Source organism: Rhinolophus ferrumequinum, chromosome 17 (genome assembly GCF_004115265.2).
Source record: "Rhinolophus ferrumequinum isolate MPI-CBG mRhiFer1 chromosome 17, mRhiFer1_v1.p, whole genome shotgun sequence".
NCBI lineage: Eukaryota > Metazoa > Chordata > Mammalia > Chiroptera > Rhinolophidae > Rhinolophus > Rhinolophus ferrumequinum.
The window spans coordinates 28,810,296-28,882,384 of record NC_046300.1 but is presented as its reverse complement, the minus strand read 5'-3'; the positions used below and the strand labels follow the sequence as shown (position 1 = coordinate 28,882,384).

Sequence of the window (72,089 nt, the reverse complement as noted above, 5' to 3'; positions counted from 1 at the left end):
CCAAAAAGCTGGAAGCAAGTGATGAGGATTTAATGACAGGGGTCTTGAGGCGACGGAAGCTTCCCAAAAGGGGTCTGAAACTCCATAAACCTCTGCAAGATCAGGGTGACTGGGGGTTCAGGACCTCGGCTAAGGCGAAACTGAAATTCAACAGCTTTGCCCCTCTCCTCTTGCCATTCTTCCCCCCAGCTCTAAGGAAGCTAACAGGTCTTTTGTTTTTGTGTTGTGTCGTCTTGGGGAAATTTGCATTGAGTATGCATGCAACAGAAAATTACTACTGTTTACTCAAAGTTAAGGGGATTGCAGAAAGAAAAAAACACTGTCTTTACTTTTTCTCTTCGTGTGTGTGTGTGTGTGTGTGTGTGTGTGTGTGTGTGTGTGTGTGTGTGTGGTTAGGTTCATGGGTTGATCTGCAAAACGTCAGTTTGTAACAAGAATTGCAGAACCGCCTTGGTGTATTTTTAGAAGCTGCACTTTCTTGAGTTCCTTTCACACAAGGCTTGCTCTCTCATTAAGTCCCCATAAATAATTGTATTTAGAGAGATGGAAACTATGGAAGCAGGAGGGAGATTGCTATGATCTTTATCCCGCCAACCTAGAACACAATTTGCAGTGAAGTTCCTGGAAAGTGACTGTGGGCTGAAAATTCAGTTTTTCCTAAAAGCTCTTTTAGGTTCTCTCTGTCAAATGTCTATGAATAAAGTACGCTGGGAAAATCCTGATATCCGTGCAGTTTTATTTTATTTTTTACACAGTGGTTGATTCTACTTTCAAGCCCTGGTAGCAAACATGTCAACTGTGCTGTATTTTGGTGTGGGTTTTCTTAATAAAGGAGAGTAGCCCATGTATTCATACTGTTTTCTGATCTGCGAGTTCTTTTATATCAATGGGTATTGAATTCACTGGAATGTATCCGTCTTTTTCAGTTGATTGTCATTTTAGGCAGAGACAACAATTCCAAAGACATAAGAATATAAAAAGTTTCTTTTAGAGAACTAGCCCTCGTTTTTTTAAGACACAAGTGCCCATCTCAACTCCTGGTTCTGTAAAGCAAAGCAAAAAGGTAAAAATGATTACAATGGTCAAAAAATAAAACACAAGATTTCCCTCCCGGACGACTTTCTGTCTCCACAGGACCTAGGAGAACCAAATTCTCCTGCCTTAATTTACCAAAATGCTGAATTGCCTAACCAGTACCAATATCTCCGTCTGGGAATGACATCAGATTTGGAATGGAAAGAATAAATTATCAGTCTTTTATTACTGCTTATTAGCAATTTCTTGTAGCAGGCAGCTGATTCTCCGATTCTGAAAGCCTGAAATGAAGATTAACAGAAATTGAAATACAAAAAAAATGAATTGTTTTGTACTCCCTTCCACACTGTTACATACTCATCTACTCCCCCAAGATACCAACTAAGCCCCCAGGCAGTGAGGTGTGATATGCTCCCCTGCATTAAATCAAAGGAACATTTTGCCCCAACCTCGAATTTGCTGTTTTCCCCCAAATTGTCTTGTACAGAGAGATCATAGGCTCTATTACAATACAGAATTATGTAATAATGGGTATAGTGCATTAAGTAACATCTTGATAAACTCTTGTGTAAACCTTGTCTCCTGGCACATAGTAGGAATACATTAAACACTAGTGAATTAAGATATTAATGTAATATTGTAATTAGCCACAAATTCAATAGTAGGGGGTTAAGGTGTTTTTCGTTTTTTGTTTTCCCCAGAAGAAAAAGATATTTTGCCTAAAACTTATTAGGGTAATACATTTGTGCTCCTAGATGTTTTTCTTTTAACAAAATCTAACTTAATAGTCAAAAGACAAGTAAATCTGAAATATATCAAATGGTCAATAATAATCGCTTAGTATCAAAAACTGATTATTTGCCCAGGAGAATACACAATAAAATATTGCCTTCCAAAATAGTATGAAAAAGATGCAAAGGAGAGATAAAACAGTATTTGCCTTCAAGGAACTTATTTGCTGGGAAAATAACTAAAATATGAAAAGAGAACTCAATAGATCAGTCAATGGTTTGAATCAAAGGAATGCTTGAGAAAATAGTTTTTTTGTTTTTTGTTTTTCTTCTTGAATCAGAGAAAATAGACATCGTGAAGCTCCAAGTTGGAGGGTATTTTTAAAGTTAATTTGTCCAGTCAAAACTTTAGGGGCCATCAACACAAACATCTTGGGTGAAGGGGAACTCAGCACTTACTTTCATAAAGGCAGGGATTTTATCTACAGAATACTTGCCACAAAGTAGAGTTTAATATATATTATGTGGATGAATGAGTAATATCCTAAGCAATTTATTCCATCTTTGTACACTTCATTATATTTCTCTTAAATTGCACAGAATTGGTCTTCCTAAAACTTCCAACCATTACTTTTTGTTCCGTCATTTGCATCAAAACACAACACATCCATTGTATTAGTCAGGATAGGCTATGTTATGCCCGAGTAACAAAACAATTCCAATTTTAGTGGCCCATAATGGCAAAAGTTGTTTTCTTGGTCATGCCATGAGTCCATTGCAGGTCAGCTGGTCGGTCCTGCATGTCTCCTCATTCTAGGTCTCAGGTTGATGTAACAGTTGCCATCTTGAATGTTGCATGTGGCTATAGCCAATATTAAGACCACTCTGGAGGGGCTCATGCTGGCCTTTAAGTGCTATAGCCAGAAGTGACACACAACTTTTGGGCTCAAAACTAATTGACCAGGACTAGTAGCGTGATTCCGTGGAACCATCATAACAAAGCCAGACAGTGCAGCCTACCTTGTGTCCCAAAGTAGAGAGCTATGGTGTACAGCTCTAAGGACTACCATACTCTTTGAGACCCTTGTCCACATGATAGCCTGCAGCTAATGATCCCTCCCTGCCAGTTTTGGCCCAAATGTTCCATTCTTCCAGGTAAACATTGCCAGAGGCCACCAGCTTATAGAGAGATTTGTTGTGACTTCTTTCACCATCTACTCACTCTGAATGCTATACTATAATCCCACCCCCACCACCCAAAGTGTGACGCTCTATCAATTTTACGTCACTTTATATATCTACTAATATTACATACATTTTATTTTCTCAAGACTTGTTTTCCTGGAAAGGGTACAATGCACAGGAACTGTTAAGAACTATTATCTGAGATGTCATGATCACAATTAAAATTTGAAATTTGGTCTAGAGTAGTTACTTCCTTTATTTTAAACCTCAAAACCTTTAACTAACAATTTTCTTGGAAGTATTCATTCATTCATTTATCCATATTTTTGTTCATTCAATAAATATTCATGTGTACCTACTAGATGCCGGGTACTCTATTAAGGACTGGTTATATAGAGATGATTAAGAATTCTCCCCTTCAAGAAACACATTTCCCAGGTGGGCAGACAGAAAAAGTCATTGCAATGCCAATAGATGCACAAAGTGCTATGGGAACACTTAGGAAGGAGCAAATTACTCTCTGGCAGGATTTAGGAAAGTGCTATAGAGGACTGAAGTAAGTCTTGAGGATAAATGAGACTTCTTTAGGCAGAAAAGGATGATGGAGGCAGAATACATCAAGAAGAGAAACCAGCCCGAGTAAGGGAGCCAAGGAGGACAAAGCTTGTTGTTTGGGGAACTACACGGAATTCAGTATGGTTGGAACATGGACTCATTGTGAAGGATGAAACCAAGCGGTTGTAAATTCTGAAGGACCTTGCAGACATGCTCTGAAGTTTAGACATTATCCCATCCATCAGGGATTACAAACTCTTATGTGTACCTTGGGCCAAGCATACATTAGCAACACATCCCAAGTTGAGTCCGTAAGCCGTGGTACAGACGGTGGCAATCTGGAGAATATATTCTCTGTCTAAATGGGATGGTCAATGCCAATAATGCCAAATGTCAGGTCTTCTAATTTCTAAAGAGAAGCTGCAAATTCAGTGTATATGAAAAAAATGAATTATTAAATGTTGAGAACTAACATTTCAAAGTACATGTATTGGGGGGAAACATGTCTAGAGCTCAAATGAGGTTAAGGACCACCAGTCAATGTCTCCTACATGAGATATTAGGAGACTCGTGTATGAGATAGGGTGTCACTAACAGTTGTAAGGATGGAAGTAATACCATCGAATCTCTTTAGAGGTATCACTCTGGTGGTAAAGGAGACAGGAAAAATCTGGAACATAGAAGGCTCGAGTTGATCTCTAATCATTTGATGAATGATATAAAGCCCTTTATAACACTCTTGTTTTATAGTACACAACTCTCCATATAGTATATAGAAGATGCCTGATAAATATTTACAGAGCTAAGGAATGAACGAAAAGAAAGCTCAAGTTTTAGAAGGAAGGCACACTTGTTTGAGTGCTCCACATGCCATACTCTTCCTTTGCTAGATTGTTATTTTTCAAGAGCACAATGATCTTTTATTAATGAGATGTATTTTTTCTGTATCTCTCTATGATAAATATTACTGGTTTTTAAAAATGCATAAGTCATTCAGTACAGGACACCAAGATCCTCATAGCATCAGAATATCTATTGTCTAGGGCTAAGCTTATTGACTGCCATGTTATAAAGGAATGCTGGCTGACCAGATGGGTCTTGTACCAGGCTCTAAAACACTGTTCTCTCAGGCTCTGCCACACTACACTAGACCCATTTGTATAGTTTATGTACGTTCCTAATAAAGGCCAAACTCTTTATGACTCCCATCAGACTATATTATAGCACAGTCTCTCCCATAGCCACGTGCCTAAGACTGTCTTTATGATGTTTAAGTTTTCAATTTTTAAAAAAACTGAGTTCACTAAACCCTTAATTCTCAGCTCCTCTCTTGCTTTGAAACCATACTTGCCAGCCACTCCACAGTCTGTGATCTGCAAGAACACCCCATACTCTCCCATAAACTCCCATAAAATGGTAGAAACATTAGGTCTCCTTTCATAAGGGTGTGCTGCCTGGTTTCTTGCAGGTTATGTTCCCATGGGCACATCCATATTTTGAAGCCATTCAATTCACTGAACAAGCAAGTCTTGAAATTCTCAATAGCTCGGCTCTACAAATTGTAAATTTTTTTTTCAACTTTCTTGACGTATAATTTATATACAGTAAAATTCACCCATTTTATGTGTTCCATGAGTTTTGAATACAAAGGAGCAGCATGGGCAAATTGTAATGTTTTAAGTGAACTTCAGAGTCAATTAATATATATAGGCAAAGACACCTTAGCTGTCCGACTGCCTGGATTCTAATCCTGGTTCAACTAGTTACTACCTGCATGACCTTGAGCAAGTCTCCTAATTTTCTGCCTCAATTTACTCATCCATATGGTGGGGATAATAGTTGTACCCGCCTCCTGGTGATAATAGATGCATAGTGCTTCAACAGAGATAGTACTCAATAAGGACTAACAATTGTTTTTTTGTTGTTGTCGTTAATGTTATTGTTGTCATTAGTATTCTAATAGTAAAGAAATCCTGGGATCTAAACAAGAAAAGAAAGTGAATTGAGTAGAATGTAAGTAGCATAGAAACAAATACCGCCTGAGTTACTTGCTGGTATGCCAGGGGTACACAAAGCCAGAGAATAATTATGGCCTCTATTTCTGGAATATTTATATTTTACTTAAAGATTTTGGAAGAAGTTATTTTTCTATTTAAACAGTTATACATACAGTGGAATTTAATGTAACATTTTGCATGACTTTTTAACCAAAAACAAATCCTCAAAGACTGTGTGGCTACCGGAGACTTTGAGGGGAAGGCTCAATACTGCATTCACTTCCTTCTGGTGCTTTCTCTCCCCTATTGCTTTGGTGGAAATGTTTCAAATTCCAGACCATACACAGTAGTAATATTTACCTTAAAATTATTAAACCACCTCCTATTTTTATATGCTATGAATGCTGTCCAAATGTAGGATCTTGGCCTTTAGTAAAAATTCACATTTCAGACCAAACGTGTTAGAGTCGGGAAGAAAAGTATTCCAGCATGACCTTGGGGAAATCAAGTCACCAAGAAGACAAGAGCAGAATGAATTCTAGTTCGGATTCTATAACTAACCAGCTAGTTTGTTGATGTCCATGAAAGCAGTTATTTTCACTTATAATTCCCACATCCTTAGAATAGATATGTATGTTGGATGACCTTGAGAAAGGCACCTACTCTTCATTAGTCTCAGTTTCCTCAGCCATAAAAATAAGGGAGTTAAATCAGTAGACTTCAGACTTTAGTGTGACTAGGAATTAAATGGAATGCTTATTAGAAAAACAGATCCCTTGACTCCATGTCCATAAATTCAGGTTTGGTAGAAACAAGGTGGGATCCAGAAATCCACATGGATTCGGGAAACTTGGGTTGTAAGGGGCAGAAATCCAACTCAAAAATGAAGGTTTTGTTTTTGGTGTTGTTTCACTTGTTATTCCTCCACCCCTAACCGACCATACACATAAACTGGAAAATACAGTGTAAGGACGACTTTAGGTATAATGAGATCTAGCTGCTTAAATAATGTCACCAGCTATCTCTTGGTTCTGCTTTCCTTTGTACTAACTTCTGTTTTAACTTCATTCTTAGTCTGGTTTTCCCTTTACTATAGTAAGTCCCTCCAGGTTTCTCTTCTTCTGATATAGAAACCTAAGGAAAAGAGCATTCCTCGTTCTCAAAGTTTCCAGCAAAAAAACCACACCTGACTGTGACTAAATCAAATTGTATCATGTACCCATACCTGCACTCATTCCCTGATCAAGGGCTGTGGTTCTTTAACTCACCAGGCTTGAGTCAAATGCCCACCTTGGATTTGGGAGTGTAGCCACCCTACCCAAATCATTTAGATGGGGAGTCGGGGAGGAATGATTCTCCCGATAAATTGGGGGTAATTTTTTAAGACATAGGGAAAATGGATGTTTATTGGCCAAAACTATAGCTTTTCACCCATTACTGTACATTTTTAAAGACATACTTAGATGTGAATGAGGCAACTGCTATGTTACAAAAGGACAGCCAGTGTGCCGAGATATTGAGGCCTTCAGCCTTCAAGGTGACACAGCAAGGCCTGAGAAGGGCCTAGGATGGTCAAAGTCCCTGAGCCAGTTGCCTCATTCATTTACCCCAGAGTTTTGGGCAAATATTAGGCATTTTCTATGTGTGCCACATAGATGATTCATATGCAAGATATCGGTGATTTGCGCATTGGGAATCAATGGATTTTGAGAATCATTCATATTTTGAGGTCATCTCAAACATACAATAATATTATTACTCTGGGATCTTCATGAGATAACTTGAAAACTGGTTCATACAATTTAAAGGACAACAGAGCTCCTATTATGGTCAAAGTGTGACAAACAAACAAGACCAGCAGTTGAATCCTGCTTTCATTTGTTTATCAGTTTGGTTTTATTTAACATTCTTGGGCCAGTATAGTCTGTTCCATCCAATGGATACAGTCCCAGCCTGTATCTCAGCATGCGTGGCTCCTTCTAATGTTTGCAGCATAAATGGATGCACATTATACAGACAATGGAAAGAGGTAAGCTGGCAACAGCATGGAACAGAAAACTGAGTTGACTATTAGTCGCCAGATGTGTTTTAGGTGAATTACATGGGAGTTTATGGAAGAAGTGAATCCTGATGAATGAATTATTAACCCATTCCTTTGTTAAGTGAAGAACCTACTACCATTTTCTTAAACTCATTAATAAAAGTAATAAACTACCTCTTTATTTTAGTATTAAGTCATTAGTTTAGTTTCAGATGGCCTCTCCACCCCCATCCCTTTCACCTCCACCAATGCGACCCAACGAACAAAAAAGTATTTTCAATAAATGGTGCTAGAATAACTAAATATCATATAGAAACAAAAGAAAGCAGAAAAATAAAAACTTGATCCCTGCCTCACACCATATACAAAAGTCATTTGAAGTGGATTATAGTTATAAGTGTAGAAGCCAAAACTATAACGCTTTTAGAAGAAAGGATAATGTAACTCAAGAATAGAAAAAGGTTTCTTAAAACTGTAAAAGCAATAACCATAAAACAAACAAACAAACAAAAATTACATGTTAATATTAATACTCATCTAAAGGAAAGCAGAGTGAGGAATAAAGCCTAAAAATCCCTGATTAAACAATCATTAACCACGAGAAGGATTCCCTCTCTTGTGCAATAGTTCAAGATATTTTGACTTGTGAGTGATAGACGCTGACTCTGTGAGCTTAAGCAAAAAGGGAAGAGCACACTGGGGCTTTATGGAATTCGAAGTCAGTGCTATGGGGCCTCAGGAAAAAAGGTAGTAGTCAAGTGCTAGAGAGAACCCAATCAATCCTGTCTCTTCATCTCTCTTCTTTGTCTTTCTTCAAAGCAGTCCAGTTCTCTCATCTCCTTAATTACATAACAGATCATGGTTGCCAGTTTTTCTGGAGCCACAAATGTTCTGGTCAAGCCACCAGAGAAAGACCCATCTTTCTGTCTTTCACAATTCTCAGGGAAAAGCCTGATTGGCCCACTTGGACCCAGATACCTCTGTTAGTCCAATAAACTGTGACCAGAGACAGAACAATATTTAAAGAAACATAGCAGCTCCTTTTATCCATGAGAATGTAGAATGAAAAGAAATTGCATTCCAGTTTATGTTCACTCTGCATTTCTTCTTTATTAGACGGGAGCGGATGAAAATTTTGTACATGGTCACAGGTTTTAATGACTACAGTTTTGATGTATTGATATACTGCCTCTTTGATTATCTAATATCAGCATCTGTAACTCTTTACAGGTTGACTGATATATTATTAAGGACCATAAACAAAATTAGTCCATTTTAAAAATAGACATATTTATTTGTAAATTATTAGCCAATATCTATCCAAATGCAGACATGCTTTATTCTAGTCTGAATATACATAAAATTAAATAACTTCAATCAGCTTCAAAAACAGCAAATTCCAAGACAATTAGGTTAACTTTAAGAACTCATATTTATTGAGTTAACAGATGGTAAATTAAAAAACAATGAAGCTAATTTTTAAAATCATTCAGTGAATTAAAAAAACAGACATTTAACAAAACTGTTTTTAAGCTGTGTTTTCATCCCAGTGTGCATATTTTCAGATTTCGATTTGGGGGACTTCTGGGAAGACACCAAATGAGTTGCAGTACATGAACACTTCCACCGAATTAATTTTTAAAAAGCTTTAGAACCACCTGAAAAAGAATTTTATTCAGTAACAAAAAATATAGGAAACAAGCATATTCCAGATATTGAAAAGAATGAAGGGTCTGCTTCATCAATCCAATTTGTTTTCTAACATGCTTCTGTGTGGCCTTGTATGTCACTGGCCCGGACATACCTTGGTTGTTTCCTATGCTGGCAGATGAAAGTTAATCCTGGCCAGAATTGCATTTCTGCATTTTAATGGTCAAACATAAAAGACTTCCCTTTGATGGCTTCTCAGGCCTTGTGCACCAGTGACTTGAAATATATGAGCATAAAAAAAAAATGCTCTCCTTTGTTTTGTTTTGTTTTTTCCTTTGCTCTCATTGTAAGTGTAAGAAGCTGACTTTGCAAGTGTATAGGAAAAGGGGGATTTTGTGCAAGTACATTTAAGGCATAGGGGTTCCCATTTTGTTGAGTCTCCTTGCAGTTTTTGGAGATGGAGCAATGAGCATATCCCAAAGATTAAGTGTACCATGAACTGTGGTTTCTTGCACATGAGACTTCAACCATTTCTCCTATTTCCATGGTATAGCTGGAATTGGAAATAACATCATTGATACATTGAAATACATCATTTGCATTGCACTGGCTATTATTAGTTTTAACATAACGGCATATTTAGAACTGAAGTTATACATGCAGAAATGAAATTATTCCATAAAAAATATTTGGAATAGATTTATTTGAATGGCTGGTTGATTGCTTAATTGATGTAATCTTTTCTTTACCTTGGATAATTGCAAACTCTAATATAATTTATTTTATGGTCCTAGAAGCTCTTTGTCTAAGACTCACTTTGTAAGTCTTACATTACTTGATTGCTAATGTTGAGAATTGTATTTACTGTTTTTGATAGACTAATAGTTGTTATGTGAGTTAAAAACATAGAGATATAGAAACACACTTATTATTGAAATTATTGTAGGAAAAATTATCTTATTGTATAGTTGAAACTTTTTAGTTCCTTGCCCCTTTTCTTCTTCAAATAATTGTTTTTATAATAACCTTTTGATAACATGAGGTTTCTTAGAAATGCAATTATAACAATATAGCAGGACAGACTATATTGTTTTTAATTAAACAAGAACAGGTAAAAAATAAGAATAGATTGTGACTAAATAAAAAATTCAGTAGGTGAAAATTTTGTTTTGCAGAAACAAAAATCAGGGATGTAGAAGAAAAACTTTTGGGGAGCTATAAAAATGTTATGTTAAATAATCAAAAGACTAGCTTCTGCTTTAAAAGATAATATATTTTTTAACTGTTAATTTTTTCCAGAGTATAGATTTAATGGAAGTCTAAGAACAATTTCTCTTTTGTTTTTCACATTTTAAGGTAATGGGGATGGGAGCTCAATTTCGCCATAAATCTGGAAAAGAAAATATATAAGAATAGCAAACAAAAATCAGTTTTGAGAAGAATAATGAGGAGAGATTAGTCTTATCAAATATTAAAATATATTATAAAATTATAATAATTAAAACCATGTGATACTGGCACCAAAATAGATTAATGAGGCAAAATATGTCATCAAAATAAATTATATTTTATATATGGATGAAATATTTGATAATAGCAGGACATAAATCAATGGAGAGGGAAAACATTTTGCCATACATGGACAGATTAACAGTTTGGAAAAAATCAATTTACACACTCACCATACACATATAATAAATTAGCAAAACTCAAACCATAAGAAGACTAAAAGGACTTGTTTTTATAAGCTTAGAATACTGTAACTAATTACAAGTAAAAGATAAAATAGGTTTGATTATATTAAAATAACAACAAGCAATAGTAGCCTAAGTACAATTATTTAGACATAATAACATAAAGGGTTAATTTGATTATTACACAGAAGCTCATACAAACTCATAACACTGCAACTGAGAACTAAGACATGAAATAAGAATAGAATCACATTTAACCAATATATGAGTATGACTAAAATTACATTTCACAAAAGATGAAATATAACACATTTGCAAACATATAAAATCATTTCGCCTTACTAATAATCAAACGAATATACATTAAAACAAAAATAAGTTATATTTAGGTTTAACCCATTAGTTTTAAATTAGTGTCAATGACTTACAGCCCCAGCTGTTAGAGATTATTTTCCTTTAGATAAAGTCATCCTTTGAGAGCAAGTAGAAAAGCTTGTAAAATATCTAGCAAATATTTGTCCAAAGGTATCAGAGAGCTTCAAGGTGAAGAGGGCTTGAAAGGTCAAGAACCCGGAGAGCAGGGAATCCAAGAAAATCTCTTCCTAATTGCCTGTCGGAAGCTAAAGTAAAATATTACTTGACAGGGATATGATCATCCAGAGGTTCAAATTATCTCTACAATTTTTTATATAGAATGTTTAGCATTTCAATAAAATTACCAGACATACCAGCAGACAAGAGAAAATGATAAAAAACAGACCTACAGAAGATCCAGATGTAGGAGTAACAAACTTTAGATGAGAAGATAATTTCAGCAGATTATTGGAAACTATGATAAAAACCAAATGGAAATTCTAGGACTGAGAAATAAACTGAGAGAAATTAAAATCTCAACAGATGGGTTTAAGATCAGCTTAGGAAAACGTGAAGAATAGATTGATGAACTGGAAGACAAAGCAATAGCAAATTTAATGTTAATACCCAAAGTCAGCAAGAGTACATTGAAAAATTACTTCTACGTGTATAACTGGTGGCATATAGATCTATATAACACTTTTTTGAAATACTTTGGTAACATAAATCAGATATCAGACAAAAAAAAAAAGGTTTATATCTTTTAACCCAATAATCTTATGCCTGGAAATGTATCATAAGGAAATACTTTTTCTTTATATGAGTTGCTTTATGTATGAAGATGTTTACTACAGACATGATAGTAATAACTACATGCAGACAAATGTTTTAAGTGCTTTACTTCGAGTAATGCAGTTAATCCTCACAAAAACCCAATGAGATGGAGGTAGTTAATATAAATAGCCTCATTTTACATATGAGAAAACTGATACATTGAGAGGTCAAATGACTTACTCAAGATTATATAGCTGGTGAGTAGAAGAACAAGGATTTGAACCAGGATGTTGGCACCACAGCCTACATTTGAACCTGCTCTAGGAAGCTACCTAAATACCTAACAACTTGAGACTTGCTAAGTAAGTATAGTATACCTAACCTATTTAGTGTTAAGCCATTTTTAAAACTGAGCATCATGAACACTTTTAGCAACATGAGAAATACTTCTGATATAATGTTCAGAGAAAAAAATCAAAATTATAGAACTACAATGAATTGAAAAATATGCATATAAATATGATTGAAAGCAAGTATCCCTAAAGGCTAGCAACAATTATTTGAGGTCAGAAGCACTATAGTTTCTTTTCTTCCATTTTTCATTTTCTCAAAATTATAATAATATATGTTTCTTACATTGAAAAAACCATTATCTAAATATAAAAAAGCAGTAGAATATATTGGGTAATAGAATGGGCTCTGGAACCATACGCAACGCATACGCAACTTACTGTGTCACAACTTACTAGGTGTGTGACCTTGGGCAAGTTGTTGAACTTTTGTTTCTAAGTTTATCCTGTAAAATGAGTATAATTATAGGACCTACCTCATAGGGGACTTTGAGGATTAAATATGCTTAAAGTGTATTTAAAGCAGTGTCTGTAACTTAGAAAATATATAAGCATGATCTAGTATTGTTATTATTTTACAAACAAGCTTCATTGTTTTCGAGCCCCTTAGTAACCAGAGAAAGTGACAATTCCCTTCAGCAAGTCTGTAGATAGGACACTCGTTATTAACAAGTTTTGTTTCTATATAGAGATCTTACTCCCCCCCCCCCATGAATTCCCCAATGCAGAGATTTCTAGAAACCTACCTACCATTGGTTGAGGGGTCACTTCTTTTTTTTTTTTTAATTAATTAATTAATTAATTTATTTATTTATTTTTAATTTATTGGGGTGACAATTGTTAGTAGAATTACATAGATTTCAGTTGTGCAAGTGAGGGGTCACTTCTGAACTCTTTCTGAGAAGCAGTGAAAAAAATCAAAGGTCTGATATTTTTTTTATTTTCCAGCAGCTCAATATCTCTGCTTGTGTCACATCTCTGAGGACATGTGCATAAGTGATTGAAAATGCCCACTGAAGCCAATATTGCATTCACATCATCAGGACTGCATTAGAAAAAAATATCTACTTCCCCAATTTTCACCCTTCTATAATTGCATGACTTTTTACAAGCTCCCTGATCTGACAGGCTAGATAACAACAGAAAGCTGTTTAAGAAAAGGGTATTTGTTGTGATTTTAATTTCCTGAATTGAACACCCCAGAAAGCCTGAAAACAAGATTTACTTTTTTCCACCTGGCAGATCCAAAGAGTTGGGAAGATTTGGGTAGAATGTCCTCATTACTTAAAACAGTTTCATTGAAATTGTAAAAATAAAAACAAGTCTGTTAAGATGCCAAGATTTATTATTAGCTGTCTTAATGGCTAATGACATGATAAGACCTTGTAAGAACCTCTGCCAATTAAATTGACAGGTGTTTACTATGTAGAATATTGTAGTACCTGTAAGAGGAAAGGATACAAATTTTTATTTCATGCATTTGTGAGAACAGTTACCTTTGATGTGTCTATTTGGTTTTTAGGATGGTGCAAGCCTCTGCTCTTGTAAGACTTGAACTGCAGAACCAATGCATGAACCCTCCCCTGGTGAGTTAGCCATTTCCTTAACACTGTCTATGTCTTATCTGCCTTTATCAAGGTTCTGTGACATTCATTGGCAATGTCGTTTGGTTCAACTCCCTAACAATTCTCAGCTCTATAATATGGTAAATGTCTAACAAGTTACTTTAATGTCTGAGTTTTCCATTTTTGCTAAAGTTATGACTTCTTTTGAGGTTATTCGTGAAAATATTTCTGGGTTTGTCCACCCCCATCCCGACTTTGTTCCAGGATTTACCCGCAACCTTTCATATTCTCTTTTCTGATAGGCATGTTGTGACACAATACCATTTGTTAAGACAAGACTTAGTGTCTAAATCACAGGCTAGCATTCCACAATTTGTGATGACTGGTCACATGAAGAGTAGGGAAAGAATATGGTAATAGTAGTAAAATTCATTTCTCCTTTTGGAAAAAAATGGATCAAAGGATTCAACCAGGAAATAGTGAATCAATGACAAATTAATAATAAGGTGAGAGACCACGCGACTAAAAGATGATCTCAAGATTATTACTATACAATGAACTAATTTCTTATGTAGATAAATGCTGGACAATTTCTTATTGTCATAGTACAATTGGAGGTGATTTCATGTGTTCATTTTGCCACATGAAGTTGGGTTTGGTCTCCTTTCTAACATGTCATCAATGTCTGAACTTGGGCAAGTTTCTAAACAATTCTGGGCTCCAGTATCTCTACTTAAAAATGGGAGCAATAGTATTTTTCTATTAGATTATGAAGGCAAAATGTCATAACGTAAAAGACCTGGTACCCAGCAATCACTTAATTAATGTTTGTCTTCCCCACCTCCATTTATAGAGACAGAAAGCAAAGAGATAACACCCAACTCTGCTTTCATCTGCAAATATATTTTTCATTGATTATCTTATGAATATAATCATTGACTCAGAACAGGTGAAATTTTCATCTCTCCATCCTTCATTCCTTTATTCATTTCTCAGTGCATATACTACAAGCTAAGAACTGAGTGTCATGGGAGACACAAGAGAGAGTAAAGTATTGATTCTGTACTTACGGAGATTGGGGTCTAGAAAGGGAGGCTGTATATTTTTTTAATGCCAGTAGAGAGACAAAATAAGGTATTGTCTTAGCTTATAAGGAGAAATTATTTTAACTGGGTTATCAGGGAAGGCTTCATGAAGGGGGAAGTGTTGGGTTGGGTTTTAAAGAAGGGATACAGTTTGGACAGCAGGGACAGAGGGGATACAATGAGCCAAGACCGAAGTAATGTGATTGGGTGGGAAAAATGTTGACCCGGAATAGGAAAGACTTGGGTTGGCATTACCTTGGATGAATCACTTCTCCTCCCTGGCCTTCAATTTCTTTATCTATGAAATGTGTACAGTCATCTCTGCCCTGTTGGTCTTTCATGGCTCTGGAGAAGACCAATGGGAACTTAAACATTTGAAAACCATGAAACCAATCTGTAAATGAAAAGGGTAAATTTTTTCTCACCTCCCTTGTATTATAAACTTCATGAGGGCACCTGACAAAGCCAGTCATGTAGGTCTTTAAAAAAAAGTTCGATGAAATATATTAAAAAAGCACATTGTAAACCTTAATTATTTATAATGTTTGTCAATTATACTTCAATAAAGCTGGAATCAAAATTTGATGAAATAATGAGCCATTGATCAAATGACTGAATCCAGAGTATTATGAACTGAATGTCTGTCTACCCAAAATTCATATGTTGACGCCCCCATCCCCAATATGGCAGTATTAGGAGGTGGAGCCTTTGGGAAGTAATTTGGTTTAGATGAACTTATGAGGGTGGCGCCCCATGATGGAATTAGTGCCCTTACAAGGAGAGGAAGAGACATAGCACTTCCTCTCTCCACCATGTGAGGATACAATGAGAAGATGGCCATCCAAAAGCCAAGAAGAGGGCTCTCACCAAGAACCACATCTTTTGGCACCTTGATGTTGGACTTTCCAGCCTCTAGAACTGTGAGAAATAAATGTCTACTGTTTAATCCACCCAGTCTGTGGTGTTTTGATAGAGCAACCTGAGCAGACTGAGACAACGAGTGAGTGAATAAATGAATGAAACAAAACAAAAGCACAGAGTAAGAAAACATACATAGAAACAAGGAATAAACGATTGTCTTTTAAAACATGTACTGTAGCTGGTTTTAAAAATATAACCTGTGGCTAGAGGTAGTGGGCCAGTGGCTCTCAGAGTGGTCTGTGGACCTGCAGCATCAGTAGTACCTGGGAACTTGTTAGTAATGCAAATTTTGGGGCCCCTGCCCACCTACTGAATCTGAAACACAGGGGTGGGGCCAGCAGTCTGTTTTAGGAATCCCTCTGGGATATTCTGATGCCTAGTAAAGTTTTGAGAACCATAACTCTGTACTAACGTGGGGAATTTGGAAATTGTTTGCTGTAAATTTACTGTTAATGAAGGTTTTAGCTATGGATGGACATAATCAGAGGTATACTTTTTAGGATGATAAGGCATGAAATTGTGCCTACAAGAATTTGTGGCTTTAACATAGAAAGAACGATTGAAAATACCGGAAAACATATTGTATTTGCCAAGCCCTAGAGTTGAAGATTTTGGTTTTTCCTAATTCTAGATAATATGCACATCACCACCTAAGAGGCAAAGCAGAGCAGGCATTGCTGCCAGGTATGGGGAGACCTGCTTGGTCTGCAGAGACCTGGTGGGATTTGACAGTTCACTCATGTTTATGTGAAAATACATGAGTGACTGTCAAATATGGTCCCACCCAATCTCAGAGGCCTCTTAATCTTGACCAACTGAGGGGAAACATTAAATGGAACCTTCCAAAGCTAGTTAAATGGTCAACTTTTCCTAAAACCGGGCGAACTCTACACAGGCTGCAAATTTAGCTGTCTCGAAGGGCTGGTGGAAACAGGTCTGCCAAAGGAGAGGGCATTGTGTGAAGGAGAAATAAAGACCCTCAGTGGAAAACATTTATGTTAAGAGAAAGAAGAGTCAAGAAGCAAAGACACAGGGCCAGTAGGGATACAGTAGGGGGAAACAGGATAAGGGCTGTTCAGAGTGGTTTGGGACTGCTGGGATGACCAGTCACTGGGTTTGTCCAGCACTGCTGAATTTCCCCAAACACAGGATATTCAGGACCATCCCTGCCAAACCAGAACAGTTGGTCTCCCTAAGACTATGCTCCCTGACTTGTTTTCAAGACCTGGGGAGAAGACATGGTGAAAGCAGAAAAATCACTGCTCTAAACATTCTCTAAATATTGTCTGCAGACTTTCGGCGATATGAACATCACTTGGGAATTTGTTAGAAATGTAACTTGTCGGGCCACCCTAGACCTGCAGGAGAACAAGAGCCCCAGCTGATTTGTCCACACATCAGGTTGAGAAAGACGGCCTTAGAAGATCCTGGGAGCCCCGGGTGGCATGCCTCAGTAAGAAAATGTAACACTGATGGAAAGCAGAGAGAATTTCTGTCTATGATATGGCTAATGACCAGGTCGGCCAGATTCTAAGCCAAAATCATATCAACCTTGCCTGGAAAGGAACAGAAGCACTGGGAAGATTATGTATTAAAGGACAAATGACATAAAGTAGCCAAGTGGTGCCCCCTGAACTAGTATTAATTGTAGTAGTTGTAGGGAATGTGGGGACAACCAGAAATCCAGCAATTGTGTGGTGAAAGTAAAGCTACAGAAATACTCTTCTGATCCTATTACTGTGACCCTGTTTGGGTAAAAACAGGCTAATGTGGGCTGGGAAATGAGTTATGCTTGGAAATGTGGAGCCACAGCACTATGGGTAAGCTTGTAGGGAAACATGAAAGATGATGTATAGCCCACTAAAAGTATTTCGCTTGAGCATCTTGACCTCACTCACTTGCACATCACTGAGATATGCAAAGAAAGTTTAGTTTCCCTCCTTTTTCTCTACTTGGTCCACCTTCACAGGCTCCAGCTCTACAGTCTAGCAGAGATAATTTGCACTTAATTAGTAGTATTTCATTTTCTTTCAGCTTGAATGTAATTTTTTCACTTTAAATATTCTAACCAGTGGTTCTTAAACTCAAATACGCAGCAGTCACCTAGGGGACATGTTGAAACACAGAGTGCTGCCCTCCCCTCCCCCCAGGATTAATCAGAAATCAGGTGGGAACTTAGAGTTTGCATTTCTAAGGAGTTTCCAGGGAATGCTGATATCAAGGTCCAAGGAATACACTTTGACAACTTCTGATTCAAACTATTCAGCACTTTATTTCCATCCAAATGTGATGGTTTCAAAAGTCTTAGATTAATGTTTCTCAAATTGTTCGATTTTCCCAGTCAAACATGGATCAAATGCATGGCCTTCCTGCATATGACCGGTGTGTACCTCGTGTTCCAAGTAACTCACCATGCCAGTTCAACACACCTAAACTGGTCTATATCCTGTTCGACAAGATAAGTCCACTGATAACATGCTACGATGTCACAGCAATGTCAATTTATCTCACCTCACACCAGTAATAGTTTGTGGACTCTCAATGGCTTGGGGACCACATTTTGAGTAACATTGTTTTAGATAACTTGATCTTTCTGCGAGTCGCTACCTCCCTCTTCCTTCTTTTTCCCAAGATAGTGTCAGGTTATATGGGCGCCCACGTGTGTGTGTGTGTGTGTGTTATTTTATCCTCGTGGCATCCTTGGATCATGCACTGTCTTCTGGACACTCAATGATCACCCCTTTAGAGGGGCTGGATTCATCTTCTTTCTGGAACTGGGACCACTGAAATGTTACTAGGTCCCATCTGATCTTTTGGGATGTCTGCTGGCCTTCACTACTGCTGCCATAACCCTGAATACTTCCCCTAGTATCAAAAATTCCCCTACCCCCATGGCCTCATTCCATGCTGCTCCTAGATCTCAGTTAGTCCCCCAATAGTCCCACTGGGGAAGTAAGAAACTCTGAGACTCCTGCTTCCCACACATAGGTCATGATGCGACAGGAATGCTTTCTAAGTCTTCTGTATCAACCCATCTTCTGTTGCTGCCTCTGTACCACTGCTTCTGAGTCACATGGGATGTGGTGCTGCTGAGCCAAACGGTCAGAATCCCCTAGAAGCAGTGGAGTGCTAGAGGGAGCTCGTAACTTAGCCAATTGTTAATTTTTCAGAAATTTTGCATCCCAGTTGTTAAACACAGTTATTATTAGAAGTAAAATAATGTAAACATACATTTAAATGACTTATATTAAAAGCAAATATAATTAATGCCCCAAATCATCACTTGCTATTTATTTTATTACATGTTATTATTATCTGTGTTATTATATGTATGTGGAGTAAATACTACAGAACAGTGTACTTCTGTACAGCTCTTCCCAACTCTGTTCAGTGATGTCAGTTGATAGCTTCAAGTCAGCCACGGTAGGAATATTGACACCATGGAAATAAGCAAACATTATAAATCAGGGCTCCATCCTCCTTCACCTCCACCTCACCAAGGCCAGTTGTTAAACATTTATCAGCACACCACCGCTTAGAGACTAAATCTGGGAAAGTGAGCCACTAACCCAAGTGAGCCTCTGGTCACCCTTTACTTATCTAGATGTTACAAAGCTTCCCTATCCCTGAATGTTAGCCCTCCAAAGGTATGTGTGGTAGATTGAAAACTAGAGCCTGAATACCATGTTGTCCTACTTCTGTCTCTCTTCTCTCTCTACCATCTCTTGGGACCAGAAGGAGCAATCCTCTACCTTTCAATTTCCTCCACAGCTTATCCTTCCTTATACAGTAAGGATAAACATTCATGGCCTAAGACCACCCTCTGATATTCTTCCCCCAAACCTATATATGTAGTCCAATCATGAGAAAACATGAGATAAACTCAAATTGAGGAATGTTCTACAAAATATCTTTCCAATCCTCTTCAAAAATATCAAGGCCATGAAAGCCAAGGAAAGACCAAGAAATATCACAGCTTGGAGGAGACTAATGCACTCGATTCAATGGGGTATCATGGATTGAACCTTGGAAAAGAAAGAAAAGTAGTAGAAAAACTGAGGATATCCAAATAAAGTCTGAGAATTGTCCCGATGTTAATTTCTTAATTTCTATTATTGTATCATGGTTATGTAAAATGTTAACATACTGCGAAGCTAGGTGAGGCTATATAAAAGCTCTCTGAACTATATTTGCAGTTCTTCTGTAAATATACAATTATTTCAAAATAAAACTAATGAAGGAAAAGAATTCATGGCCTAAGTAATAAGTGAAATAGATATTTTTTTTCTATTCTATGGGGGAAAAAAACTTATGATCTATATCCATCTGCTTCATAATATGATAAAAGGGGGAAAGATAGGGATGGTAGAAAATCTTTTTCTCCTAACAAAGCCTGGCTTTCAAGTCTTTTATCTTTTGCAGAATAAAAACTTTTATTTTGAATGTCGTAGGCTGAACATTAATTCTTTCTTTTCCTTTTTCTTTACAATTTTCCTTTAACAAAACTAATTCCCCTACCCTGAAAGTGAATGTCTTTAGACAATGAAAGAGGTCATATACATACAAAGTAGATTAAAATAAATTTAAAATATTACCTTTATTTCATGCCTATCTGAAAATGGGCCACTGTTCACATACTTATGTCTCTTTCTAAATGGAAGAATAGCCAGGGAGTAGAATCCATGAATAAGGAAGGGCAAATGTGCTCCAGGGTAATGCTTCTTAAACTTTAATTTGTCTTTGCATCTCTTGGGGATCTTGTTAAAATGCAGATTCTGATTCAGTAGGTTTGGGGTGGGGACCCATATTTTGATTTTCTGACAAGTTCCCAGATGATGTCTTGCTGCTGGTCTCTGAATAGCAAAAGTGGAGAGCCCTTTCTGAAGTAGGTCCTCTTCCCTTGGCATAGTAAACATAAGAAAAGTGTTTCCTGGCCAGTGGCTTAAAAATACATAGGAAAAGCAACAATACATTTGTAAGAAAGGAAATATAATAAACAAGTTAAGCAAAGACGAAATGCATTAATCAAAATATGACATTATTGCACACATTGAGAGGGAGTGAAAGATGGGCTATCCAGGCGTTCACTGGACGTTAAGTGAAGCTGTTTTTGTAATTTAACTTGAAGCCCCAAATAAGAGTCACTGTATTTAGTCATACTCTTCCACTAGAAAGGAAAAATTCAACATTTTCTATTAAGTAGGAACTAAAGCTCTCAGAATTCCTGAGCTGTGTAGTGTTGATTTACACGAATCTCTTACCTCCTTCAGAAATTTCTAATGATTATGGTTTCTGGAAAATAATCTGTCATGTTTTTCAATGCTTACTCTTAACCTACAAAAAAGCTCTTCCAAAATTTTAAGCTAGAAAACCAGGTAATTTGCTTGTATCATAGAGACAACGTATGCCAGTCGAAAAACATCCATTTTTAGAATTTGGGACATTATAATGAGAATAAAGCATGCTGCATATATACGTGTGTGTTTTTACCCCCACATTATTAGAAGCTTTCAAAGTATGCCATGCATTTACAGAGCCACTCTCTCAGTATTTAAACCGTGAGGCATTTTCCTAGAAGACTTGCTCAGTTGTCCTGTAGGCACTCTGGCAATCTTATACGTGATTTATAAATATTGTGATATACTTAAATGAAGTAGACCTGACTTTGTTCATCAATTATCAGTTCTTTTACCCACTATTTCTTTGTTTAAGAAGCAATGTTACTCGTCTTACTGATATATATTATCCAATTTGCAAAAAACATAAATAATATTGCAAATAGCAATATGAGATCTTGTGTGCTTCCTGCAGCCTGATGGGACAGTCTTCTTTAGGAATAGCTTTTCTTGCACGGTTGCCACTGCCAAACAGACTGCTTATGTGATCTTCGGCTTTTTTAATATCTCTTTGGGGATCAACAGACATGCCAGCTTCATCTCCTTTATACTTTAAGAATACTATATTAATTTAAGAATACTTCAAGAATACAGTATTAGCTTAAAGGACTATTCCATTTAAAGCAACTTAGTAGAGATTTAGCCACCCTGATTGATGTTAGGTGTGTAGAAAAAAATGTAGGTTGATTTTATCCTCTGCCTTTTAGATCTTTGAAGGGGAAAAGGGCCTGTTTTTTAAAACTGTTCGATTGCTTGAATGTAATCTTAGCCTACATTACTCTTCTGATTTTTATCTTCAGAAATGGGAAAGTGTATGTATCAGCTACTTCTTTCAATACTTGTATTCATTTTTGTCTTGAAATGAGTATTAATAATTAGAAATTATTGAATCGTCATTTTAATGTTTCACATGAGATAAAGCCGATATGTGTATTAACAACAAAGACGTGTCTTAAACAGTAAAGAACAATTCATGAATTCACATTTTAAGTTCAAGAAGAGCTGTTAATATATTTGTATTTCCCTTTTTTCTGGCCCTATTGACTTGTTTTTAATTTTAATTATATTATTTTATTTGTTATTTTTGTCATTAAAATATAAACATACTCATAAATTCTTTGAGCAGAAGTGAGTGTATAAGTAAGTACATTTAAATTACTAATGATCAGAATTCTACTGGGAAATTTCTTATTTTACATGTAACAACAATCTTTCAATTGTTTGTGCACACACAAGTTTTGGCTAAGCCTGATTTTTTTTTTTTTTTAAATAAGAAAAACTGGTGAATCTGAAATAAAAGTGCAAAATATTATCTTGCATGCAAATATACTGATAATACCAAAGAAAGCAAGAGAACATACTTAAAAAAATAATTGCTCTTGACAAACGATTTTAAAATAAGAGCCTAATTAATAAGTTTCATTGTTGTTTTCCTTAGCTGCAGCTATGTTCCCTTGGACTTTTTTTATTGTAAATGACCTTGTGCTTTCTTTGCAATTCACTAAATAATGTCTGTTGTTTTGCATTTTTTTATATCAGGAAGCAAAATATTAAAAAAATTGATCAAAAAAAGAAGAAGAAAATGTAGCTTTGTTTCATCATCTCTAAAGGTGAGCGTGGTTCCCTTAAAAATATAAAATGATTGTTTGAAAGTTGCTTTAACTACCACTGACTGAGATAGTAAACTGGTAAAATAGTTGGGCAATGGCCTTTAAAAAATAGAAACAAAAACTTAAACTGTGTATAACAATTCATACAGAGATATTCACTTTTAGAAATTTATGCTAAGGAAATTTAAGTTCACAACTAAGCATTATGGCATGGCATTTATTGGGGGAAAATTAGAAACACCCTAATGTCCAAACATAGTCACCAGTCTATAAAATTCCACTTACTGTCACAAAGACATAATGTAGAACATATTTAATGACATAAGAAATATGAAACCTTAAGTGAAAAAAGTTAGATAACAATTTATATAAAATGATCACACACACATAGCTCCCATATATGTATATATACATATGGTATGTTATACAATAAAGTGTTGATGAATCAATTATATCTCAATAAAGCTGGAAAAATATGTTAACAGTATCTGTTTCTGGATGTTGGGATTATGGGACTATTTACTTTTTGTTTATTTATATTTTCCAACAAGTATGTATTGTTTTTAATAAGAAAAACAATGATATTTATCTTTTTAAAATATCAATTCTATTGGCTCTCCCATTTTTCCTTTGAAAATCTGATAGCTTTATATGTTAACAATTCTAGGTAGTTGATTTTAAAAATGGAAATAGATCAGATAGTTGTTCTAAAACAAAGCTAGAAAGGGTCATGTAAAATATTATAGTGACGTACTTTATTAATAAATAAGCCAGAAATATCCTTATGAATTATTTCCTGGTGAGAAATAAGAAAATTGCCCTGGCTCAGGGTTACATTTTCTTGGAATACAATCAAAGCCATAAGAATTTGCATAGCTATCCTAACTTTGTATCTCAAGGAGTAGTTTTTAACATTCCTGCATAGATAAGATAGGTCCTGGAATCTTCTCAGTGCTCAACTATTTCTTTGATGACTCACTGTAGTGGTTGATTTGTTGATATGAGTGCTAAACTGACATACATTTATTAAAGGTCTATTAGGCATTTAGATATTACTAACCTACTGAGCATACCAGAGCATGAGGTCTGGCCTCTGACCTATAGGAGCTACAGTATTGTTGGGAAAGAAATATGAAACAAATAGAAAAAAAATTAAAGAATATAGTTCAAACATTAATTTAACTGAAGGGAGAAGAACCATGCATGGTATTTATATAAAGCAAATGATAAATGTAGGCTGAGTGGGAAAAGATTCAACGAAAAGATGCCACTTGCCCTAACTTAAGATGAGTGGGATTTGGGATTTCAGTTAGAGGGATGAAAGTCTAAAATCTATAGGGCTGAATTTGTTAGTTGTGGCTATGTTTACTGCATTTTGGTCAGAGTCAGGGATTTGTGTAGCCCAGGGCAATAAGGACATCTGGCTGGAAGATTCTTGCCTTTCTGAAGAGGCAATATCTAGGTAAGGTGGTGGGGAAGAGGTAGAATGCTTTCTGGAGGACCCTAAAGTTAAAACTGAGGAATGTCTTTTCTTGGCTCCTCTGACACCATGCTCTAGTTTCTTCCCACTTCTCTGACAGTTCCTCTTTGTCTCCTTTGTTGGCTCCCTACCCGTTTCTCTACTCAATCTCTGAAGCTTCTCCAAGGTCTTTCCAGCTTCTTTTCTGACTTGGTTCTTTTTCCCTGGATGTGAGTAGAGGGTTCTAAACTATCCATCCCTATGGTTTAAAACATCGAGATAGGTCCTTGGAGAAGTGATGGATTCCAGGGCTGGACAGGGATAATATAAGATGAGCCTGGAGGCCTTGGAGTACCAAAAAGGAAGGAAGTACTAAGGACGGGGCAGGTTGAAAGGACAAAAGGGCCAACCTGAAGGAGCTCTCAATGGCCAAAGCTGGAACAATTTCAGCAACAAACTAAAACATTAGATTATGAAACAACAAAATAAATACTCAAAAGGCCATGCTGATATAAATAAATGATTAAGTAAATAAATAAATGATGAAAAAAGGGAAATTCTTCGTCCAGAAGCATTCCAACTAATAAATGTAAAAGGAAATAAGGAAATAACAAATCATTGTTAGAGCATTAATAAAAATTGCTATAAGAAGTATCCACCTATGAATGCTAAAATCAGTGGGCAAAAGTTTAAAATGAATATTTTCATGGCCTCTAAGTATTGCTTCCAAAATATTTATTATTTACAAAAGGAAAAAGAGTAACAGTAATGGAAACCATGGTAGATAACACCTTCACCAAATGATCAAGGTTAACATCACCAGTGATAAGACACGTATCCCTGATATCACCCACTGAGAAGGGCACGTCACCTCTGTGATATTGTTGCCATTAATGTGCAACCTCAATCTGATCATGAGAAACCACAAAACAAATGCAAATTGGAGGATATTTTACAAAATACCTGACCAGAGGGTCAATGTCATAAAAGATAATGATAACCTAGGGAACTGTCACTGAAGGAGATACAATTAAATACCATGTAGAATCCTGGGTTGGACCTTGGAATGGAGAAAGGACATAAAAAGAAAACTGTGGAAATCTGAATGAAGTTTGTAATTTAGTACCACCTTCAATTTATCTCTCTTGGATGATGCATTGCTAACTGGAAATGTCTTTCTTCATTGTCCAAATTATTTTACTACCTTCTAGATTCAGTGTAAGTTTTGACTTTTCTAAAGGGATCTCAATGATTCTCTCTCTTCCTTAAATTTCTATATCACTGAATCTGAACTACCTAACTAAATACTTAATTATGCTCTACACCAAGGGTTGGGAAACTATGACAGCTAAACACATCCTGCCCACACTGCCTGTTTTTATAAGCTAAGAATGGTTGGAAAAAATCAAAAGATGAATATTTCATGGCATGGCAAATTTATGCAATAAAAATAATAATGTCCCCTTCAGTGTCCTAATAAATTTGTTTTGGAACCCAGCCATGCCCATTTATTTATATATTATATATGGCTGCTTTCAGGCAACAAAGATAGAGTTGAGTAGTTGCAACAAAGAACATGCGGCCCACAATGAATGAACTGAAATGTTAACTTTCTGACCCTTTAAAACAGATGAAGTTTGCCAATCTCTGTTCTACACTATTTCCTAATTCTGCTGTCATACATATGAATCTTGCCTCTCAAATTTGCTTGAAAACTACTTGAAGTCAGGAACATTGTGACATACTTCTTTTGTCTTCCCACCACCTGATTTTATCTAGGACAGTTATGGATTTTCCTTAGCAAATTTTGGCATGTCAAGTACAGAATTTTAAGAAATGAATCTGACTTAATAGTGCAGAATAGATTAGAAAGAAAGAGGAATGATAATAGCTTATATTTAGGCTTGAAGGCAGATGTTATCCTGTTTGGGGGCTGTAATATTATGTAAGCTGGTTAGGTACAGTGTTTTGGGATAGGGTGGTAGAGGCAGGGACCTGGAATAAAATTCTGCCAGGTAGGTGGCACAGGCTAGGAGGGAGAATGTGGGAGGAGATCCAGTCTGGCAGACAGAACGCAGTTTCCAGAAGGTTTAACCTCATGCAACCCAGAAAGCATTGAGCAACAGAGACCAAGGAGCACTGAGGAATAAAGGGGGAGGAGACAGAGCCACAAGGCCTCTAGAGGCCTATGGGGCAAGCAGGTAGAACACAGTTACCAGGGAGATTGGCTGGCTGCACTGCATTCTGCCTGAGATTAGGAAATAGAGACATTAGCCAGCCGGCACTCACAGGAAGAGACCAGAGAATCAAACATGCAAACTTTGGTACAAGCTTGAATGGGTCTCATGGGTACAAAGGTCTTAGGATCAAACTTTTAGCTGAATTAGGTGTAAAGATATTTACATGCCAAGTTCTAGAGTATTAGGTTGGATCTTAAGTTCTTTCTACCTAAAATCAGATTGGGTTCAGGAGACCAGGATGGGGCTAGCCACGTAATAAAGACAACAGCCCCCCAAATATGGCAGCATCCACCTTCATGCCTGAATTACTGCACACAAACTATATGGGAATTGTTGCAAATACGGCCAACTATGTTAGGTAATGCTGGGCCTCTGACACACAGTACACCATTAATGGCAGTGGAAAAAGTTGACTGCGAGAGACATTTGAAACAAATAATTGATTTGTCACATTCTTCCCAGAGATCAAGAAGAGACTTGATTAAAATGACAATATATGACAAAATGGAGGTTATATAGTGCAAGCAGGCTCTGCCCACATCCCCTTGGCATTGACCTCTACATGCAGAAGGTTTCTTACTGTGAACACCTGCATCTCTCTGCAAGAAGCTTTGTTCTAGTGGTAAGCAAGCTCAGTCCTGAGCACAGCTGCCAACGGCCCCCAAAACAGCCATTAACCAATGATGGCCCATGAGATGGGTAAAGTCCCCAGCTTTTTTGCCTCTCAGGTAGAATATCTCTGAGGCACGTTCTCTACTGTCTAATACCATAGCCACTAGCTACATGTGGCTACTGAGCATATAGAATGTGGCTAGTGTGACTGAGGAACCGAATTTTTCATTTGATTTGATTTTAATTAACTTTAAAAATATACTCTTCAGTTACTGGAAAACCTTTAAGTGTATTTGGAAAAACTTGGGTATGTGAATCTACTTTTCCAACTGTCAATTTTACAAAATCTAAATACACATCAAGACGACAGTTTAGTCTCCAAATCGAGTGGTTCTATAAGTATAAAACATCACCCGATTTTGAAGAGTAAGTCAAAAAAATTTAAATATCTAATGAATAATTTTTACATGTTGAACTGTAAGAGTTTGGATTCAATGGGTTGAATAAATTATTAAAATTTATCTCATCTGTTTCTTTTTACCTTTTTTAATGTGGCTACAGGAAAATTTGAAAGTTCTGGTTTGGCTTGTGTTGTATCTGTATTGGGTAGTGCTAATCTACACAGTCTCTCTGGGGCCCACAGACCGATTGAACTCCTACTGCCCTCAGTGGTAACTGGCTTGATAACACCCACTTTAGTGACTTTCTTTCCTGTTCCATTTTCCTGCTCCTCTACTGAGTTTCCTGGGTGTAATGCAGGGTCTCTGGTCCTGCTCCCCGCACAAGAACACAGGATATGGTGAGGCCAAAAAGGAACAACAACGGAGCTGTAGATAGGGGAGTCATACCACTATACTCTTGATGGCGGCTGGTAGAGACACAAAAGCAAACATCTGCCAGTACCCCAACAAGGGGTCTTCCTGCACCCTAATCTCACTGGCGGCCAGGAGAGACGCAGGAAGTAGGAGCCACATGATCCGCAATCTGCCATCTGCGCTTGCTAACCCCACTTGCTAGCCTCAGTCCGCCGTCCGCTTCTCTGCTAGATAGATAGATAGATAGATAGATAGATAGATAGATAGATAGATAGATAGATAGATAGATAGATAACCAACCAACCAACCAACCAACCAACCAACCACCCCCCTAGCATAGCTATGGTAGTTATATTAGTGGCTAATGGCTAACCGGTAATAGCTGATGGCCACCCAGCCACAGCGAATGGCCATCTGATTACAGCTGATGGCCATCTAATAACCGAGCCAGCACCTTTCCACGTGAGGCCGAGAGCCTGGAAACTGCTCTCTGGGACTCTGTCCCCACACTGGGATTACCTCTTAAGTTGCACTAGAATGTTTGTCTCGTGGTCTAATTCTGGAGAACCCAAATCAAGACAAATAGCATCAAGAACAGAAAAGAAATATAGAGATTAACTATTCCAACCTCTTGAATTTATAGATTAAAAACATATGAGGTCCAAAAAGGCTAAATAACTTAGCCAAGGTGTCACAGAGGGCGGCCTGTGGGGTCTCTGCTCCCGCTCCCCACACAAAAACACAGGATGTGGTGAGGCCAAAAAGGAACACCCACGGACCCATAGGTAGGGGAGTCATACCACTATAGTCTCACTGGAGGCTGGATTCACACACTTGCGACCTGCTGTCCGCTTTTCTGCCAAGTGACCGACGACTCTCCTCGACTCGACTCTCCGCGACTCCCCTCGACTCAACTCTTGACTCACCAACCAGCACAGCCGCAGCAGTTATATCAGGGGCCAGTTGTCTAACTGGCTACAGCTGACGGCCAACTAGCCACAACCCATGGCCATCTACTACCCGAGTCATCACCCTCCCTCCCCCAACGTGAGGCCGAGAGCCTGGAAACTGCTCTCTGGGGCTCTGTCCCCACACAAGGCCTCTAAACTCTTTAGCTAGGAATAGAATTCGATTTCAGATCTCACGATTACAAATTCATTCATTTTTGTCACCATATTACATAGCCTTTGTAAGATTATTGGCAATTTTTAAGAAAATGGTTTCAAAGAGCAATAGAACATTTAGGACTCATGGGATAAATCACAATAAACAATTGATGCTTGTTTTCCACATGCCCTTTAGACAGATCAGGTGGTAGCCTTTCTCTGCTCCTGGTTGAAGTTCTGGAGAGGCTCATTGATTCTTCTGGTCATTCTCATATAACAGAAAATTCCTATGTCACGTTGAGCCACAATCTCCTCTCAGAAATTAGAGTATCCGGTTCTGATATGGATCCAGTTAATTTAAAGTTAACTCTTCTTTCTTTCCCCACTCCTTTTCTTCTAGCTTGCTAATTGCAATTTAGACCCTGTCAGGAGTTGGCGCAAAGAGGCTGAAAGAGGAGAAAGAGAAGAAAACCCACTCAGCTGCTACCATTTTCGGATGCTGATACCCTCCTTGTGCCTGGCAGACATTTACAACTGTACATTTTTTCTTACAGACATTTTGGGAGGTTCTTTAGAGTTTCCTCTGCTGAGCCTCTCTGACTGAAACTCTCTTGATGTGGTAATGTCTCCTTCGGTGGCACCCCCCCACACACACACACTGCAGCCCCTGGTTCTCTGACAGTTTGTTTTACACAGACTCTCTGGGGTCCTCTTGGGAAGAATTTTTCTCTGATACGATTCAGCTACTCTGGGATTTAAGCACCTTTTACCTGTTGTCAGAAGGAAATGCAATTACAGTGTTTCCCCGAAAATAAGACCGGGTCTTATATTAATGTTTGCTCCAAAAGACGCATTAGGGCTTATGTTCAGGGGATGTCATCCTGAAAAATCATGCTAGGGCTTGTTTTCCGGTTAGATCTTATTTTTGGGGAAACACGGTACCTCCCAGAACAGCAATGTCCCCTCACTTTGCACTGCCCAAACTCCTTTAGCTTTTTCATCTAGGAGATAAGCAAAGGTCTTCTGTGTCCCCCACCTGCAAGGAACACGTGTCAAGGAGCAGCCTAAGGAGTCTTATTGAAGCCTCTCTCATTAAGTTTGGGGCAGGGTGTACTGGTGGTGTTTCTCTCTGTCCTCTGTGGACCGGACTCAAGAGCAGCTCTCTTTAAAATTATCCCCTTAGCAAATTCCTCTTTCATCTCCCAAACCTGAGCCCTTTATAACCTTGAGGTGAATGAGGGGTTCCAGGAACTTTCTAACCAAGTTTTAGCACATCTCTTTTGTAAATTTTCATATGGTCTAATACCTCCTTTGTCACATGGTGCTACTCTAATGTGGTAACTCAACTGAAACTACCAATTTAATATTTAGATAGAGATGATATATGTAGGGACAGAGTCCCAGAGAGCAGTTTCCAGGCTCTTGACCTCACGTGGAAAGGTGCTGGCTCAGGTAGTAGGTGGCCATCAGCTATGACTAGTTGGCCATCAGCTGTAACCAGTTAGCCATTAGCCACTGATAATGGCTTGGTCGGTTGATTGGTCGGTTGGTTGGTTGGTTGGTTGGCAGGCAGAGAAATGGACAGCAGATTGCAGATCGTGTGGCTCCTGCTTCCTGTGTCTCCAACCCAGTCACCAGTGAGAATATAATGGTATGAACCCCCTATCCATGGCTTCGTTGGTGTTCCTTTTTGGCTTCACCATATCCTGCATTCTTGTGCAGGGGGTGGGATCAGAGACCCTCCATGACATTATATTACAAAAAGTTATTCTAAATAGACATGGTTAATGTGGACCTTTTATAACTGGAGCTTGGCAATGAAAGAAATAGGTCAGTGGCTAAGTAAGCAGTAGATACATCAAAAGGTTAGTTATAGGGTTTGTTATTATTTTGTAAATAAGGTATGTAGGCCTTCACATATCTGAAGAGATCCTCAGTAAAATTGCAAAGAAAAATAATAATACTTTACTATGGTGTCCTTTTTTCTTTTTTGACTTCCACTGTATGTTTTTTAATGAAATAAATAAATATTGGATGTCTTGAGAGCTGTGGGATTTCCTTTGATAATTGTTAAGGTACCAGAGGTTTCAACTGTTTTTGATCTTTGATCAATGCTTTTTCCAGCATTGTAGCATTTTTGCAATTTTTATACGACAATGAACAACAAAAGTTACTGTCATTATAATTAATTTGAAGAATATGGCTGTGTCTACACAATAAAATCATTTGCAACCATCTTCATCTTTTTCTCAGTAGATTATTATTTTATTTGCTTGTATACAGCAACTGCAGCAACAGCAAGCAAATGTCTTCTTTCCTTTCCAAAATAAATCATTTTTAAATTTTAGACCATTTCACAGTCTTGAAGTTTAGTGTTGAAGCATTTCAAACAGCATTTCTGTTGGAAAACTTATCACTGTCTTTTATAGGAATAACAAAATGGTTAGTAACCAAACTCCAACCATACCAAACTGAATTTCTTGTTTGAAAATAAAACCACAGAATGCCTAAGTTGGCGAATTGCAATGAGTCCTTTACGGTATTGTTTAGAAAACAAAATAGCTAGCCCAGGCTTTGTTTACGGGGATAATTCACCAAGAATTTCCACTAGGAATTGTGTCCCATGATTTCCGTGGGAGCATACTCAATTTTGATGCCGCATCGCATCAATGTAGCATAAGTCGTGACTGTTTTCTCCAATTTTAGCTTTCAGTCAGCATTCGCTTTGTTTTAAAATGAACAAAGAGGAAAAGAAAAGAGAAAGATGTAATGTTAATAGGCTTCTTTTTGTGATCTCTCAGGGAGAGGTTTTTAAATAAGGGGCTTGAACTTGACCTTTTTCAATGGCACAAAGGTCCAGTGCACAGTTTTTAAAGTTATATTTAAATTTTAATTTTACTCATTGGAGTCAATTAGAATCAGACTCTCAAAACTTAGTCCTCAATCTTTTCATGTAACTGATTGGTAAAGAAGGGAAGCTTTGGAAGAAACAGTCTGTAAGAGGTACATAAATAATTGTCTTGATTTCTGTATGCCACAGAATCAAACTGCTTTCAGGTCATTATCACTAGGCTATTTGAGTTTGAAAATACAATTTATTATAGAGTTAGAATGGGAAAATCTTTAATTTCATGATAAATCTAGTTTTAGGGAACCGATATTAAAAACTTGATTTAAAAAAAAATCATAATCTCAGTGTTTGCAAAATAGCATGGAAAAAGGCATTGTCATATGCTATTGGTGAGGGTATAAATTTTAAAAATCTTTCTGGAAAGCAGTTTGGCCATTTGTATTGAATTCCTCATAATTTTGCATAAAGTCTTTAATCCAGCATTTTTACTTTGAGGGATTCATGCTAAGAAAATAGTCATAGGTGTTTGCAAAATTATAACTACAAGATTTTTATGGAAGTGTTTTTGGTAGAAACAAGAAGGGAATAAAACATAAATGTTTAACAAGGCTTTCTTTAGCCACTAAAAATAATACTAGAGAAATATTTAATGCCATGGAAAAGGTGGAAAAAACTGATTAAAAACAGTATGTACAATATGATTCCCTTCTGTTAAAAAAATATATTTCCATAAAAATATTGGATGAAAACAAACAGAAATGTTAACAGCAGTATCTCTACATGATTGAATTATGCACACCATTTTTTCCAAATGGAAATAGCTTTATTTAAAAAAAATTTTTTTAATTAAAATGTATATTAGGTGTAGAAAACTCAAACCATAGGGGGGGAAATTATTGTAAGCTTTTCTCCTTGCAATTGCATCATCTGGTAGAACACACACTCACACAAACACACACAGATACACACACACATACAACTTACATGTCTTAGTTTTATTCAACATATTCAAAAGTATATCTTGGGGAGTTTTACATTTTAATGGATGTGAATCTACTTCATCCTTTCAAATTGCTGTATAGTAGTCCATGATAAAAATACGTAATAATTTTCCTTATCAATTACTCTCAACATGACCATTCTGTTCCATCAGCAGGATCACTAGATTATGGACTGATTTGCTCTGCTCTTCACTTTTCACCTTTTTCAGCTTAGTTATCATTTCATTAGGCTCTTTCTCTTTTTTTGCTCCTATCTGCAAAACCACAACTCTCTATGCCCTGTAACCAAGCAGACAAACTCTGCTGAAGAAAATTTTGCCAGAGGACAGTGATATCCCCTCTCAAATAGATGCACAGCACTACCTAGCAATTCCAATAATTTCTCTGGTTAAAAAATCATCCTCCCACTTTCTGCCACAATTATTTTAAACTCCCTCCATTTCCTTCAGATGTCAGATTCTCCAAGTCTCCTCCAGCTTTCTTCTCAGAGCTTGGTGGTGTCTTCTAACTTAGAGAAAATTGAAGTTTCAACTTACACATACCAATTTACAAACCTCCTCAATTGCGTTTCTTTTCTTCTTCCTTGCTACACTGGAGAAAATTTATTTGCTTTACTATTATTTCATTATGAATTTTGTACATGTTTATAAGTAATATTGCTTGAATGGTTTTCCTCGTATAGTTTTCTTAGTCTTCATATCAGGATTATTTTACTTGATTTGTAGAATTAATTAGGGCACTTGCTTTTTTTTTTTTCCTTCCCTTTTTCTAAGTGTTCAAGGATTTAAATAAAAGAAATGATCTGTTCTTTGAAAGTTTGGTAGGAGCATTTTTGACACTAGTCTTTGATAGTGGTAAGGGTGATGGGGTATGTGTGTCTTTAAATCTTTGATTGCCCTTCAGTTTTTCTTACAATCATTGGTCTATTCCAGTTTTTCCCACTTCCTGAATTAGTTCTGATAATTTTTATCTTAGAAAACATCTACTTGATCTAGATCAAGGATTCTTTACTTTTTTATTTTATTTTTTTCAATTCATGGACCCCTTTGACAATTAATGAAGTCTATTGGACCACTTCTTAGAATTATTTTTTTTTAAATGTCCTTCCTGGAATTTGACTCTTATTGTGAGTGGAGTCACATGACTTTCTGTGCCTTTCTGCGAACAATGTGTGTGGGTTTTTTTTTTCTTCCCTGATTATGTTTATGGTGTTCTCACAATGTTATTTTCCATATGCTCAATATTCTTATGGAATAAAAATGCACAAAACCTGCTTGTGTAATATACTATGTGTGCTTGCCTGTACCTTATAACACGGTGTACAAAACAGGAATTGAAGAAGAAACCAAATAAAGAAAAGAATCTCTGCTACTCAGAACTTGTAACATGCATGGCCTGTATCACTGCACAATCTTTGAATACTAATAAGTTACTTTAAATAATACTTCAACATTTATCTCAATCATGTGATTTGTTTGAACTTGCAAGGCTTATACTTGTAGCTCACTGAGTTATCTGTATTACAAAGCACCCTACTGTCTTATGGAGAGCTAAAAATTCTCATTTCAGCTGTCCAGTGTCACAAGCCTTTAACAAGTAAAGGAAAAAGCTCACCTTTTTTCAAGTACTGATACACAGAGGTAGATAAGAATATTAGAAAGTAAAATGGGTGGAGGAATCACCGAAGCAAGAGTGCCTAAGGAAATGGTCAGCTCATTTGCAGAAGCATCTATAGACAGGAACTGGGAGAGTGTGTGCAATGTACAGGCTGATCTAATGACTATCATAAATGATATTTTCACATACGTGCACCAATTGAAAAGTAATTTAAACATTTCTGTGATATGTACTGGTGAAAGTCAAAGGAATTACTAATACCATTATGTTTATTGCCAAGAGTAATAATTAAAGGTCATGCTAAATTTCAGTTTGAGTTTAGTGGAGATAAAGATATAACTTATTTTACATCCAAGATTATGGACCTATGGGACTCTAGACTACAGGGTTCTAGAGTCTAGATTTCTAGATTTACCAAAATGTTGATATAAAGAAGTACATAATATAGTATTCTTTTATTTTGTCTTTTTTCATTTGCTATTTTTAAAGTTTTGCTTTGTTGCTATTTTACTAAGGATTTTAGGAATTTCTAGTGTATGAAAATTGCAGCACTTTTAAAAATGTCTTAGTCAATAATGATTGCTTAAACTATATCAAGAGTTCAACTGCTTTCTTTTTTGCTACGTTTTCTTTTATCCTATGCTTTTCTCTTTATGATATACATTAATTTTTGCTTTGTTTGAGTATTACATTGAGTAATACATATAGAAAGAGTTTGTGGATTTTAAGCTGTCTGAGTTTTCCTATGCCCCTAAAAGTTTTGCTTTTATACTTGATTAATAATTTTTCTGCATATAGAATTATAAGTTCAAAATAATTTAATCTCAGAATCAGAGAAAAAATTTTCCATTCTAGCACCAAGATTTGCAGATAATATATCTCTAGTCTCATTCTGTCTCCATTCTTTTGAAGCTGGAAGAAACTCTTTTCATGTTTTTGTGATTTCAGTTTTCATGATTTTCTCTTTATCTTTGAAGCTGAATTTTCACTAAATAGAGAACATTCCATCTTGACAGTTGATACCCTTTTTCAAATGAAAGATTTGCGTCCTTTTTTTCTAGCTAGGGGAATTTTCTTTTATTATTTTTTAATTATTCAACCTTGCATGTTCTTCATTCCCTCTTACTGGAATTCCTATTAAATAGAAATGGAAACTTCTGAATTTTTCTTTTATCTTCCCTAACGGTTTCCTCACACTTTCCACATCTTCAGCCTTGCAGTGAATTATGAGAGAATCACTTTAATTGATCTTCCAGGTCACTAATTTGTTCCTCAGTTTTATCCATGCTAAAAAAGATTTTCTTAAATAATTGGAAATCATGAAAATTTACAGGAGCTTTTCTTTTAACATATTGAGTCACAGACTTTTCAGCTGTATTGAATTTTATACACCAATGTTTATAGTATCTTCCTCAAATTGCTGACTGAGCTCAACTGCCGGTTGCACTCTTCCTGTGTTTCCAGTGCTGCCAAGGACTTATTTTTACCTTTATTTTATTTCTCCCTGTGATTTGAAATGGAGGGATGTTGAAAGTTTTCATCAAATATCTTGAATGTGGAATCTCGTTTTTTAGTGTCTAGTATGTGTCAGGTACCATGTTAATCACTGGATGGACGAAGCCGACACATAGAGCTTTTGTGTCGGACAAGTGGAACATCATGAACATCTGAACACAGTTTTCTTCTGAGGTCAGACACATGAAAAAGCAGGAGACAGTGGAGCGAGGAGTAGTCTGAACAAGAAGTTGGGGTCACATCATTAAGGCTCTTTTCTATACACTTTTCGAGGGAGTTTTTGGATTTTATTTTGTATGCAATAAAGAGTCAGCAAAAGATAAAAGTTTTTAGGAAGGTAATTTTGTCAATAGTATGGAGGATGAAAAGAAAAGGGGCAAAACTGGAAAGCAGAAGCCATTCAGGAGTTAATTGCTGTAGTGCAGAAGAAGCACTATCACTTGGACTTTTGCAGTGGCATCAGACAGGAAGAGAAGCATGATTCACCTGACCCAGTACCTTCCCTAATGAACTTTCATTTGAAAATGGAATGAGATCCTGCATAAATATCAACACCATTAACCAAGAACCACCATGGTCACTTTTTTATATTTTGTTGATTTTTTTCTTATCCACACTGCAGTCAGAAAGAGTACTCTCAGTGAATTTCTACAATTTCACTGTAGTATGCTGCATGGATTCAGTTGACATAGTTCATGTGTAATGGGTGGATTATGGGGCAACTAGAAGATGAAGCTATATTAGGATTGTGTGGATATTTGAATATTAGTGGAAAGGAATCATGATCAGTTGCTAATTGTGAACCCAAGTAGCCAGATGTGATATTGAGTGGGTGAGACAATTCATTCCTAAATTCCATGGTGGATTCTAAAGTTCCTCCTCAAATATATGCTGGGTAGTTGAAGAAGACAATGTTCCCTGGTCGAATAGGGGAATTCTTATGTCAAGGATAATCCAATTACGATAGTAGTAGAATTTACAGACAAGGTCAGACTTCTCTGACTAGAAAATTAGGCACTGGGAAAATTTAATCAAAGTGTACTAATAAAAGTACTTACTCTACTCATAGTCCTATGTATGACGAAACACTGAGGTCGTCCTGACAAGGCAGATGTGGAGCAGGTGTTGAAATTTAAATGGATGAGTAAGTAAAACAGAGGCAATAGATCAGTAATGGAGATGGATGGGATCATCAAGGAAATAGGTGTACAACAATGTATTTGAAAATACCTTTCGATTGTTTTCTTTCAAAAGTTTTCTAATGCTAAACTTAAGCCAGAGTTTTCAGATTTAATTTTTTGACTGAAAACAAACCCAGTTTTGTCAGACTCTGTGTTTTGTTCAGACATTCTTGTAAAAATGATTTTCTCCATAGATGCAAGTCTGTAAACTGGCAAAAAATAGGTTCTACACTCTGATGTACAGAAGTCTCAGATATATTTGTATTAGTAAAAATACATTTGAAAACAATATTCTGAATATTGGAGTACAATTTCAAAATTGCTTAAAATTTATTCCATGAATTTATGCCAAATAATATTTAAGTTCAACTACTATACATTGGAAAAGTGGGTTTTATTAAACATACATTTTACTTTTTCAGACTGTACACAAATTCACTGAAAATCAACTGATATTTATTGTATGCCCCACACTGTAGCAGCTACTGTTCTAGGAGCTTGGACATAACACTGAGCAAAGCAGATAAAACACCTCTCTTGGGGAGTTTAGAGTCTTGTGTGGGGAGACAGATTAAGTAATAAACATAGTATAGAAATTAAATAGGAAGAAGTACTATGAAAACAGTGAACAAAAAGCAAGGTAAAGGGGATCAACAGTGTGAATATAATATTTCAATTTTAAATAGGTCTTCGAGGTGGACCTCATTAATCAAGAAAACATTTGAGTAAATACATGAAGGAAGTGAAACAGTAGATAGGGTTTATAGACTATTGCTCTAAGTATTCCACAAAGGGAAATTTGTTTTTATTTTCAAATGGAAATTAAGATTTATCTTTTCTTAAATTGGAAAATCATTTTGATTCATCACAACTCCAAGTTCACATTACCCTAGCATATTCCCTAAAATACACTGAAGTTCCTTCCACATCAATGTCTAACTACTTCTTTTAGAATAATTTATATCAAATATTAGTTCATGCCTGTCTCAGAATCTAATATGTAGGTATCCCTCTTTTAAAAAATTGTACCTCCAAAATGCGTCTTCATTCATATCTCAAGGTAGACTATATTTGAAATCATAAAGCTTCATGATTTTTAAGAGTGATTTGAAACGAGATAGGGATTTTTCAGTGACCGTAGGGCTCAAAATATTTGAACTCCTCTTTATTTTTTTGATTCAATAAATACTTTTTCATGTGAAATATGGACATGTTTGCTTTTTTCATGTGTGTTCATCTTCACACCTGAATAATCTTTGTTTGCTGAGGATATAAATACCGCTGCAATGATAGCTTTATAGTCAGACGGCAGGTTCAATCTGAACACTGAATAAGGTGCAGTGATTTGCACTCTTTCTTCCATGAGGTATTAATTTTGGATGTTATTGGAATCAACTCTATGCATTATATAGGTTTGCCACTTTTATCTATTTAAAGATGTCTGTTTTTATTACTTTCTGATTATTGTCTCACTGTGCTAAATATTAAACTATCTCTTCTTTATTTAGTCATTATTTTAAGGAGTTACAAGCTTCATGTGCCAACTTTTTCATTTAATTGATTAAAAGCAAAACTCATTTTCTTAATCCCAGTTTGCTTGGCACTGCACAGCTCAACTTGCAGTGGGAGAAAATCATATGAAACAAATAAGCAATCTGTACTTTAAAAAAAAAAAAATTTGAACAGTAAAAACAAATGTAAAATTGTACCCAAAGAAGCAAGATTAATTAAGTGATGGGGTTGTATTTTAAATAAATCAATCAATAAAAGGAAATAATTGTATGCTTTTTGTTTTTCTTTGAAAAATCAAGTATTTATTTGTGTTTTTATTTTTGGTAAGGAGAATTTGTACACTTACCTCAAAGAATAATACTAGTTCCTGTTAGTCCGACCAAAGGAAACAAAAAGATGACTGTTTGCTCAGCTCTGGGCGAGGTGCTGTGCCAGGTAAACAAGATGGTCAGAAAACTTCATTGTCTTTATGTATATGTGTGTTGCAGTGTAAATTCTAATCACATTGTAAATTTGGAGCATTTAAACGCCATGCTACGCTTTAGTTATATGTTAATGTACTGGTTTGCTAGTGGGGATGTGTAATATATTATTATGTTTGCTTTTGTTGATGTAGTTACACATGTTGGAACTAATGACCAATTTTTTTTTTTTTTGTATACATGCAGCTAACATTCAGGCATATTTTCGGCAAGCTCCCGTGAGGTTTTTGATGCACCTTAGAGTTTGTGAACCACCAGTGAAGACCTTGCATCCACTTTGGCTCAGGGTTACCATTTAGGGGCAAAAGTAAGTAAAACCCAGTAGCATATGTTTGACTTAATCCATTGAGCTTAAAAAATTAGCTACAGTTCAGAATTGTAGGCTTGCAGTCTCCTTTTTGTAATATCAAAATTCCTTCTAACCATTACGGAATATACCATGGGCATCGTAACTGTTTACACATATAATACTTTCAGAAATCCGAAGTTCAATTTTATCAAGTATGGAGCTTACGGCATTTATTTCTCCCTGACACATTTCGATTTGTCTTATAGAGAATTTTTTTTTATTCTTCACTGAGTTATATCTCTCAATGTTACATTTGCCTACAGATTTTTCTTTTGGTATTTTGGTATTTATGATGGGCACTGAAGTCTTTTTAAATTATTTCTGAGAAACATCTTCCTTCAAATGCCATAAACATTTTCTTGTCTCACCAAAATGTCTAGTGTTACTTTTTCTCTACTTCTGATAAAAAAAAAAAAAAGGCCCCTGATTATTGTTCCTCAATACAGTTTTTGCCCAAGAGATTTTTACCTCTATAGACAGTGTGCTAATCCTATTTTCTATGTAGTGAAAATACCCCTTGAGACTTTCTGGATTCGTAACTGAAACAACTAAGGGGCAAGAGTGATTTTTAATGTTTTCTCCTATCCTCTGCTTCTCCATGACTAGGGGAAGAATGAATGGACTGTATGTACGAGATAATAAAAGGGCATTTTCCAGTATCCATTGAGGCTAGGAAATCAAGCAAATATATAGGATCCTCAAAATTAAGTATGAATACGTGGAATGTCAAACCAAAATCTAATCCTTAGCATTTCTTCTTTCTGAACTGTTGTGTTACCCCATCTGCCAGGGTTTAATTGGGACGTAAAAACCACTCTGAGCATCATGATATAAAAATTCTATTATAGGAAGACCTTACACAAATATGGGAGAAGTTGGAGAGAAGTCCAAAAGGAAAAGTTGAAGGATCAGAACAAAACCACTAATCAATCCTTCTGACACACTGGTACAAAAGAACAAATGATAGGCTACAGGAAAGTCTTGGATGCTAAGCACATCCAGATGCTGAAGTTGTTTAGGAAGAAAAGCTGGCAGAGTCCCTGAAAGCTGTCACCTCTGCATCAGGTGGTGAGTCTGGAGTAGCTGCTGGTCAGCAGGACCACCAGTTGGAAAAAAGAGCCGGACACAGGGTGGGGTGTAGAACAAGGACACGCTGGATCTATTGACATCTCTGCACGCATCTCTCACTGCATCTAAGCATGAAAACCTTCAGAGCATAATGACTATAGCTTTACTTCTACCTTTCAAAAAACTCATGTGAATTTCTTTTTTGGTCAACTCAAACCATAAATGGCAGGAGATTCTGTGAAATTTCTTCCAGCATAGCCAAGTGACAAGCTACTGATACAATACCTATGCAATCATTATTTGTTTTAGGCATATATTTTTGTTTATTCCAGGGCATCATGTCTTATTGCTTGACACAATAATAGCTAAGCTTTTGTTTTAACCTACTTTAAAACAGGTGGAAAACTATAGCCTCCTTTTCATCCTCTTGTGTACTTTACACATTGTTGATACAGTACAAAAACACCTTTTGCTAATTGAATTGAGTGAGGTTCTGAAGTTAGTACCTTATTGAGACAGGTTAGTTAGCATACTGCTAGGTAGACAGGTATGGAATAAGCAACAAAGCAGCCATATCCTGAAACTCCAGGTCCTGGAATGTCTCCTTCACTCCAGGACAGAGACGTGAGAATATGCTTTGAGGTTAATAGATAATCTCAAATCCCTTTTGGCTGGACAAAGGAGCAGATCTGATAGATAGAAATGGGTTATTTCGTTAATCCCTCCCTTCAGGATGGCCAAACAGGACAAACCTGATACATGAATTCAATTAGAAGGCTCCAGCCTCCTTCCCCAAACAGGCAAGGGAAGGTATAAAACTAAGAACTTTTGCCTCAGTCACGGGCACCCCCATTTGGGATCCCCTCCCGCTCAGGAGCTGCAACCTCTTCTCCTGCCTCTAACAAACTATCTTCCTTTACAACTTTTTGCCCCTCCCTTGTCTGTGTGTCCATTCTTTGGCTTCACGAGACACGATCCAGGCGCACACCCAAAAACTGCCGGCAGATCCAACATCATTTACATCATTTGGGGACTCACAGAGAAATATTCCTACTTCATTATCTACACGTGTGCCCTTGAGAAGCTGTATGAAGTCTCCAAGGATACTAGGAACCATGTCTTCATGACTCTAACCGTAAGTCATTCACCTCTCTGCATCTGACCTACCACGTTTCATGTAGGAGTCTCTTGAAAGCAGCATACTTTGGATCCAAGCCAGGGAACCATGTTAGTCTTTGCTGCATAAGAAACCACCCCAAAACTTAGAGGCTTAAAACAAGAACAATTCCTTTTTTCTCTTTCTTTTATAGATTGGCTCTGTATTTCCTCTGCTGGTTTTACCCAGGTTCACTCATGAGACTGAATTAGTTGGAGGGTCAGATGATGGCCTGCAAAGTCCAAGATGTGGGGGTCATTCATGTATCTGACAATCGGTCCTTGCTATTGGTTGGAGAACCTTGTTACTTTCATGGGCCCTCTCATCTTCTAGGAGGCTGGACCGGCTCCCTTACCTGGTAGTCCCAGGGCAGCACTCCAATACAGCAAATTGGAAGCTGCAAGGTCTCTTAAGGCCTAGCTTCAGTTGTCACAATGTACCACTTACGCACATTCTCTTTGTCCTAACTCTTTACAAGGCAAGGCCAGATTGAAAAGGAGGGGAAATAGACTCCACCTCTTGTGAGAGGAGGTGTCAAATATTGTAGCCAGGTTTTTCAATGTAAAATGCCAAATTAAAGGCAAAATTGTCTTACAGTTTGTTCCTTTAGTGAGAACAACCCTCTTCCCTCCACCTCCCCCCGCCCACATACGCACACTCACTACCTAGTTGCTCTTATATTAGTAAGTCTCAAACAGGCATGATTTTTGTCCTCATCTTTTTCAAAGGACATTTGGCAATGTCTGGGACATTTTTTATTCTCACAACTAATGGTGGGAGTTGCTGCTTAGAATCTAGTGGGCAGAGGCTAGGAATATCGCTAAACATCCTATCATTCAGAGGCTAGCACCTAATGACAAAGAATTATCTGGTCCAAAATATCAATAGTACTGAAGTTGATTAAATCTGCCTCGTATAGAATATAACTCTAGCAAGTCGCCAGAGTAGAACTTAGGTAAAGAATACCTAAAGGTATTCTTTTTTCATACCGTCTGAAATGATTTAAAATTTTGAAGGGATCATAAATTTCCTTTTGGATGTAAAGGGACTTTAGGCATTCTGCCTTTCTAACATTCATTATTTATGAACAAACCATTTAGAATATGAACCACTCAAACCCTTCTTTAAGATTCAAACTGGAAACAATACTTAGACTTTTGAGTGTCTATTAGTTTTAATTTTCAACTCTCATTGTGGCTTCTAACCCAAACGTAAGGAATGTGCATGTATGTATGTACACACACACACACACACACACACACACACACACACGTTTTAGCTATTTCTGTCAGAAATCTTTTAAGGACTTTCCCACATTGTTTTAAAGTCTAAGAAGCATGCATTAATTGGACAAAGCCTTTTTCTCATTAATTCAGAATAACAATTTACATAGAATGCTCTGATTTTTCAAACTGTATCTGTAGATATAGGCTGATAGAAATTACAAAACTGACCATAGGTGTTCCACTACATTGTCATTTAAATTTTCAAGGTTACCAATCCATAACAAAGCAGAGCACAATTTAAAACAAAATGAGATAAATTGGTAATAACACAAAACAAGTTGGAATTGTATACAACAATAAATTAGACTTCCTTAGGGCAGAGCAAAATAAAAATGCTGCAAAGGGATACCATGGACAGTTTCTCTGTTAAATTGTTAAATAAGAATTTAAGAAACAAAAACAAGTAGAAATCAGTCATACATTGTAGCTCTGTTGTATTTTTCCAATTCCAGTTCTTGAGCTACTCTTGGCTTGGATGGTCACCGAGTTTGCTTATTCACCTTTCTCACCCAGACACGCCCCATCTTCTCCCTTCTGACAGTGTATGATCATAGGTATCTCACCTTATCAAGATGGATGTATTGACATTCCCTCTCAACTGGCAGAGACTTACAGTTGTGCCTGCTCCAAAGCAGTGCTTACTGATATGGTGATGGTAGATATTTGAATGCCTTAATAGATATTTATTACAGTAGTTCAGGCCTGAGGATTCTTGTAAAATTGACAGAGAGAGAGAGAGAGAGAGAGAGAGAGAGAGAGAGAGAGAAGACAATTCTTACAAATTCAAGAATCCATTGAGATCAATAAAATAGTTGCCCTAATCTATGGATGAGAGAAAACTCACAGCTGTAGTTAAGATCACTTTAGTGCCTCAAAAACAGATTAATTCCTTTTTTCAGCTAAAAGATTGATGTCATGAAAGCAATATTTTACTGGAGAGAAATTGCTATAATCTGTTCGTTTAACAAAGCAATTATTGATAACTTGAAATTGCTTATTGTTGCCCAAATTATCAGCTTTTTAGCCAAAGAAGTCTCATGTCTCAATAGTGATGTGTACTTCTTTTCCAGGGAAGTCTGATAAGTAATATTTTTTTATAAAGATATATCAGAAAATAACAACCCTTAAACTGTGAGATGTCATATCTGCATAAGTTAGAGGAGTGTTACTGAAGTACAGCCATGTGCTGCTTAATGATGGGGATACAATCTGAAAAATGCATTGTTAGGTGATTTCGTGGTTGTGCAGATATCATAGAATGTACTTGCACAAACCTAGATGGCATAGACCATTACTGTATTTGTATGTGCTATATTTTACATGACTGACAGTGCAGCGTCACTACAAATGATTGAGTAGTGCGTTGTGCTGTGACATTAGCACGGCTATAACATCACTAAGCGCTAGGAATTTTTCAGCTCCATTATAATTTTAGAGGACCATCAAGGTATATGCGGTCCAGCATTGACTAAAACATCGTTATGCAGCATATGACTGTACTAAACTCTCTGTCTTGAGTTTTCTGCTTCAGGAGTCTTGACCTTTGACATTCCATCAATATCTCACTTCATAATAATAGCGATGGGTAATGCAAACAGATGTGTTTAACTTGTGGTGTCAAGAAACAAGCTCTTTTCCTTGGAGACCTTAACATGTAGGTGTCTTCTAAGGAGCAGATAAATGAACTCATTTTGAAGTGCTTTTCGAATGCAAATGTTTTCTTTGCAACTGTGGCAGAAAAATGTAGGCATCCAAGGCAGGCTTTGTCAGCCTTGAAGTAGTTGTTTTGTTTGCTATTTTTTGCCAACGCTAGTCCTCCACACTCAGAAGTAGGTAGCAGCAGCTTCCGATGACATTGGCCCATATCTTGAGTTCTTGAAATTGTAAAACACTAGTTTTGAAGTATTCCTGCACCTAGTTCCCAATGAGAGCTGTATTATTCAAACCACTTTAAGGTATTTCTTCCTTTAGATAGTAGAAATAAGAATTGTGCAAGATTAAGACTCTTCCAACAGCCATGATAATACCACCTGACATGTATAGAGTGTTATACCGTTGCAAAGTGTACTTCAGTGCATTACAGAGAGAGGCAGTATAGTGTAATGGTCAAAAACTTAGGCTTTGGAGTCAAGGGGACATACATTTTTTAGCTATGTAAAGTTTCAGTCTTTTATCTGTTAAATATTAATAGTAGTACCTAAGGCGTAGCATCATTATATAGATTAAATGTATATAAATAGATTAGTCTTGTGGTTGTGCCCTAGTTAGCACCACATAACTAGTAGCTATTATTGGAACTGCCATAATACAGGTGTCCTTCTCACCATTTATGTTTCATATGTTTAGATCTTAAAATAGTCATTATAGATTTATTGCTAAAGCACAGAATTACAAAAACCCTCACCAGAAAAGAAGTCCCTGGAAAATTTGCTCCATATTCCTGCAAGACAGCACAAAAGAACAAGACAAGCATTAGAATCGTCAGTGACCAAATAAACCACATTCTCATGAAAAGTGTCTCTAAGATCATGGACTCCAGCTGACATCTTCTAAATTGTATCTTCCAACATTGTAAATCCTGGATAAAAACATCGAGGTTCTCAATTTTAAACCGGAGTCTAAAATTTGGATAGTGCTGACAGAGCACCGAATAGTGCTGAAACACATCCACTACGCTTCCTTTTTTTTGCGCTTCAAGCCATCAGGAACACCTTCTTTATGATCTTTGTCTGAGGTGCTAATTCACTAAACAAACAGCACACATTACCCCAGGCACCAAATCCTTCAGGACGCTCCCAAGTTTCCCACATTCCTTGGGAGAGTTTGGGGGCCACAGAAAACCCAACGACTGTTTCAGAGCCTGCCGCCTGGGGTGCCAAAAAATTATGCACAAAGAAAACCCTGGCGGGAAAATGTAAGATGCTAAACTAAGCATCTTAAAGAATAGATGTGAAAGAACTTAAAAGCTTTAAACCACCCAGCAAAATTCAAATTAGAAATGGATAGATAGTCACATAAAGGATCTGAATTAAAATTCAAAAATAACATGCTGAAGCCTGACATTCTGGTGTGGCAAACCCATTCACTGATCCTGAAATGGAATCCTATTCTGATATGCTACATTTTATAAACGTCCAAAATGCCAAATTGGAACTTAGACATATAGAAACTATTGGGAATGTTTTAAATAATAGGTTCTCGTTGAGCATTTAAAAAATATGACAGATCGAAAAAATGATATACATATATCTTTTACAGAAATGCATCAAATTTGTTAAAAAAAATCTAAGCCAACGTTGCCCTGAGCGAGAGAGCAGTTAGGAGAGTAGAGGAGGCTTGAGCAGGTATTCTCTGTCTATTTATAAGTTGGAAAGAACATAACTGGAATGAATTTGCCTTTACCTTGATGTCATTTTAGAACTTTGGACCATTTACTTTTTGTTGTCTTCTAACCCCAGCCACAAGCACCTTTCTTTCTTTCTTTTCTTTTTTTTTATTATTTCATTGAGAAAACTTAAGACGTGAGTCTTCAACAGAGTGGTCTGAAGGTTGTAAGGATGTCCAGCCAACATATTTAAGAGTATTCTGCAGTTTTGCTGTTCTCCACCTTCTCCTTCTTTTATGTCTCTTACTATGGCTTCAAGGTCTGGTGTTAAAATGTGATGTGATGTGATGTGTGTGTGTGTGTGTGTGTGCGTGTGTGTGTGTGTATGTATTAGGTGGAGAATAATGCTTCTGAAGTGGCATCTTGGATGAACTCATTTTATTTAAGGACTTGTGCTAATTATCTGAGTTTTGCTTGAATAGAGATAAATACGTTTATCGTCCAAGGTTTCCTGACAAAACTTAACTTTCATTTAAGGTTTTCTTTTCTCTAACTCTCATACACCTCTTCCTTCCACCTCCATAAACACACACACAAACATTTTACAGGTCTGGGATGTCATTTTTTAGGGTCCTCCAAATCCTTTAACTCTTTTCTCTCTTTTCTAAGCTTCTGTTTTTTCTTCTTTTCCTAGGACCTAGATGAGCCCACCCAGTGTCCCCCTAACCCTCTTGTTTACTGCTCTAGTCATGAAATATAATTTAATTTATTCAGGAATGCTGCTTTTTTTCCCTCCTGAGAATCTCAAAAAGGAAAACCCATGAAAATTATTTCCTGTTGTTCGGAATTTTCACATGTCAAAGCTCTAATCAGTAAAGACAAAAATCTTTCTTTTATCTGGGAATTGAACGTTTTATACAAATTAGTTTGAAATTTGGGACAGAAATAAGACAGATCATTGGAATACATTCAGTGATTTTGTTTTCTTGAAAAGGCCTGGTTCTTGAGGTCATCATCTGACACAGAGAGTGCATTATTATTTTAAAATACTTACGATGATTGTCTGATTAAACCTGTAGTTCTAGAAAATTCCTTTCAGAGTTATTGTAAATATTGAACAATAGTCATGAATCATAGAAATGAACAAGTTTGATACAAGTCAGTCACAAGTGCCTCAGTGAACAAATTTTATTTGGGGGGGCTTGCCCTATAGGAGTTAAAATTATGGTGAGCTGGCAATTCCAAGGTGTCACCTGAATATGAAAACACTGTTGTGAGGTACCAATGATGCCATCTGCATTGTCTGAGTCTAATTTTTGACAAGGAATCTGAGTTTTCTGGCAAGCAGGATGCATATCAGAGTACACAAGAGGCATGTCTTGGTGACTTCCGTCTGAGAGCACATGCATAGCTTCCTGTTTTGGTCTGATAGCTTCCCCTGGGCTTTCATAGATGCAAAGTTACCCACACAGAGATGGGTTGCCCATGCAAAAGAGTAGAGGTTTTATTTTTGGAAAGCTTTGTTTCACATTATCTTTGTTGTTTTATTCTACTAATGCTATTTCCTCTTCTATTTTACAGTAATACTTAAAATGTCATTTCGTCTGTCTGTGGGAATTTTTGTTTTTCACCTCTGAGGCATGTTCCTCTTGTTATCTGTTTTCTTTTTTTTCTTTCTTGGCACTGGTCTAATATTACTGCTTCATGTTGCTTACAATATTAATGGCCAGCTAAAATGTCTTAAGATATACATTGTTAATTCATTTGGTCAATCATTGTAAAATATTTGTAAGCCTCACCTATCTATCTCCACATCTATGTATATACCCTGAGGGTAGAAAGATGCCTCAAATGTTCATTCTGCTTTCAAGTGGTTTACAATTTAGGTTGGGAGTTGTACATACACAAACTATAGTACAAAACAAAACATGATTGGCTCCTAAAAAAAGGTAAAAATAAAGTGCTACGAATAATTTTCTCATGTACATTTTGGCCACTGGTGTGTCTTCCTTTGTGAAGTGCCTGTTCATATCTTTTGCCCATAATTTGCCATTGGATTTTTTTTTTTTTTTTTGAGAGTTGTTGAGTTGAAAGAGTTGTTTATATAGTCTGGGTATAAAAGTCTTTTGTTTGTTTATATATGCCTTGTTTATTAATTTTCTTAAGGTTTTAATTTTGAACATATATATACATATATATGTATAAATATGTATATGTGTATGTATGTGTGTGTGTGTATATATATGTATATGTATATATATATATATGTATACACATACATATATATATATATAGTAATTTTTTTTCTTTTAAAGTTAGTGCTTCCTAGGTCTTGTCAAAGGAATTTTGGCCTACTCTAAAGTCATGAAGACACACTCCTGATACTCTGTGTTTTCTTTGATGTGTTGGTCTACCTCTTAAGTCATTAGGGAAATGCAAACTGAAGCCAATATGTCATCACTACATACTCACTAGGATTGCTAAAATTAAAAAGACAGGAAATGCTAAGTGTTGGCAAGGATGTGGAGCAAATGGAATTATCATATACTGCTTGTTGAAATCTAAAATGACAAAATCACTTTGAAAATCACACTGACAGTTCTCATATAGGTAAACATACAGCTAAGCTATGGGTAAGCTCTTATACTTTTAGGTTTTACCCAAAAGAAATGGGGACTATGTCAACAAAAAATACTTGTAAAAGAGTGTTGATAGCATCATTCGTATGTTCATCAATAAGAGTGGGTAAACAAACATTGATTTATACATACAATAGAATGTTACTCAGTAATACAGACACAAAATACTGATAGACACAAACAATACAGCTTATTCTCAAAATGCTGAGCTAAAGAAGTTTTCCATAAAAGAGTGCATGCTGTATGATTTCTTTTATATGAAGTTCTAGAAGAGATAAAACTGCTTTGTGATGAAATAAATCAAAGCAGTAGTTGCTTTCCAGGGGGGATTCACTGGAACAAGGAAGGAGGAAATTCTCAGGGATGATGGGAATGGCTTATATTTTGCTAGGAGTGTGAATTGTCACAAGTGTATGCATTTGCCAACACAGTAAATACATATTTAAGATTTGTGCACTTAATTGTATGTAAATAATTTATCCATAAAAACAATGAAAAGTCCTAAAGGGCTGAAGTTAGCCACTGATTAGAAAATTGGCATATGGGTTTAAGAGTGAATTTTGTACTTAGAGGGCCCTGGAATCAAATCATAGTTCTGAAACTTATTAGTTGTGAAATTTTGAGTGAGTAATATAACTTTCCTGAACTTCAGTTTTCCCTTTGCAGAACTGAAATAATACCTTCTTCTAAGAGATGTTGTGAGGATGTTTGGAAAGAGTTTATCAAAAGGGTTGACATAATGTGTTAAGAAAATAACGCCACTTAAATAATTCTCCTCCTCCTTTTTTCTTCTTCATGTTATTGAGCAAAGTGTCAAATATAATTGGGAGGTTTGAGTTTTGGTGTTTGGGAAGATGGTAATTGTTAACAGAAGTACAGGACACGTTAGTAATCATACCTGGGAGACAATATGATGAGTTCTTTCAACCTAATGAATTTGAGGAGAGGTGTGCTGATATAGTTGGCAATAATGGGTCTGGGTTATGGCATTTGCTGATTCTGTGCTATAAATACTCCCATCATGGCCAGTTTCAAGTTACCAAACAGGTTTGCAAAATTCCTGAATATTTACCAATTGGCCCTCTCCAGTTGGTGTCTGCTGGCTCTAGTACACCACTAGATATGAGTCATTTGCTGAGATTGAGAGAGATACAAATGTTTCTCACCTTGCACCAGGTCTCTTGCCTACAGGATATACCGAGTTTAAGTTCTTTTGCTATGAGTCTCTATTTCTGAGTGTCTCTCCGTGGCTCACACCTTTTTCTTCTGTGGAATGAAAATATCTGATCATCTCATATTCACTGCTTTTAAAGAGGGCCTCTTCCGCACAGTGGTTTGTTATCCATTCACCTATTGATGTGATACAGTTTTGTCATCCTTTATAATACAGAAGCTGCTCTTTGCAGGAAAACCCACCAGGTGCTTCAGCCTGGGAGGGGTTCAAGCACAACCTCACACTTGAGAAGAGCAACTCTTCCCTTCACTCTCTTATGCATCTTCCAGTGCTAGATTCCTGCCTCACTCAAGATTATTTTCATTCCCCCCTTTCTGGAGAAGAAAGGAACACTTTCAAACTGAGTTCTTCATCTCTTATCTCCCATCCCACCTTTGTCTAGTGCATAAATAAGTCTGTGTTTGCATGAACTGTAGGTGTACTCAGGGTTCAAGTCTTTTTCCATGGGCTGCTGGAATGCTGACAAACTATGGGATGAGGTTAAACGTGTCTTTTGATATCACTGAGCTTCTGTAGCAATAAGGCACTCTGTCAAGAACATCTGGAGACTATTCTCAACCCATAGGCCAGCTGAGATGCTCTGTTAAATATACATTCTTTGCCCTAAAATAATAAATAAGTAAAGAACTTTTTGCCCAGATGTTTTTTCAACATTATTTATTATAGCAAAATAAAATTAAAACAACCTATATGCCCACATTTTCATAGCAAAATATGGTATACCTAAATTTGGAAAAAAAATCACGTCATTTATAAAATTACTTACGGAAAAATGTTTATTCAGATGAAACATATTTACACTATGGAAATATTATATTACTATTTAACTCTATTAAAAATGTTGAAAGAAAAATTATTGAAAATAAATTTCTCAAACTATTAACAGCGATTTTCTTTTGATGGTAGGATTATTATATAGTTTCTTCCCTCTTCACTGTGCACTTACGAGCTTTTCCAGATTTTTTGAACAACAAGCAAAAAATGTCTTTAACAAATTCTCAGGGCTCCAGGGACAGTACTTATATTCTAATCTCCTTGGTTTCTCCACTCCAGGTTTTTTTAATTAACAGTCTGTCTGAAGTTTACAGTCAAATTACCTAAAACACATAAGACGTATGTCTTATGTCATAAATCTGGAGCCTTTCACTCATGCTGTGTGTTGGTATTACTTCTCTGGTCATTTCCTTCTCTACTTCAAGAAAGGAGGATAGTTTAGAAATAAAACCATAATCTTTCCTCACTGTAAAGTACCTTCAATTTGTAGGGAATTCAAATCTTCAAGCCCTTTTAAAAAAAGAAAAAAATATATGTATTACTATATTCTTGGGTTGTATTTTTCCAACATTTTATTATGAAAAATTTCAAACACAGAAAAGTTGAAAGACTATTACAGTGAGCACTCTTAGATCTACCAATTAAATTCTATAATTAACATTTAATATACTTTATCACATATCTATTTATCCATCCATCAATCCATCTTATTTTTTGATACATTTCAAGTAAGGAGCAGAGACATAAGGACATTTCACTTCTGAATGCTACATCATGCATATCTTTAACTAGAATTCCATATTTTTTAGACTTCTTATCTTTCATGGTAAAATTTATATGCAATGGAATATATAATCTTAAGTGATCATTCAACGAGTTTTGACAAATGCATACGAGGTGTGACAATTAAGTTTGCGAACTTGTTGCAGCGATATTGCTAAACTTTTTTGATATCAGTGGGATTATTCATTATGTATTTGTACCAACTGGACAAACAGTTAACCAGGTTTACTATTTGGAAGTGCTGAAAAGCTGCAAAATGCAATGAGTTTCAAACATCTCCAAATTCAAATTTCTTCAACATTTTCGCCTGAATTTTCGCCAACAATTCAATTCATGGCTCTTGCATCACGACAATGCACCAGCTCACACGGCACTGTCTGTGAGGGAGTTTTTAGCCAGCAAACAAATAACTGTATTGGAACACCCTCCCTACTCACCTGATCTGGCCCCCAATGACTTCTTTCTTTACCTGAAGATAAAGGACATATTGAAAGGAAAGGAAGACATTTTGATGACATTCAGGACATCAAGCGTAATATGATGATAGCTCTGATGGCCATTCCAGAAAAAGAGTTTCAAAATTGCTTTGAAGGGTGGACTAGGCGCTGGCATTAGTGAATAGCGTCCCAAGGGGAGTACTTCGAAGGTGACTGTAGTGATATTCAGCAATGAGGTATGTAGCACTTTTTCTAGGATGAATTTGCGAATTTAATTGTATATCTTTGTCACCCAAACTCCTATCAAGATATAGAACATCACCACCATCCAGGAAGCTCTCTCATCCTCCTTCCCAGTAATCCCTAAACTATCCTTCCAGAGCCAACCTTTGTTCTGATTTGATTCCACCAAATAATTGTTTTTTCAAGTCTAGAACTTCATATAAAAGGAATCATACACCATGTAGTCTTTTGTGTTTGTCTACATTCACTCAGCATAATGTTTTTGAGATTTATCTATGCTGTTGTATTTCTTGTACAAGCCTTTCTGTGAACATCTGTTTTTTTCTCTTTTGGATAAATACCTAGGGACAGAATTGCTGACTTATTGAATAGGTGTGTAGTTAGTTTTGTAAGAAACTGGTTGACATTTTCCAAAGAGGTTGTATCATTTTACATTTCTACCTATAATTTACGAGAGTCTCATTATTCTTTATTCTTAGCAACCCTTGGCATTGTCAGTTCTTTTTTCTTTTTTTAATTTTAGTCATTCTCATGGGTATATAGTGGCTAAATTATATTTTTAAAATATATAAATACTTAGTGAGTTTCTTTGATGTCCAAGTGGGAAAAAAGGCCAGAGCCAAGTTTTGCTCCAACAAACCTGGCCTCACTGTGTCTACACACATTGAAATTGGCAAATCCTCAGCATTTTGTAAGAATTGATGTTTCTCTCCTGAGAACTCTCTTTTCTCAACATTTGAATGGTATTTACTATAGACTCACTTTATAACTATCCCCATCATGATTGTTTGTCCCCTTCTCCTAAATACATTTCTTCTCCTACTTTTCTACATCCTATGCAATTTGAACCATCTGTAGGGATGATGGAATTGTTTCATGTATTTTAGGTTTCTGTTAGGTAGCCTGTCACATGCTTCCTTAAGATGTAGGCGTTTGTGTCCAGTTCTCTTCTTAATCTGTAGAGAAAGAGCAATATTTAATTTACTTTAGCACAGCTCCTTGTACCTGGAAGGTGCTCACTGAACATTTATTGAATGTGTGATTGAATGACAGGTGATGGAGTAGCTATAAACATAGACCCCTAGGGCCAGATTCTACCACCTATCAGCTTTGTAATGCCAAGAAGGTTACTTACTCTCTCTGAGCCCCATTTTCTATCTGAAAAATGAGGATAAGAATACCTACCTTACTGAACTTTTGTTGGGGATTAATGAATTAATTTTTAAAAAGTGCTTCGGAGAGCACCTTGAACAAAGTAAATAAATAGAAATAAAATATACCCAAATCTTTTGGATCATATACAACCTCATAGAAGAAATCTGCTTTCTAAATCTATATCCTACCTGTGAAATTTACTGAAAAAAAATCCAACAACAAAGAATTGCAATAATTTGACTCTACACTACTTCTTTCAAGTACTGTAGTCCTGTTATTCCAGAATTTGGTGAATAAGTTTACGTACACATGGTGATTTTGTAACATTTTAACATATGCCTTTCTTTCATCCTTTAGATTTTTAGACTAAGCATGTTCTAACATCTTTTTTTTATCTTGGGTTTCTTACTGTCTTTCTTGAAGTGCCCTGATCAGACCCATAATATTTGAGGTATAAATACCATTCCCCCGTCTTTTAAATAGGACAATTAATTTTTTTAATGGTTCTAAATATTAAACTTACATTCATTCAATTGCTTTATGTAACAAAGGAATGCATCTTTAACAATGAAGTAAACAGGAAACAATGACATTATTTATTAACAGTATTTATGGTCGATGGAAACTACGTATTCTGAAAGGTCATGTCATACATTCTTTAAGGAGACTTTGGGATTTTCTACTAAAAGGATTTGAAAAGGAAGGGTCCTGAGAACAACTTCCTGAAGTGCAAAAGGCTAAATGATATCCCAGGATCTTCAGTACTAGTGATACTTCCCTGGACTAGATTCTATAACAAAGCATCTTTATTTTCTGGAGTCAGAAGGCATCTGTCTGTCTCCATACAACATGGAGAAACATGCTCACAAAATCAAAGGAGAAACATTGACCACTGTGACCTGTTTAAAATGTTGTGCTGCTTCGTTTTGGATGAAAGATTTCAAATCTCATCATTAATGTGGTGGAAAAATATTGAATTGGAAAACACTAATATTGTTTTTACATATTGATTCATCCTTGTTTGTAAAGTCAGAACAAGAGAGAAGGTATTAATGGTCACCTTGGCTGTTTCTTTTTGACCTACAACATGGCTCGAATTTTTATTGAATCTGGATTGGCGTGTTTGGGAGTGAGGAGTGGAAACCCACAGGGGGCAAAGTAAAGTAAAGGCTAGATGTGTCCACTTGGTATTAAAGGAATGCTTTTGCAAGCAAAAAGACATGTGTTCGGTAAAAATGAATGTCGTTTTCCCCTGCTTCGGCATCTGCTTGCTTCACAATGGCCGCAGTGTTTTTCTTTACCTGGTAGGTGGCCTCTCCATGTATCTATGAGGCGCTGTGTGAAAATGTGCCTCCTTATGTCAGAGGGAAATTTGCTTTCACTTCTTTCCCCTGGTCTTCTGTGCCTCCCTTTGTTCTAATCATACACGTAGGAGAAAAGCCAGTGATACCAGCAAACCATTTTCTTCTCCAGCCACTTTTTGGAGTAATAATTCAAACTGATCTTTTACAAACTCTCATTTTATTCTTAGAAATGGCCTTATTGCTAACAGTCTGCTCTCCAGTTGTACTTTATCAAGCAGCAGATCTGTTGTAAAATGTGATGACTGGATTTCATCTGTTTTGCCACCCCCTAAGAATTCATTGCCCACAGTGCTTCAACTGCTGTTATAAGAGACGGTTTAATTTTTGTGGTACATTGATTGATAACTGGACTCCCTGGTAGCATGGTCTTCCTTGAATAGGACTGCTGTTTTCTAGGTCTCAGATCCCCTGAAGATGCTACATAACTCCCTGTATGAAACAAATCTTCCACACCCTAATAGTAATATTCTAAATGCCCAAATGAATAGAGAATGCACACAAGTGCCTATAGGTATTTTCATGCCTGCAGGTGATATAATATAGGAAGGGAAGGTCCCCGTGGTCTTTGGTATGATGGAATCAGAGACACACAAAGATAAACAAACAAACAAAATTGGAAAACTTGCCACAAATTTGAAAAGTCTCAAATGGTCTCCATGGAGTAATAAAATGGCAGGTATGTCTTCACTCCTTGACTAATTTCCTGTTGCTTTCAGGCGAACGATGTAAAATCCCTGCTATGTGTCTTCAAATTAAAAAATAATAATAATAACAACAACAAAAAAGAAGGCAACAAAAGAGTTGGCACAGAGGAGAACTGTAAAAAATCAGCAAAACAAAGGACAGGAGGATCAGGCAGAGGGATTTGAATCTCTAAGTTGTGGTACCTATTTTGTCATCAATTTAAGAGAATCCCATTTTTTAAACAAAACTAAACATAATTGTCTTTTGATATATCAAGGCCAAGAAGCATCGTGTTTACATACACTTCAAAGAAGAGGACCAAGATTTAGGTCCTAATAAAATCAGCACTTTGGATAGTGAATTTAGTAAGCCCACTACATGGAAGTAAGTTGACGGCTTGATAAAGCTTCAGCAGGTAATCTAGAACAAAATTTGTTTTTAGCTACTTCCCATGCCTGATGATTTGGGTGAAATCCAGTTCTTCCTCACTAGGTGCATCCAATGCTAATGCATACAGGAGCAAAGTTAAAGGTGAAAGCGTTGTAAGTTCAAGTCTGACACCTTGTATTGCTTTAGTAATGACTGGGTGTGGTCCTCCTGTGTCCATTCTTCTTCTCATTCCCAGTATAGCTCTTACTCTGCCTATCTTCTGTGTATTTGGGATAAGTGAGATGGGTTAGATAAAACTATCTCTGCGTTTATTGACCATTATACATTCATTCAACAAATATCCATCGAGCACTTACCATGATTCTGGCACTGGGAGCTGGGGATGCACTAGTGAACAAAACAGAAAAAGAAAAACTGCCTTCATGAATCTCACATTGTAGTGAGCAAGACAGATAGTAAACACAATATATAAAGTAGATAACATATTTGATAGTGATAAGGGCAAATGATAGAGGAGGGGAAGAGGAGAAGTTCTAGATAGAGTACGCAAAGTTAGCCTCACTGAGAAGGTGATTTTAAGTGAAGACCTGAAGAAAATGGGAGAACTAGCCATGTAGATTTCTGGAGGGTGGACAATCCAGGCAGAGGGAACAGAAATGCAAGGGCCATGGAGGCTAGCGCATACTGGCATTTTTGTGGGAAAAAAGCAAAGAGTCTAGGATTACTAGAATGGAGTAAATGAGGAAGAGAATTATAGGAGGATGACACCACAGAGATAAGGAAGATCAGACCACGTAGATCTGTGTAAATCATAAAAAGTGCATTGGTTTTTGCTTTGAGTCCCATTAGAAGCCATTGGAGCATTTTTGTGCCAAAGACTGAGGTGATCATATTTACATTTTAACAGGATCACGTTGGATGTTATATTGACTGAGAATATGGAAGAGTGGCCAGCATAGATGAGATTACGCAGGAGGCTACTGAAATTATACAGACCCGAACTGGATCATGGTGGTGGTAGTGTCAAATTCTGGATATATTTCAAAAGTAGAGACCATAGAATTTACTGATGGTTCTTAAGGTAAAAGTAGAGTTATGGATGCCACCAGGATACTGATTTGTGTAACTGGTAGAATAGAAGATTCAGTAATCACGATGGAGAGATTGGAAGAAGGATGGGTGTGTGTGCGTGTGTGTGGTGTGTGGTGTGTGTGTGTAAAATCCTGATTGGGGACATGTTAAAAGTGATATATCTATTAGATATCCAAGGTGGAGTATCACGTAAGCACTTGGATATGAGTCTGAGTTGAGGGAGAGAGAGGCCCAACTTGAAGATAAAAATTTGAGGATTATCAGCATGTAGATGGTGTTTAAAGCCATAAGATTGGATGAGATCAACTTAGGTCACTTCTTAGAGAAGAGATCTGTTGATTGAATACTGGGGTTCAGAAGAAATAAGCCAATGAAGCTGAGAAGGCAATGGTCAAAAGAATATAATGTCCTAGAAACCAAGTTGAAGAATGTTTCAAGGCAGAAATAGCCATCAGTTGTGTCAAATGTTGCTGAAAGATCTAATAAGATGAGAATTGTCGGGATGGGACTTAGTATTGCACTTAACATTATAGAGTTCATCTGTGACTTTGAGAAGAACTTAATTCTGTTGGGCTCAAGGTCTAATAATTCAAGATACCTCATTAACCTCTGTGGGTTAAGTAAGAAAATGAGTTCAGATGTAAACAACTTGCTCAAAAGCAGGCTGGAGTGAGGAAACAAGATATTGAGGAACCGAGTTCTAAATTCCTTATCGGCACCCATCCTATAATCTAAGGTATTGAAGTGATGTGATTTTTTTTAAATAAATAGAAAAATAAGCAAACAAACAGAACATCATCCAAATAGGATTACCCTAGGTAATGGGCTTCAATAGAAACCATGACAACGGGGAAAGAGGCCTGTAGGAATTTGTGTATGTGTGTGCACACTCTGCTTTCTCAAGGTATTTATCATGCTGTGGCCTTGGCAAGAGCAAAAATGCTTCATCTTTTGGAAACAAAAAAAAAAAAGAAAGAAAAGAAAAGAAAAAAACTGGTCTAATGTAAGTGGTTAGAAATCCTTTTTATAGTTATTGATTTAAATGTAAAAATCCAATTAAAAACTGGATTGATTAAGAGAAAGAGAGGCCCAAGTTGCAGTTGTGGGTGGATTTGGTAGGAAGTCTAATTATGCTACAGCGTGGAGGGTAATCTTGGCTAAAACAAAAGCATATCCTTTTGATCCAGTATAAATGGAGTGAGAGAGATTGATAAAAGAGGAGAGAGATCGAGGGAGTGATCAGATTAATTTCAAAATTGAAAAAAAATGTTTACACCTTTGCCTCGTGAAAGGCAGATGCATGTGAAAAAATAATGATGGCATTGCTTCACGTATTTGGGAATTGCATTTGGCAGCACAACTTACTGAAATATAGCCTCTTAAGAGAAAGATATCACAAAGCTTCTGCAGTATAGTACAGGCATGGTACTGCCCCACGGGGTGGGCCAAACAATAAACGTACTGATCCCTGTTGGTTATCCAATTTCCCCTTAAATTAGGGACAGCAGATGTGCTGACTAATTGTTGACCAATCCAGGAGTTGGGTGCAACGAGGAAAATAGAAACAAAAATAAGAGATGGCCCAAATTACTTAATTGAAGTCCTTTAAATGTCCCCTCAGGAGTTGTGCTCGACAGTGAGATACAATAAACTCCCATCCTTGGTCATCTTCAGCTCTAAAATCTATGCCTCTGGACTTTTAAACCAGCCTGACATACTCCCACACCTCATATTCGGTGACCCAAAGAACTGGCTGGTAATTACCCTAGGTGCTTTTTGAGTGTGTTCTTCATTGTTCTGCCTATACCTCAAACTCTTCTCTTTCCTCTCCAATTCCAGTGTGTGTTTGTACTTGGGTCTCTCAAGTTCTTGATTCTCATGTCTCCTTTTTCCAGGGTGATGTGGGTAAAGGACTTTGTTCCAACTTCTCAACTTGAAATTATCATGCGAAGTAAAAATAAGTCAGACAGAAAAAGTCAAGAATCACATGATTTCACTCATATATGGGATTATAACACTGAAAGAAACAAAGAAGACAACGACTCATAGACACAGAAATAGTGTGGTGGTACCAGAGGGTAAAGGGGGTGAGGGCCGGGGGAGGTAGAGAAAAGGTAAAGGGGGTCAAATATATGATGAATGAAGGAAATGTGACTTTGGTTGTGCAATATACAGATGATATATCATAGAATTGTACACTTGAAACCTGTATAATTTTATTAACCAATGACTTCAATAAATTTAATAAAATAAAAAAGCCCTTGTGTCTAGTCCTAGCTCTCGCAGAAGGAAAGGGAGGAGATTAGGGTAGAACTTTTACCCACAGGCTGGCAAGCATTTCATTTCTTATGGGCTCGGTAGTACAGGAAAAAGATGAGAAATGGCAAGGCAAAAATATTGAATTATTTTAGAAAATGCCCCCTGCCACCTGTTGAAACCATCTTACTTCTGGTAATTCCTTAATTACCTAAATTATTGACTATATGCTACAGTTTGTCTGTAGTTTGATGCGTTAAGGAAGTTGCCCTGTTTGGAAAATTTTTTCAGAACGTGTGTGTCTACCTGAGCAAAACTCAGTACTATCTTTCTTAAACTGAGGTATTCGAACAACTTGCACTCTGAGGATGATAATTATATTGGTAATTGTCTCAGGTCAGGACCCCCAGAGGCAGATCCTGAGATGAGGCATTTGTGTACCAATGATTTATTAAGGAGATGTCAGGATGCTTGGAATCCCGATTGGCCCTCCAATAAACCATCATACTGTTTCTGCCATGGAAAAGATTCAAACTAGTCTGCTCTGGTAGTTTGATTCTCAGTGAGAACTCTTTTTCACTTTTGTTTTTCTCCTCTGAAGAATTATCTCAAATGTTACTATATGTGTAGTAGAGCATTTTATAGAGAAATACACAGAATAAACACTTGGTTGGTGCCACAATGTGGCATAGGTGCCAATGACTGGGTAGCAGATGGAATGGAATTTGGCAGCTTACCTTGAGAAGTGTTGCATACCTTTGAATAACTTGTTGTTTTGTTGTTCTCTGTCCATCTATTGCTCCTGCCCTCAGAGATTTTCTGTGGTAAGATGATTCTATTTAGATTTTGTAATATTTAAAAAAATACACATGTGATGCATGTGTGTGGTGTGTACTGCAGCCAGACTCAACTATCTCATATTTTATAATGGGGTGTGTACTGAAATTCATGTAGAAGTCATTTCTGAATATACCTTCCCCATAGAATGCTGGCATAGACAGATTATGATTTGGGGCAGAACACGATTGCAATAACACCAAATGTACTTGTAAGGCATGATTTTTTGGCTACACTGTGGGCTAAATTTATATTTCTGAACTAGCATCGGAACTTGATCACCATTCAGATCATTATTTCTCTGGAAAAATGAATTCCAATTTGAATTTGGGATCCCAGGAATATTTCCATCCTAATATACCTCCCAATGGAGGCTTGTAGGGGATTTTCTACACATTGGGTGAGGTCAAGAGTGAAAAGTTAATTACCCCACAGAAGTCCATGGCTGTTCTTCTTCCAGCCAGAGTGGTGATGTGTTCTCTATAGGAGAGAATTCCCCTGTCTTCCATTTCAAGAGCAGCCATTCATAAGACTGAAGAATTTGTACAAAATTTACAAATGTTATTATTGAATACCTACTATGTCTCAGACATTGTCATTCACTTTATGTATATTGCCTCGTATAGCCTTCATAATAACTTTGAGATGTAGGTATTATTGTCATTTTACAAAAGAGGAAACTGACTTAAAAGAGTCATCTTGCCTGACATGCTATAAATGATAAATTATAGAAACCTGATCGAATCAGATGGACTTAAAGCTCCACACTGTCTAACTCTAAAGCCTAATCATTCAACGGATGTTGTGGTGAACACTTGTTGGTTGCATTCTTGAATCCATTCTCTCTTAGCATTATTCCCTTTTGGAAAATTTAGCTCTCACTACCTATCCCCTACACCATACCACATCATACCACAGTCATTTCGTTTGTGTGAAATTGACTCTACCACCTGCTGGAGTGAGCCCAAATTCATTTAAGCCAACCACTATATTCTACTCATCTCCTCCAATCCCACCTGCCATATTGCCTGGTTCAGAGATGAATGAGTAGGTAACTCAATCAGAGCTAATAAATAGAGTGAGATTTTTGCTGTCTTTTGGGAATGAGAAGCTCCCTTCCTTAACTATGTTGTATAAGAATGTGAGTTATGACATGATGGCAGCATTTTCTTACCTATAGGAGAAAAGCATGGCTCCGCTGGGGTAACCACTATGTAGAGCTTGATTTTGAAGCCTCTGGGGCAGAACACAGAAGTCAGAGACAGAGGAAATGCAGGTTCATGCCGACAACCATTGAACCCCTGGAGCAAACCTTACCTGAAGTAAGGCTGCTTCTGGACTTAATTGCAAACTTACTTTGCTCAGACTACTATTTGTAGTTTGAACAATTTATAGGTTGTGTGCCACTTTCACCACAAAGAGTTATAAGTGACACAGGCACTCCCCAGGAAATGTACCTTCATTAAGAACCCTTTATTTTCCAAACCTCTGGAGTGATGCGAGTTGACTTCCAGAGTCACATTTCTGAAATCATTCAGCCACCTAATTAATCACATTCAATTCCATTCAGGCTATCCTCACTGAGAAAGAAAAGTTGTCCACTTAAATTTCCAGATTCTGAACAACACAGAATGAAAAGAAAGAATGTTTTGTTTAATGATTTTAAGTTAGCCAGAAAAAACAATTAAAGGATGCCATTCTCTGATAATTCTAGTTAATTGAAATTTTAATTCCATAGGAACAATAAAAACTGGGGTCTGCAATATGTTTGAGGAGAAAACTTTCAAATTATTTATATATGTTTAATTAAAAAAATATGTATGTGCACATTGGTTTCTCATCTGAGGCAATATGTTAATATATCTTAAGCAGTTATTTCCCTTTATCGTGGATAAGTCCTCCTTTTGTTGAAACTATCTTCAGTCCCTCTTCCTATATGTGGTAAGAAAATATGGCTATAGTGTTCAAGGTATTATATGGATCACATATTAAGTCAAATGCCTATTTTTAACCCTAAATTAAGAAACCGAGAGAAACTGAGGAATGGCTATGAAAGGAGTAGCAAATAGTACAGAGAAAATGGGAAGGTGTAGGAAGAAGTAATCATGGCTCATTTCAAAGGCCATTTCACTGGGAAACTAATGAAGTTTAAGCATAAGTTGCCCTCACTTCTCCTTCTAAGGCAGTGAGAGGAACTCTAACAGTGTGTTCGGATGGGTGTAAGATTTTCCCAAAATATCAAAATCTAGATATTTTCTAATATGTGCAATTGGTTAAGAAGACTATCTTTCCTCCCCTCTAATCCTCTCTGCCTCATTATATTCTATTGCGTACGGTAGTCCTGGAGCGACCACAGAAATTTTAAGGATCTAGCCAAGGGAAAGTTCTGTGGGTAACACACTTCAACAGGGAGGTACATATTTATGTGGGTCATAATCACTTTCACATTTAGTTAAGGGATTACTAGCCACCCAGTGTAGGATTGCGGTCCAGGAATGCTCATTCTGTTGAGTGTGCCAATTCACCTGGTATTGCGATAAGAACCTGGAGGATCAGAGGTTTATTATGATACGAATTGGGTGCTAAGGTGTCCAGCAGCAGAAGTATATAGGTGGTGAGGAGAAACCTGGGTTGAAATGTACACAGACAGAAGGTAGTCTAGGGAAATTCTTCCAATTATCAAAAATGTAAAATTGCCAGTGGAGGATTCAGTTCTCACCGACATGAAGTTAAACAGAAAGTTTGCTCCTGTCAGGAATATAATAAATAATGCTGCATATGTAATTACTAATGCTATATGCATATCTGTAGAGGAAAGACTGAATTATGTTTTGAGTTTCTTCTAGACACTGTTGCAAAATCATCATGAAAAAGATGAACAAAGATTTTTCACAAAAAAACATTAAGTAGTATGTAAGCAGTGAATTAATAAATAATATATTTCATTTTTATAAATCTTGTCCAATTTGTGGTGTTTGCCAGCTTCTAAAATTAGAAAGATTTTCTGGTTTCTTATTCTGTATTAATAATGACTTCCAAACTTAATTTAATATTTTAATTTTTTATTTCTTTTCTTAAAAACTAATGTCCAAAAATTAAGATATGTTTAGGCCCCAAACACCTGGATCTGACCTTGGTTTGGCCTCTTCAAGCTTTAGGTAAAAAGGAATTATGTCAACCTCTAGATGAACCCTGATGCATTCCATGGTTATAGCCTGATAACTTATTTGTGGGGCCAAATAGTATCACCTCAAGTCTTCATTAAAGGGCTTCTGGGTTCTTGTATAAAAGGAAAGATCAAGTCTACTTATTTCATATTAAATTTTTTTTATCTGCTTCATTCAGGAATAAATGACATAAAAGAAGCAGTGCATATTTACTTAAAGTGTGTAATTTGGTAAGTTTTGACACCCATGAAACTGTTAACATCATCAAGATAATAAAAATGTCCATCACACCCAAAGGTTTCTTCATATGCCTTTTAAATCTCTTTGTCCCACCTCTCTTCATGGCCCCCTCCCATCTCCAATCAACCACAGATCTGTTTTCTGCCATGATAGGTTAGTTTGCATTTTCTAGAAATTTATATAGAATCAAATAGAATGCACCATTTTTTGTTTTTTGGTCTGGCTTCTTTCACTCAGCATCATTATTCTGAGATCCACACATGTTCTTGCTTGTATCAATGGTTCATCATTTTTATTGCTGAGTAGTATTCCATTGTGTTGCTAAACCCACAGTTATATCCAGCTTCCTGCGCTGAATATTTGGGCTGCTTCTAGGTTTTAGCTATTACAAATAAATGTACTACGAACATTTGTGTACAAGTCTTTGTATTGACATACACTTTAATTTTCTTGGGTAAATATCTGGAATAGGATGCCTGGATTATATATAAGGATATGTTTCACTTTTTAAGAAACTTTAAAATGGTTTATAAAGTAGTTGAAACATTTTATACTCACACCAGCACTGTATGGCAGTTCCAGTTGCTTGCAATCCTTGGTAACATCAAATACGGTAAAAAAACACATTTTTTTTAGGCATTCTAATAGGTCTGTAATGCTATCTCATTGTAGGTTTAATTTAATACTGTTGAGGATTTTTACATGAGCTTCTTTGCCATTTCTATATCTTCTTTGTTGAAGTGTCTGTTCAAATCTTTTGCTCGTGGTTTCTTTTCATAGTATTGAGTTTTAAGAGTTTTTAAAACTACATATATTTTGGACACAAGTCCTTAACCAGATATATAATTGCAAATATTTTTCCAAGTCTGTAGTTTCTCTTTTTCATTCTGTTAACAGTGTATTTCTAAAAGCAGAAGTTTTAAATTTTTATGATGTCAATTTGTTAATATTTTCTTTTACAGATTGTGTTTTGGCATCATATCTAAGCCAACTTTGCCTAACTCAAAGTCAAAAAAGTTTCTCCTAGAAGTTTTATAGGTTTAAGTTTAACATTTACATCTATGATCCATGCTGAGTAAATTTTATCACACAAGGTGTTGATCATAAATATATACATACATATATACACGTACATACACATGTATATGTATATATCTCCATATCTTGTACCATAAAAATTATATACAGGCATACCTCATTTTATTGTGCTCTGTTTTATATGCTTCTTCACAGTTATTGCATTTTTTACAGATTGAAGTTTCGTGGCAACCTTGTGTCGAGCAAGTCTATCAGTGTCACTTTTTCTAAACAGCATTTGCTCACTGTATGTCTCTCTGCTACATTTTGATAATTCTTGCAGTATATCAAACTTTTTCATTATTATGTATTTGCTATGTTGATCTATGATCAGTGATCTTTGGTGTCACTATTGTAATTCTTTTGAACCATGCCCATGTAAGAATGTGAACTTCATCAATAAATGTTGTGTGTTTTGACTACTTCACTAACTCGCCATTCCCCAATCTTTTTCCCTCTCCATGGACCTCCCTATTTCCTGAGACAAAACGATATTGAACTTATACCAATTAATAAACCTTTAGTAGCTTCTAAGTGGTCAAGTGAAAGGAAGAGATGCACATCTCCCACTTTAAATCAATAGCTTAGTGAGGAAGGCGTGTCAAAAGCTGAGGTAGGCCGGCCACAAGCTAGGCCTGTGTCCCAAACAGTAGTCACATGATGAATGCAAAGAAAAGTTCTTGAAGGAAATTAATAGTGCAACTCCAGTGAACACATAAATGATAAGGAAGCAAAAAGCCTTATTGCTGATATGGAGAAAGGTTTCAGTTGTCTGGATAGAAGATCAAATCAGACACAACATTCCTTAAGACAAAACCTAATACAGAGAAAGGCCCTAACTCTCTTCAATTCTATGAAGGCTGAGAGAGGTGAGGAAGCTGCAGAAGAAAAGTTTGAAGCTAGCAGAGGTTGGTTCATGAGGTTTAAGGAGAGAAGCTGTCTCCATAACATAAAAGTGCAAGGGGAGGCAGCAAATGCTGACGTAGAAGCTACACCACTTATCCAAAAGATCTAGGTAAGCTAATTAATGATGGTTGGCTACACTAAACAAACAGATTTTTAATGTAGACAAACAGCCTTATATTGGAAGAAGATGTCATGTAGGACTTTCACAGCTAGAGAGGAGAAGTCAATGCCTGGTTTCAAACTTCAAAGGATGGGCCGACTCTCTTGCTAGGGGCTAAAACAGCTGGCAACTTTAAGGAGAAGCCAATGCTCATTTACCATTCTGAAAATCCCAGGGCCCTTAAGTATTGTCCTACATCTACTCTGCCTGTGCTCTATAAATGGAATAACAAAGCCTGGATGACCGCACATCTGTTTACAATGTGGTTTGCTGAATATTTTAAGCCCACTGTTGAGAATACTGTTCAGAAAAAAAAAAAAAAAGATTGCTTTCAAAATATTACCACTCATTGATAATGCACCTGGTCACCCAAGGGCTCTGATGGAGATGTACAATAAGATTAATGTTGTTTTCACGCCTGCTAACACAACATCTTTTCTGCAGCCCATGGATCAAGAAATCATTTCAAGTTTCAAGTCTTACTATTTAAGAAATACATTTTGTAAAGCAATAATGATTCCTCTGACAGATCTGGGAAAGGTAATTGAAAACTTTCTGAAGAGGAGTTTGGAAGAAGTTGATTCCAACCCTCATGGATGACTTGGAGGGGTTCAAGACTGCAGATGTGATGGAAATAGCAAGAGAACTAGAATTAAAAGTAGAGCCTGAAGATGTGATTGAATTTCTACAATCTCATGATAAAACTTAAATGGATGAGAAATTGCTTCTTATAATAGGCAAAGAAAGTGATCTCTTGACATGGTATTTACTCTTGGTGAAGATGCTGTGAAAATTGCTGAAATGACAAGAAGGATTTAGAATTTTACATGAATTTAGTTGATAAAGAAGTTGCAGGGTATAAGAGGATTGATTCCAATTTTGAAAGTAGTTCTACTGGGTAAAGTGCTATCAAACAGCATCATGTGCTACAGAAAAATCACTCACGAAAGGAAGAGTCAATTGACATGATATACTTCACTGTTGTCTTATTTTAAGAAATTGCACAGCCACTCCACTCCTTGATGTTGATGGCTGCTTACTGATCAGAGTGGTAGTTGCTGAAGGTTGGGGTATTCTGTAGTGGTATCACTTCTCTCATTTCTGATGTCAACAATTTGTATTATTTCTTTCCCCCAATTAGTCTAGATATTTATCAATTTTACTTGATAAATCAAAAAGGTTATGAATTCTTTCAACTTCTGTATGTTGAAAAAATATTTATTTTGCTTTCATATTTGAAAGATCTTTTCACTAGGTATAGAATTCTGGAATGACAGATATTTTTCCTTTAAATACTGTAAAAATGTTGCTCCACTGCTTTTTCCTCGCATTGTTTGCAATAAGAAATCTACTGTTATTCTTTTCTTTGTTCTTCTGTACATATCTTTTTCTCTGATTGCTTTTAAAGTTTTATTACTGGTTTTGATAAATTTGATAATGCTGTGACTTAATATCATTTTCTTTAGCTTGTCATATATGTGTGTTTATAGTTTTTAGAAACTTTGGGAATTTTTTATCCTAAATTTCTTCAAATATTTTTTTGCCCGCTTCCCTATGGTGACTCCAATTACTCATATATTAGACTGCTTGAAATTATCTCACATCTCTGATACTGTGTCCAATTTTGTAAAGTTCTCTCTGTTTCATTGTGGATTGTTGTTGATATGCCTTCAAGATCACTAATCTTTTCCTCTGTAATATCTAAACTACTATTAATCCTAGAAAGTATAGTTTTCATCTCACACATTGTAGTTTTCATCACTAGAAGTTTGATTTGAATTTTTTTATATCTTCCATGTTTTTCCTTAACTTTTTGAACATATGGAATACAGTTATAATAACCATTTTAATGTCCTCTGCTAACTCTAACATCTGTGGTTAGTTCTTAATCAGATTCAATTGATTGATTTATCTCCTCATTATGGATCATATTTTCCTGTTTCTTTGTAGGTCTGAAACTTTTTGATTGGATGCCAGATATTGTAAATTATACCTTATGGGATGCTGAATATTTTTGTGCTCCTATAAATACTCTTGAGCTTTTTTCTAGGACACAGTTAAGTTACTTGAAAACAGTTTGGTCCTATCTTTTAATTGTTAGGTAGAACCAGTGTAGTGCTTGGTCATGGGCTAATCATTCCTAACTATTGAGGAAAGACCCTTCTGAGTATTGTACGTGATGCCCTGTAAATCTTGAAGTTTCCAGTCTGCTGGATGGGTACAGGCACTGTTCTTACCCCTGAGTGTTTGCTGGGCACTGGTATCTCCAATCCTATTGGGTGATTTTTTTCTCTGGCCTTAGGAAGTTTCCCCACATGCATGCGCTGATCTATAATCGGCTGAATACTAAAGAGGGGCACTGTGTAGATATCTGCAGTGATCTCTGTGCAGGTCTTTCTTCTCTGGTACTGTGTACTATGAACTAGAGCTGCTTTGGTCTCCTTAGACTCTCACCTTTATCTCCTCAACTCAAGGAGTCAGCTGCACTCTACCTGGGCTCTCTTTCTGGTTGTGGCCTGGAAACTCATTTAAGGTAGTAAAGTGAAGCAACATTGGGGTTCTCTTCATTTGTTTCTAATATCTCAGAAATCGTGTCCTTCATTGCCTGGTGACCTAAGGTCTTAAAAACCATTGCTTCACATATTTTTATCTAATTTTTTGTTGTTTCAAGTGGGAGAGTAATTCGGTGCCTTTTCTCTATCCCAGCCAGAAGCAGAAGTTCTCATTATTTGATTTTCCTTTTTGGCTTACGCTGGATTTATTAAGATCAGAATAAAAAAAGAAAGAATCTTCCAGAAATTCAAAGAGACTGCAGGTATATAGCATAGGTGTTTGATAATTAAATAGAGTAATGAGCCCATCTCAATTTTAGTTTCATTAATCTGCTAAGGAAAAAGAGGGATTTGCATGAAATTCACAACTCTGATTGCCATGTTAGCCACTGTGTCAGGAGGCTTGAGTGCTGAGCTCTGGAGAAACAAAATCCCTGACAGTTGTTGATGTTTTTGTAATAGGAGACTTCTGTTATTTTAGCAAACAGAAAGACTACATAAAAATGTCAAAAAGAAACTACTTTTGAAGAAAAAAATAGAAACTGACTCGCTAAAGGGACCTATTGGGGATAATTACCCAGAGCCTGTGGTAGATCGGGAGGGCTGATTTAAAGTTATTGTTTTTGCAAATTCTGCAAAAAACAAAAAACAAAGATTTTTTGTTTCCTGGTTTGCCAGTAGTAGAAAAATTCCTCCCACAACCATAATCTCATGTAAATTACAAAAGTGGATTTTTCTCTCTGAGTTCCTCAAATCTCCTTTTCTCTAATACAGAGCAATATTGGCTTTTGATAAAATATTAAAACTATAATTTGAAATAGAGTTTTGAATTTTGTTTTGCAGTCTGATAATAGATTATAGGGTCTTTACTTGGTTGGTTTCTTGCTGCCTTAGGTCAGTAAAGCCTGAACTTTCTCATCTGACACCTGTTCGACTCTGAGGATACTGATTAATTCATGGTGGAAAGGTATTAATTTCACAACTCAGACCTCTACATTCCTGAAATTCCCTTCTCATGGGAGATATTAGATGGCCTTTGAATTAATTGAGGTAAATAACTATTTAATCCTTTGCATACCAGTTCATTCTCTTTCATTCAAAAATTATTCTTCTCACTTGAAATTTGTCATCAATAAAATTATATTTAAAAGTTTAATTACATTAATGATATCACAAGAATTACTATATTATCTCTGAATTATATTCACAATTTTCTGGTCACCCATATATGAGTTGTTCTTAATTTAAGAACTATACCTTTTATCAAAATCCAACCATTTAGTTCAAAATTGAGAGATCCTTGTTAAAAGAGAATTTCAAATAAGATTTCAAATAGGTTTAACAACAAAAAACAGTTAAGTATAAATACTAAGTGTGAATAAGCATGGGATAATTGACTGGCTTATTACATTTTTGGAAACCATTTCTATCTTCTGACACTTAGAGCTTCCAGGTATCAATTTACATTAAGCTCTAATAGCCGATGTCAAGTTCCTTCCTCCATATCTTCTTTGGACTGTGATTTGTTGTGAAAATGGGGTTAATAAAGTTGTAATCAGAAAAATACTGAGCAAAGTATTATGGCATTGTGTGGCTAAGTATCCTTTCTACCAGATAGTCATAGAAGTTGACCAATTAGTTCGTTCGTATTTGTTAATAGGAAGAAACAATGGCATGGTCCCTGGATATTGGCAATGGTAGCTTAAGTGACTTGACCCCCCACTTTCCATGGGACTCCTGTGTAGCCAAATAATGGAGATTTTCTAGATCTTCTTACACAGCCCTTCTAGGGCTAACGGGTGCTCAGCACTCTCAGCAAATTTTAAACTCCTGGAGCTTCAGCTGATAATCCTCTGAATCATTCAGCCCTCACTCTTTCGAGGTATTCTCCCCTCAAAGCTTTACCCTCTGTTCTTTCCCAGTAGATTCTGAGGGCTTATTAAACCCTAAGACATAATCATTTACAACCAAAAAATTAATTTCCATTTTCTTGAGAGAAGGGACAACTTACTCGTCAAACTCTTCCCAGAGGATAGAGGAAATATTTGCATATTAACTTTCTAGAAGTGTAAAGGAAAGGAAGGCCACCAGAGGAGGAAGTTGATTTCAGAGAGTAGTAGTAATAAGCATGCATATGCCTGTCACAAAAATTTGGAATTGCAGAACCAGCTAAAGGTATAGGAATGTTTGATATGTTTGTTCTGCTTACCAATAAAGCATATACAAATTAAAAATAATTAAAAACCTAGAATATTTGAGGGAGAAATTTCTTCGGTGTTCTTCTAGCCTTATCCCATCATTTTAGAGATATAACAACTGAGTCCCAAAGAAGAGAAGTGAGTTGGTTAAAATTACACAGAAGGCAAAATCCTGTATCCCTTGAGTTGTACCCAGTGTTCTTACCATATTAGCATATGCTGCCTTTTAAAGTTCTGTGATCTCCAGAGAGAGACAATTTGGGCCCTTTGATACAGCAAACTAAGAAATCCGTAGTTATTTGTTTTCATTTCTTGTGTTTGTGCTTGCTTATCCTATTGGACAGATAATAGCCATATGTCTTTCAAGTTTTACGTGAGTTTGTTTCTGAGTATGAAATTTTATTAATGACTCTGTTCAGGAACAATGCCATCTATACATTTCCAGCGGAAAGGTAAGATGGTATAGGTCATATATATTAGGAATACAGAGCTGCTATGGTCCAAGTATTTGATAGTTTATTATTATCAAGTGATTAAATGATTGAGAAAAATTGCTTTCTGCTTTTCTTCACTTTGCTGTACTTAACAGGTATACAACATTTTCTTTTTGTTTGTATGGGAGAGATTTTAAAACAATCATGAGAGAAAATATCTGAGCATGAAGGGAGGGCTCAACATCATAGTAGACTAGGAATCCACATACTTGTATTTAAAAGCCTGGACACTTTATCATTCCACATCCTTTATGATATATTTTCCCAGCTATATCCCACATTATTTTCCTTTGCATGTTGTTTATTCCACACAAACCAAATGACTTACTATTCTTCAAGTGTTTTATTTTTTAATTTTCTATCTGTAAACCTATTCTCATGCTGCTTTATCCCCCTGACATTCTCTGTTCTAAAATTTTGGTTGTTTAAGTTTGACTTATTTTGGGTTCCCTGAGATTCAGATGCTGAGATACATTTTTAAGCTCAAGTAGTTTGTTAGAAGGTAAAGGCAGGAGGATGGATACGTGAAATAAGAAAGGAAAGTTTATTCTAGAAGATGAAATTGTCAAGCCTGCTTCCAGTTTCAGGGAGCAACTGATCATACTAAGGAAGCTCTGGCAACCCATATAAGTTATTCTACGTTAGAGTTACCCACCCAAGGAGGAAGGGAGCTACATTACTTATACCCCAACATTCCTCAGATATTTCTTGAGAAATTCTCAATTTCTTGAGAAGCATGAATTCTAGAAACTTCCAACCTGTTGAACAAGTGGCAAAGTGAGTTCCGTCAGTGAGAGGACACCTTCAACTAAGAATTGCTGGTGCTGGGAGTTAGAAGTTGGACCAAGTGCAAACAAGTGTAATAGGGAAGTAATACCGTGTGCTTAAA

General features: G+C 36.4%; 1 long non-coding RNA gene across 1 annotated transcript; it reads left to right on the top strand.

Moving 5' to 3' along the window:
- Positions 1 to 13,887: 13,887 nt before the first annotated feature.
- Positions 13,888 to 57,247, top strand: LOC117037128 (uncharacterized). Its single transcript, XR_004425469.1, has 4 exons — positions 13,888 to 13,952; positions 22,873 to 22,943; positions 39,521 to 39,641; positions 57,129 to 57,247. It is a non-coding gene; the product is annotated as an uncharacterized LOC117037128 (long non-coding RNA).
- The last annotated feature ends 14,842 nt before the right edge of the window (positions 57,248 to 72,089 follow it).